General features: G+C 41.2%; 1 protein-coding gene, 1 non-coding gene and 1 pseudogene across 2 annotated transcripts; 1 reads left to right on the forward strand and 2 right to left on the reverse strand.

Moving 5' to 3' along the window:
* Positions 1-25,215: 25,215 nt before the first annotated feature.
* LOC130034183 (adenylate kinase 2, mitochondrial-like) lies at positions 25,216-25,893 on the reverse strand (annotated as a pseudogene).
* A 7,904-nt stretch (positions 25,894-33,797) lies between these two features.
* LOC130034144 (leucine-rich repeat-containing protein 14-like) lies at positions 33,798-52,366 on the forward strand. Its single transcript, XM_056125699.1, has 4 exons — positions 33,798-34,105; positions 49,823-50,122; positions 50,553-51,146; positions 51,853-52,366. Exons 1-4 carry the CDS (start codon positions 33,798-33,800, stop codon positions 52,364-52,366), a joined length of 1,716 nt encoding a protein of 571 aa, XP_055981674.1.
* Positions 52,367-71,313: 18,947 nt separating this feature from the next.
* On the reverse strand, positions 71,314-71,521 carry LOC130034333 (small nucleolar RNA U3). The gene has a single exon (XR_008794099.1). It is a non-coding gene; the product is annotated as a small nucleolar RNA U3 (small nucleolar RNA).
* Positions 71,522-72,089: the final 568 nt, after the last annotated feature.

Raw genomic sequence — 72,089 nt, forward strand, 5'->3', positions numbered from 1 at the left:
ATCATTACTCAGGTATAAAGAGGAGTGATTTTATGATACATATTGCAACATGGATAAGCATTTGAAATGTTATTACAGGTGAGATAAGTCATTTTACAAAAGCCAGGCTCTATGGTTTTATACATATAAAATGCGTATAAAATGTCCTATAGAAATAAAGAAAAAGTTAATTAGTAGTTGCTTTAGACTATCTTAAGTTATAAAAGTATGATGATAGCTGGAGTGTTAAAGTTTTCTTATTGGCATATGTAAATGTAAAATTCACCATGGTGAATATACTGAAACTATTTGAATATTCCTGTTTGTGTGATTAAATTGTATGTGTTAATTATGTCTGAAAATATTTCCATACACAAAGCAACACAGAAATGAAATAAATCTATGTTTCACAACTTATTTATGTTTCAGGTAGACATTTTTATAAATCTCTATATATTAAATACATTAAATTTATGATTAATGACTTTCCAAAACAGAAAGCATCAAGTCCAGTTGGTTTAGTTGGGGAACCGTATTAAGCATTTAATGAAGACATTAATTTCAATTCTCAATTTCTCTCCAAAGTCAGAATCTGATAGTTTACTTTATAACTCAGTCTAATGAAACTCAATTTTGTTTAGGTGTTTTGGATCACACCAGACACTGCTCAGGGCTTGCTCCTGGCTGTGCACAAAGGATCACTTCTGGTGGTGCTCAGCACACTGTATGTGGTGCCAGAAATTTAATACTGACCGGATACATACAAGACAAATACTTTAACCACTGTACCATCTTTCTAGTTCTGAAGCACTATCTTTCTGAGCTATTTTTCCCTTGATGTATGTAGTGTATATTTTTTTATGTTGCAATCTTTTTTATGTAGGAATACTGCTATTTATTCAACCACTGATTAGCTGATTGAATTGGGCATAAACTCCACCTTACTTTTTTTCATAATTTTATTTATTTATTATTGTCTACTTATATTTATTTATTAAATTAATATAGAAAAAGTTACAAAGCATTCAGGTTTAAGTCTCGGTCATACAATGATCAACCACCTTTCCCTTCACCAGTACTCATTTTTCACCACCAAGAATCCCTAATTTACCACCCTCCCACCCTTCCCAGTGACTGTGAGGCAGATGATCTTCCTAACTTCCCTACTGAGTTTGCATTTCTTCATTTATTGTAGAAGTATCAGGGTTCCTCAGATGACTTCACTTCGTTCAGGATCGGCAATTGCTTTTTCCAAGCTCCTAATACCTATACTAGCCCCGAGATTTTTATATAGCCTAGAATTCTTGGTAGTCTTAAATCCCATGGCTACCGGAAAGTGCTCCCAAGTCAAGGAATTCTTACTTATTCGGTTTATATTATGCTCAACCCTAGATTGTCCTTTTAAAAGTCAGTCTTGGGGGGGGGAGCCCAAGCCGGGAGTCGCTCCTCCCCGCCAGCCGTGCTCCTTTTCCCGCTGAACACCACAGCCCTCAGCGGGACACACACACACACACACACACACACACACACACACACACACCTGCTGCAGTTTCAGCTTCTTGGGACAGTCCATCACCTAATTGATCCCTCCTCTCCAGGTGGGTAGGGGGAGCCCAAGCCGGGAGCCGCTCCTCCCCCCCAGCCCCGTGCCTTTTCCCGCCGAACCCCACAGCCCCAGCAGGGGGACACCTGCCGCAGCTCCAGCTCCATGGGACTGTCCACCTCTCCTCCTCCATTCCAGGATCCTGGATGGGAGTGACCCTGGGACGGGCCAGGGGCGTGGCCACTATGAAAGGGGCGTGTCCTCCCAAAGTGGGCGTGGCCTTCTCCTAGGCGGCCGGCCGCTTACGTGACCACAGTTATATTTCCCAATCCGAGCACTCAGGACTTTCATCCCACACCTTGTCACCTAATACCGACCAAAAATTTCCGACCACCTCTACTACAATACAACAACATCCCACTCGCCTACTCCATTTCTAACAAAAGATGCCGACTGATTCAACCCATTTGGAAAACAGTATGGACAACTCTCAAAAAATTGGAAATTGAGCTCCCATTTGACCCAGCAATACCACTCCTGGGAATAACCCCGGAGAGGCTAAAAAGTATAGTCGAAGTGACATCTGCACTTGTTTGTTCATTGCAGCACTGTTCACAATAGCTAGAATATGGAAAAAACCTGAGTGCCTGAGAACAGATGACTGGTTAAAGAAACTTTGGTACATCTACAAAAGGAGTATTATGTAGCAGTTAGAAAAAATGAAGTCATGAAATTTACATACAAGTGGTACTACATGGAAAATATTATGCTAAGCGAAATGAGTCAGAAAGAGAGGGATAGACATAGAAAGATTGCATTCATCTGGGTAACATCAAGTAACAAAATAAAAGACTAGCACCCAAGAACAGCTGTGATAAATACCAGGTTGTTCACTCCATGGCTTACAGGGCAGCCACACACTCTAGGAGTAATGGCAGCTCAGATAGAGAAGGGAGCACCAAATAAAGGGTTCTGGGAAGATCTGCCCAGGATGGGTGATGCCTGCTGAAAGTAGTCTATGGACCGAACATGATTGCCACCCAATGTCTCTTCTTCAGACCAAAGCACCCAAAAGTAGAGATAGAACGAAAGGGAGTACCCTGTCACAGAGGCAGGGTAGGATGGGGGATAGGGTGGTGGGAGGGATACTGGGATTGGTGGGGGTGGAGAATGGGCACTAGTGGTGGGATGGGTACTTGATCACTGTATAACTGAAACCCAAGCAGAACAACTTGTAAGTCTACAACTGTACCTCATGGTGTTTCACTAATAAAAATAAATAACGAAAGAAAGAAAAAAAAGTCAGTCTTGGGAGTATTTTTCTGTTACTAGCTGTTACATGCCATGGAATTCTTAGATGCATTAACATAGATCTGTAATATCTTTTTTCCTTCCCTGTAAGGCTTAGAATGTGGTGGGTTAATTCTCTAACGTGACATAAATTAACAGACTGGCAGCACTTTTGATGAACTAGAGGCATTTCCTGAGGAACAGACTGCCGCATTATTTGCGTGCACTCTCTGTAATACTAGGAAACTGTTCACTCTTATTACAGTAATGGGGATTCTCGGCAACAACAAAGGGTAGAGAGTAATCTGAAGAACCTATACATCCACGTATACACTCTGGGGCATACACATGTGTCCTCTTATATGTTTTCAAATCAAATATTTTTTATTCAGAATGCTTGTTTTAGTATAATACACCTGCATTGATGTGACTAGATAAATGTCTATATTTTTATATTTTTTCATTTAGCCACTGTGAGATTACAAATTTATTCATTATCAGGTTTCAAGCATATATTTTTCCTACACCAATCCCTTCACCAGTGCCTACCTCCCTCTACCAATTCACCAATTCCACTCCCCTTTTTGACACTCACCCAGGAGTCTGCCTCTAAGAGAAGCTCATTTTTAATATATGAGTTTTGCACTGTGGTTTACACTATTGTTGCGGATAGGGTTTCATACCTAATACTTTACCACCTTTCATCACCACTTCCTCCTCCCATTTGAATGTTTCTCTACATCATAGTCCCTGCCCACTTCCTGTTCTATCTCCCAGCCCCTCAGATGGCAGTTTCCTACTGAATACAAGTTCTCATGTTTTCATACCATTAATTTTGGGCATTTGTTATTCCTGTTATGTTTCCTTATATGCCACATATGAGAGAGATCATTCTTTGTTGGTATATCACCCTTTGACTATGTAATTTCTAAAATTGAAATTCTGTGGTTTAGAATGCTACTAACAATGGTTTCTCATGCACATAATTCATCACTCATCATACACTCATCACCAGCACACACCCTCCAAATCCCAGGTACCCGGAGACCCTGAGTACTTGAATGTCTTGAAGCTCTGAAACTTTGTCAGTTACCCAGTCTACTTCTAGATCCTTCTGCTCTTTCACGACAGAAAATAAGAAATTCTTCAATTAATATAAAATTATGAGATTCTCGCATGTTCATAGCTACTTGTAATTGTTTGTTGATGATTTTTATTTTCTCTTCTCTCTGCAAGCCATCGACAAAAATTAGCCAACTAGTGGCTTGTCTTTAACCTTCCCCTATCTTTTAAATATCTAGAAGCAACAGTCTCCTCCTTATTTTGGAGTTTTTGCCCCTCAAGATTGCAGGAATCAGGGCTGGAGAGACATTACAGCGGGTAGGGCATTTGCCTTACACATGGGCAACCCGGCTCAATTCCCACCATCCCATATGGTCCCCTCTTGACAATAAAGGACTGGTAGTTTTTGAAATTAGAATGGATGTGCTTGATTTGTTCTGTTGCCCCAGACATTAAAGGTTTTACTCTCCTCTGGTCTCTGTTCTTCAAGTTTGCCTTTAATTGTTTTCATGTCATCTTTGATGTACTCCTTGTAGGCTTCCTTGGTGAAACTGCTTTCCTGCAAGTGATGGTTCATGACGATGGTTCATGCTTTCCTGCAAGTGATGGTTCATGACGATGTCCACACCGGTGATTACTGTGCTTTTGGTCCCTTCGCCCTCGGAGCCTTCAACGGAGGCATTTCCACCAATGAGTGACTAATCAATGCTATCCTCTGTTCGACTGAACATCTTCCGCTCCACCTCCAGGCACACGCTGTCCGCGATCTACCGGATCTTGTAGATGTCGGAGAACATCTCATCATGGCTGATGAGGTCCCGATTGATGATCATGATGGCGGCGGGTGGCGGCAGCGGCTCTGGCTGGGCAGGAGCTCAGAGCGTGGGGCGAGCAAGGTGCAGCCCAAGCCGCGGGGGAGAGGGGAAAAGGAATCCCACTACTTCTATTTGGACAACTTCTTTCTTTTTTCCCATTAAGCTGTCTGAGTTTATTGATTGCTCCCTGTAGACACCTATGACAAGTTTCCAGGAGAATTTAGTTTCTGGGAGATGAATTTGAGCTCCAGAAACTCCTGAGCTGCATCATTTAGATTCAGGGTACTGGGTTCAGAGCAGGAGAGTGAAGTTCCCGTGTATCTGAGAGTCTTCCCTTCCTCTCTAATACATGGGAAACGTGTCCAGGAGGGTTTTGTCTCTAGGAGCTGTGCTGAGCTTCAAAAACTCCTTCAGGGTTTTGCCACGCAGAGCCATAACCATAGTAAAATTAATTAATGCTACTAAGCCTACCCTACTATTGATATTTTGCTATAAAGCTTAGCAAATTGATATGGTTAGAAAATATGAAAGTATGATGCTTTAAGATGCAATATAGTGCCCAGGGATATCTAAATGATAGTGCACTTGCATTATAAGCCTGAGGCCATAAGTTAGATCACCTGTTCAGCTCCAAATGCCAAGTGCGATGCTAACAAACTGTTTGACCCTTGGCAAAATATGAAGCTGATGTGTTCAAGTTCCACAACCAAATATCTGCGACCCCTATCCCCTGTGGCTGCAATAATAGTGACAAAAAGGAGAAGAAAGGGAAATTTTAAATTAAACAAAAAAATGAATGTTAGGATTGAGGATAATTTCTACTCAGTTTGACTGCAGTGTTTTCTTTTCTTAATTAGACTGAATCATTTTAAAATCAGAAATAAGGCTCGTAGACACAGCGGTTATAAAAATACAAAATATTTCAGAAGCAATATCAGTGTGGAAATAGTACTTATTTCTATGTGCTTGAATTAAGAAAGAAGTACATCCTTACAGAGAGGTAATATTTTTCAGTCCTCTGAGATGGTATTATTTCTCTTGAATTAGAGGTGACCTCTAATAATAATTTGAAATTTTACTCTTAATATATTTCTTTCTCTTTTAATTGTGAATTAATACGGTATTGTTCTATTCCATGATGTATCCATATATATCTGGTTACATGTGGGAGGAGTAGCACTGCAGCACTGTGCTCTCATTGTTTATCGATTTGCTCGAGCGAGCACCAGTAACGTCTCCATTGTGAGACTTGTTACTGTTTTTTTTATTTATTTTTAATTTTTTTATTAATTTATTTTGTACAGTTGTAGATTTACAAATTTTTGTGCTTGGATCTCGGTCATACCACGATCAAATACCCATCCCTCCACCAGTGCCCATTTTCCACCACCAGGGTAATATCCCTCCCCCCCCATCCTCCCATCCCCCCATCCCCCCTGCCACTGTGGCAGGGCATTCCCTTTTGTTTTCTCTCTCCTCCTGGGTGTTGTGATCAGCCAAAGAGGCATTGAGTGGCGAACATGTTCAGTCCAGTCTACTTTCAACCTGCATCTCCCCTCCTGGGAGGATCCTCCAAACACCCTCCACTTGGTGTTCCCCTTTCTATCTGAATTGTCCTTTCCCCTAGAATACCCAGCTGGCCTCTAAGTTATGGAGTAATTCTCCAGGTGTTGCTCTCAGCTATTCTTGGGTATTAATCTCATATTTTATTATTTTATATCCCCCAGATGAATGCTATCTTTCTATGTCTATCCCTCTCTTTCTGATTCATTTCGCTTAGCATGATACTTTCCATATTGTACCACTTGTATGTAAAGTTCATGACTTCATCTTTTCTAACTTGTTACTGTTTTTGACATATCGAATACATCACAGATAGCTTTCCAGGCTTTGCCATGCAGGCAGTATACTCTCGTTAGCTGGTCGGGCTCTCCGAGAGGGGCAGAGGAATAGAACCCGGGTGGGCTGCATGCAAGGCAAATGCCCTACCCACTCTGCTATCGCTCCAGCCCGTGGGAGGAATAAAGGAGAATAAATCCACATCGACATCTCAACGGTGTGATCTGCATTTATGCCCCCTTTCACCACGAGAAAAATCATGTGAAGTAGGAATCAAGGCGATGGTGCTTGTTGCAGGGCCCTGTAGTCTCTAGGACAATGAAGAAGTATGCAACCCGAAGGAGTCTGTCCGTGCAAGCTTTCTGTCCTGGGAGATCCAAATCTGGAAGCTGAAGACAAAACAAATTTCTTCTGCTGCATCTCTTTGGCACCATCTATTGAACAATCTTGCTAACATGCCAACAGTCAAGGAAAAAGACCTAAAAATGCCAAACTAAGGAAGACTTCTGGCTCTGTGCTCAGGAAGTACTCCTGGCCGTGCTCCGAGGACAATATGGGATGCTAAAGATAAAAACCCTGTTGTCTGCCTGCTAAGACAAACGCCCTACCCACTGTACTATGTCTGGCCCAGAACTTGCTCATAATTTTCTCTAGCCACAAGCTACCTGAGCAGTCATCTTAATTCTCATGTCTATGAAGGAGTCTACTGGTTCTCCAGAGACCTGTGTATCTCCAATATCCCGGCACTTTCCCTGCTTGGATTGCAAACCACGGTAGATTTAGCAACCCCTTTCTGTTGGATCAGAAAATAAAGTCTCGAGGTCATAGAGGCAGCGGTAAAAATTGCTCAGAGGATAGTTGACATTCTTGTGATTCTTGCTGGTTACCAGTTTCTGATAAGAGAAATCAGAAGAACTTGATTACAAATTCGTGTTCAGTAGAGAGACCCTTAGTTTTTAATTTATCTTTTAGATTAATTCTGAGCGACAGCACAGTGGTAGAGCATTTGCCTTGCCTGGCAAGCTACATGTGACGTATTCGATATGCCAAACACAGTAACAACAAGTCTCACATTGGAGACATTACTGGGCCCGCTCGAGCAAATCGATGAACAGCCAGAGGACAGTGGACAGTGCTACAAATTAATTAAGCCTAAAACACATATCAACGTATATGTCTTCTAGTTGTATATTGAGAGGTTAATGTAATTTCAATATTAATCACCACCACAGCAAAATTAAAACTAACATGACTCATTACTTAGCTCCTTAAGCTATAAAATTCTTACCCCCAAAACCCAGCAGACCAGACTCCCCATTGAAATGCTTGCAACCCTTTCTGGGTTGTGTATTTTTGTTTTTACAAATCTTTTTACTTTTCATGTCCATTCTTTTGCATCCTTTAATGCTATCTTTAAGGAAAAGGGCTTCAGGTTGAGCTTCGTTGCTTCTTTCTCCTTCTCTGGGCCTAAGAGTTAAATCTCATGCTGACTCTGGCAGTGGCCACAAATGAGTGACTTCTCTTTAATTTCTGCAACCCCGGGAAAATCTGCTCTTCAACAATAGCCTGAAGCTCTGAATTGGAGGTTTAGTAAAGATGCCTTGGGAAAGGGACTCTGCCTGCGACTCTGTTTCTGGGAAATTGCCAGGGATCAGAGTTTCACAGCACCTAGCATCTGAGTTGCCATGCGCAGGGGCTTTCCTTTCAAGTCCCACCAGAGTCTTGGAGCACTGGGTGTCCTCACTGCCCTGCCTCTCCCTTTGCTTATTTTGCAATTCTTCAGAAACTCTAACTTTCTTTGAAAAGGCAGATATGTCTTCAACTCCCTATAGTACCAACACCACATGTTTTTGGCCACCCACTTTAAACTAAACAGGTGCTTTTTATTTTAATTTTCTTGATAAGTGGTGTTGAGTACTTTTTAATATGCCTAATAGACATCCGTATGTATTCTTTGGACTGTCTGTTTTCATCCTCTTCCATTTTATTCTGGGTTTGTTAGATTTTTTTGCCATATTAACATTGAAATATAATGGTATTATGCTTATTTATGTTTAGGATGTCAATTAGTTCAGCCTCAATGGAAAGCAGTTGATATTAAAGAACTTAAGAATAAAATAATAAAGTAAGAGAAGAAAAAGGCAAGGATGGAACTCCCATACGGCCTATTGATTCCACTTGTTGGCAGCTACTCCACAACACAAAAACATCCATCCAAATGATATGGATGTGCTTAAAATCACAGGATTCTAATGGCAAATTATCTTAATGTCACTATTATGTAAACGATGAAATGCACACTGACACAGTAAAACATTATTGAATTCAGAAAGGAAATGCAAGAACAAGGGACATTTTCACTCAAGAGATTAAAAGTATAAAATATTCTGACACTGAAATGGCAGAACAGACACTGACATGTAAATCTCCCCCAATAATGAACAAAAAGAATCTAACTACATAGCACAGAGAAGCCTCATCCATTGATAAGAGATATGCTTCCCTAATAAGTCACATTAATCTATATATCTGAATATGCATGGAACTGTAGTGAATAGAATTAAAGAGGAGAAATTAATATATGAAGAGTCACTGGTGTCAATGTAGGCAATCTGTTCATTAGACCACGTGACGTCCTAAACAACAATAAGCATCCTACCATTAATACTATTTGTTTCCAGTTTTTTGAGATATGTTATCCTTACTGGTATGAGCTATTTCAATGTTATCTGTTATCTCTTTTAGTATCTCCAAAAAAGAACTGAACAAGACACCCAAGATGAAAAGTAATGCAGAGAAAGAGTTTATTTCAATGTGTAAAGGAAGCTCTGTAAATCAGAACAGGCTAAGAGTGATTGGAAGACAGAAAAGTATTTCAGAGACTTTTAAATGTGACTGAAATGTGTTCAGGGGTGTCATGTGGCATAATGGGTACCTATGGACTATTTGTTTGTCTTGAATGAACCGTTCTATCTGTGGTACAGGATTTCCAGGACTATTGGTGGCATCCTTTTCTCTCTTCTGACAATTGATCCATGTATTGTCTGGGACCATGTGTCTGTCCTGGATCACTGTACTACTGTATCACTGTTATCCTTTTGTTCATCGATTTCCTCGAGCAGGCACCAGTAACGTCTCCAATTGTCCTAGCCCTGAGATTTTTAACAAGTGCCATATTAGAGGCTCTTTCGGGGTCAGGGGAACGAGATCCATCATTGTTACTGGGCTTTGGCATATCAAATACGCCACAAGGAGCTTGCTAGTCTCTGCTGTGTGGGCAGGATACTCTCGTAGCCTGCCAGGTTCTCCGAGAGCGAGAACTAGAACTACACTAGAGAATAAGAAGTCAACCGGCCACAAATGCCGCGGTCTCGCACACCTGGGTTCCTCCGCTGGTTTCCTTCATGCGTGAGACTTGTCCAAGCATGTAGAGAGTGGTCTTAAGCATGGCTATGGCTGTTTCCGGAGAGCTTCAGCTGTCGGGATTCTGCTCAGGGCTGCAAGGGAAACTCAACTCGCTGCCCCTCCCCATGGGGAATACACCATGGGGAGCTTGCCAGACTCTGCCATGCAGGCAGGATACTCTCAGTAGCCTGCCGGGTTCTCTGAGAGCGAGAACTAGATAGTAAGAGGTCCGGGAGCTTGGTTTTATAGTCTCTGGGTCTTGGCAGTTGATGAGATTACACGGCGCCGGGAGCAGTTGGTGGGTGTAACGCCTAGCTACTGGAAGATGTGGGATATGGGTGAAGGAGGAATGTCCTAGATATGGTTGGTGAAATGTCTCAGGTTGACATTTGGCATTGTTGCCATTGTCCTTGTTCCTAATATAGCCTGATTATAATTCTAGTGAGGCTCAGAGCATACCAAATTCCATTGCTGTGAGTGGAACAGACCTGGCTAAAGAGGGATCAAGAGTAGAAATAACAGATCACCACTCAAAAAATAAAATTGTGTTTTTTCTAGTATCTAAATGCAGGGATTAAAAACCAACAACACCGGCCCAATTTGGTTTCTGGTTTTTCAAGACACCAGTAACTACAATCATGAATGTTCTCCCTCCTCCATTAGGGATTTATGCAGACCTCAAGCTGTGATCCAGAAGCACAGAATGTGAGGCAGATTTGTCATGAATTTGGCAGAATTTGGCACGAATAGTAGTCGGGATTGGTCACAGAGGCAGAGGAACAGCACTGGGTTCTCCTTCTATGCTGTTTAGTTCCACCTCTACTGTAACCCATGTGATGATCCATTGAGATTTTTTTTGCTTTTTCGGTCACACCTAGCGATTCACAGGGGTTACTCCTGGCTCTGCACTCAGGAGTTACTCCTGGCGGTGCTCAGGGGACCATATGGGTTGCTGGGAATCAAACCCGGCTCGGCCGCGTGCAAGGCAAACACCCTACCCGCTGTGCTATCTCTCTCTAGCACCCTCCATTGAGATTTTTAATCTGTTCATTGCTGTTGCTCTTCCCTTCCCTATCACAACTATAGAAACAAAGGATACTCCCAGTACTAAAGCCACAGTGTACCTGAATAGATCAACCTGGTCATTGGCTCAATGCAAAGCCTGTATTATATGCTGCTGCTAAGTTTTATAGTGCTGGGTATACATAGGCCAGAACAACAGTGCTGCAATTATTCAGGCCATCATATGGTGATGCTTGATACTGAAGAGGACCGTGTGGTGGAGGGAATAAAACCCAGGTGGTTGTACCTTAACTCCATTATTATTTCTTGCCCACAACACTCAATAATTTTTTAATTTTTTAAAGTGAATCTCTATGAGATATGCAGTTAAATAGCTTTCATTATCGTGGTTCATTCATACAATGTTCCAACACCAATCCCTCCACCACCGTACATTTCTTACCGCCAATGTCCCCAGTATTTCTTCTGCCACTCCCACCACCCCATAAGCCCCACCCTCACTGCCTGATTTATGGCATGGACTTTTCTTATTTCTCTCTGCTTTTGTCATTAAGATTTGCAATACAGATACAGGCCATCATGTTTAGGCCTTTATTGACTTTTATCACACATCTCCTATCCAAAGCAATCCCTCCAACCATCATTGTCATAGTAGTCCCTTGTCTATCCCAGTTGCCCTCTCCCCCAGCACTTGAGGCAGGCTTCCAACCATGTACTAATCCTCCTGGCCCATAGAAGACTCAATATTAAGAGAGAATATCAATAACTGAAGGCTGTGCAGGCAGCAGTGGTAGAACACTAGTCAGGTATGTGTGAGGCCGTAAATTCAATCTCTGTCATGGCAAAATTTCTTTCTCTCTGTCGAGCTGGGAGAGAGGTTGAAGATTGAGCTAAATTACCAATGACCTATGAGTTTATCAATATTGCCTCTGTAATGAAGTTTTGGACAAACTTGCAGGCTATCGAATGTAGCCTGCCCACAGGCCAGAGTCTGGCAAACTCCCCGTGGCATACCAAATATGCCAAATACCAGTAACAATGATGGGTCTCATTCTCCTAAAGAGCCTTGAATATAATCTCAGGGTTAGGATGAAAGAGATGTTACTGGGGCCTGCTCGAGGCAATCGACGAATAACAGGATGATGAAATGAAATGAAATGAAAATTAAGTGGCACTACAAAATCTCTCTTCTCTTGCTTGGGGAAAGGGTCTGAAGATGGCATTCAATCACCAATGACCTATGAGTAAATAAACAATACTTATGTAATGAAGTGTCCATAAAAACACAACTGGAGGCTGGGTAGATAGATCAAAGGACTGAATAATGTGACTTATCTTTTGCTGGAGGCACGGCTTGATCCCTGGCATCTCACGGTACACCACACGTTGTCAAGAGCAAGCACAAAGCCAGAGTAAGCCATGCACCAACTCTGAGTGTAATCAAAAAATATCCCCACCCGAATAGAGTCAGCTAAGGAAAGATCTTAAAGGGTTAATGTGACTGCTTTGCATGCAGAAGGCCTCAGTTCACTCTCCTACATGGTACACGGGCAAAGCCAAACACACAGGGTCAATGGTCAGAGTGTAAACAAATGTAGATTAGTGGAGTGGGTTGCCTAGTCAGCATGTGAAAATTCCACACACTTTTTCTACACCTTGACCTATCTATCTTTTCTTTCTCCATTTTTAATTGTATTATCGTATCTTTTTTAAATTGAATCACCATGAAATACAGTTACAAAGCTTTCATGTTTTAGTTTCAATCATACAATGATTGAACACCCCACCAGTGTACATTTTCCAGCATCAGTGTCCCCGGTAGCCTTCCCCCCATCCTAACCCTCCCACTTCCTCTATGGCAGACAATTCCCTCTTACTCTCTCTACTTTGGGGAACTATGGTTTGCAATATAGATACTGAGAGATCATCATGTTTGATCCTTTATCTACTTTCAGCACATATCTTCTATACTGAGCAATCCCTCTAACCATCATTGACTTAGTGATCCCTTCTCTATCCCAGCTGCCTTCTCCCCCAAGTCATGAGGCAGGCTTATAACTGTGGAACAATCTTCCTGGCCCTTGTCTCTACTGTCCTTACACACATGGACAGAAGAGACAAGGGCCAGGAAGATTATTGTATCTTTTTTTTAAAAAAAATGAAGATAAAATCTGTAAGGCCTGCAATATAGAATGGAAAGAAAAGACAGTGGGGAAGGCATAATTGATATGCAAAAGGGGAAAAAGGTTCTGCTTGCAGGAAGCTTATGTTCCAGTTCGTGTAGTGTAACAGATATATAAGTCACATAAAAATGTAAAAAGAAAACAAAAAAAGAAAAGGAACAGGTGATCTAAATTTTTAAAATTACTCTATTGAGCACAAAATAAAAAAGTATACAGAAATAATTTAAATGTAGAAATATTTTATGTTTAACTTCTTGAAATTTAGCACATCATTTCAAAATATAAGCAATATGAACAGATTATTAATTAATTTTGCATTGCTTTTCCTTACAGAAGTCTTTCAAATGTCCAGTTTCACTTCAAGAAACATAAAATAAACACAAGTTACAAACTAGTTCAACATCTTTTCTTTTTATTTTCAGTCTCTGTTTTTTTAAAATTTTTATTAGTGAGACATCATGAGGTACAGTTGCAGACTTACACATTTTTGTGCTTGGGTTTCAATTATACAATGATCAAATACTCATCCCTCCACCAGTGCCCATTTCCCACACCACGGATCCCAGTATCCCTCTCACCCCCATTCTCCCCATCCCAACCTACCTCTGTGGCAGGGCATTCCCTTTTGTTCTCTCTCTCTCTTATTGGGTGTTGTGGTTTGCAAAAGAGGCAATCACTGACAATCATGTTTGGTCTATAGTCTACTTTCAGCATGCTTCTCCCATCCTGGGAGGATCCTCCCAACACCCTTTATTTGGTGTTCCCTTCTCTATGTGAGCTCCCTTTTCCCCTAGTATGTGTGGTTGGCCTTTAAGCCATGGAGTAAAATTCCTGGTACTAATCTTGGCCATTATTGGGTGTTAGTCTCCTATTTTGTTACTTTATGTTCTGCAGATGAATGCAATCTTTCTATGTATATCCCTTTCTTTCTGAGTCACTTCGCTTAACAAGATACTTTCCATGTAGTACCACTTGTATGTAAATTTCATGACTTCATCTTTTCTAACAGCTACATAGTACTCCATTGTCAACATCTTTTCTAAGTCTAACATGTAGTGTGTTGTTACAGAATGAACATATGAAGAATAAAATATAAACCACACTACTATTAAATAATTTTACATGTTCGTCTCATATTTTGAACTATAGCTTTCTACCTTTTAAAACTGCAATCAATACAGTATTTTTTTCTGACTATGGAAATCCTTTAGCTGTTATTTCAACATAAAAACAATAGCAATTTATTCTTACTTTCTAAATTTTAAGCATATTCTACTTTCTGAATCTTCAAAATGCATCCAATTTTCATTTCAACAAGGAAACTATGTGAATGAATATTTACTAAACTTTTGAAACACAGCTCTATACGTGTGATATGTAAACAAATTACATTCATTTTAATGTCTGACATGAAGTATAGCATTTAACATGTCGTCAATGTAAGTAAATTACCAATTACGTATTTTTCATCCTTTGTTTCTTATTAAATCTTGTGTAGACAATGTACATTGAACACATCCCATCACTTTTCAAAGTAGTCAATTTTTTAGTATTGCTTAATCACAATACTGTCTGCCTTACTGAATATTACAATTCTATGGGAACAGCGAAGTCAACAAAGTCAAATAAAGATATGTAACATGAAGAAAACATGCATGGTACATTAAGAGAAAGAAGGAGCACAGCAAACCCATTCAAGTAAGTAAGTAAAATAAAACCTACTTGAGGAATTACACTTTAAGCCTTGGGCTGAGGGTTGAGAAGCTATCCAATAGCATAAGGGGGACAGAATAAATTGATCAGAGTCACTGTCACTGTCCTCCCATTGTTCATCGGTTTGCTCGAGTGGGCCCAGTAACATTGTGAGACTTGTTACTGTGTTTTGCATATCGAATATGTCATGGGTAGCTTGCCATGCTTTGCCATGCGGGCGAGATACTCTTGGTAGCTTGCCAGGCTCTCTGAAAGGGGCAGAGGAATCGAACTCAGGTTGGCCGTGTTGGCCGCATGCAAAGCAAACACCCTACCCGCTGTGCTACATTTCTTAAATAGAAGTTTACATATGTCTCTATAAACTTTGGCTTCAGGAAAACCAATCTATGAGTGCTTTAACACACTGACCGTGAAGCTGCAATGTGTGTTAATTAAACAACAGGCAAGTATGAACTGCCATGGAACACCGAAGTCACAATGTGTTAATGGCTGCACATCAGTGTTGAAGAAAGTCCTTTACTGGGAAGATTAATGAGGAAAAGCAGTCCCCTTCATGTCTTCCCGCTGTGCCATCTGTAGTATCAACATCAATTAGGCCTTCACTACAGGAAGTTTCTCTCGATCCGAACTGCGATTAGTATCCTGTTGTTCATAACAATCAACAAGAACAGGATAAATCACATACTTCAGATTCATCGTGGCTGTTAAGTGCTGCGCAAGGTTCATGAGTACAAGCACAGAAATGCAATTACAAGCAAAGCTAAAGATACAAAGGCAGGAACAATGGATAGTGGGTCAGGGCTGGGAGTATAGCAGAAAGAACAGTATTCGTGATTTGGCAGCTGTTTGTATCCAGATACTGCAGGGTGCCTGAGACATTCTCCAGAACATTTATCAAGGGCTCAGGAAATTCCCAGGTTAACTGATTGTTACTCAGCTTTAGTAGCTTCAAGTGAGTTGCCTGAATATCTGGGATAGGGCAATGATATCTCTGGTAGAAAGGTCACAGAAAGTTAGACTCAGTGTATCCAACTGAGGTTTCAGGACTCTGTTAAAAAAGGAAAGGAAGATTATTCCAGAAGTATGAAATATTGGACCAGAGACGTGAAGCCTGATTTATAGCTATCAGAAGCTGTAGGGCAATTTCTACATAATTTGCAACATCAATGTTATCAAAGATATTTGAATCTACACTTTACAGAGATATGGCCTTGGTAAACAGTTACTTTACACTCTGGGATTCAGACTCTTTAACATTTAAAATGTATATGACATTAGCATTTACAGGTTTATGGGAAAGGCAGTGATTAATAAACAATTGGCTACACGACATAATCAATGGTGGTTCTTATTCATATATTTGGTCTGAGATAGATCTAAAAAATCAGTCAGGTGAGGATCCCCTATCATTAGTCCCAGGTTACAAGCTCTTCATTTGGGTGTAATAATTGGAGAAACTATAGGAGCAGAATAGCCTGTAAGTACAGAGCCCAGTCCATGGAGATATGCATCAGAGCTACAGCATAATGCATTTCTTTATCTGAATGCCTCTGCACTTTATTTCTCGTTAAATGGGCATAAACTTCAATAAGGCAATGAAACTTTTCCTTCACTATATCTTCAAACATCACAGTATTTGCACATAGTTGATTGGTTCACTGAATGAAAGAAGAAGCAGTTTCCTCGTCTAACATTGTTATTCTCCTCACCCACAAGGTGCCTCTCTAAGGTCTGACAAATTTTAATTTCTCAGCAATGCCCAAATTGAGTTAAAAATATAATCTTAGAAAAAATATATAATCTTAGGAGTATTTAAACACGGATTCTTTCCTGCTTCCGTCTTCACCTGAGTAGATTGTGCAGCTGATCGGTGAGGCAGAAGATAGACAAACTCAGCTCCTCAAGGTTTTCCAGCTTCCCAATACAGGTGAGAAAATTTTTGAAGTTTCTTGTTCTTGATCTACACTCAACATCAACCAGACGAAGGCTTTCCAGGTGGATCGACTGTGATAAAATGATGTTGACATCCCTCAGGTGAGCCTTCTCCAACTCCAGGTGGTCAACACACACCAGATCAACAATATTCATGCTACTTTTATGCACAGACAGGTTACTGATTTGCAAATTTCTGCAGCAGAGGTGCAATGAACCAAAGCTCCCTTCAATCTTACTAAGTAAGGAAAGAAATAAATTGCTTTGTTCTCAAGATATAATTAAATGAAAGGTCCGTCAATGATTCTATGGGTTTCCAAGCTGACAGAGGCAAAGACTCTGTTGTAACTATTCCTTGCCTTATAGTATTAAGCTCTTCTTCTTTTACATTCATGATGGAGTGTGCTGAGAATAAAAACAAGATAGAAAACATAAAGGTATGTGTCCCTGTATGAGTATGTTATTGCATATTCTGGGTCTTACCTTAAATCAAAGATCCTTAGTTTGGGGCCTCTGGAAAGAAAAAGGAGACAGAAGATGTAAGACACAGCAAGATCTATTAAAACCCAGCCTCACCAAAGATGTGAAGTTTGAAAAGTTTCTGGTTTTAACTCCATATGTCATTTAAACACAAGCTCCTTCCACAAAAATATAAGCATCTTTCACTCATTCCCTCATACTTTCTTCTCCTATGATTCTCTCCAGTTTAGATGTCCATGCCACCTTCCCATACAGTCACATTCAGGATGTAAAATCGAACCATAGTATCCTCAACCAGTTCTATTATATAATAATCTCTGCTAAGTCTTTTAAGTATTTATGGTGGCTCAATTTGTTGGATCAATAGTCTCAAAGATATCCTAAATATACATAACTGGTTGCTTTGGAGAGACTTGGTATTCCTTGGCCTGTGACCCAATATACCCTCCCGCTGCCTTACAATTTTTTTATTCTACTTATCTTACCCAAGAGAAGTGTTCTGTGCAGGGAGGAGTTGCAGGCCATCTACCGTGGCTTCCATGATGTCATAGTTTGATTCTTGTGGACGCAATGCCCCAATATGCAGACATCGAAATGGGCAATCTCTCACGATTGCCTTTAGCACTTCCTTCTGTTTTCCCAAGAAGGCAGCAGTAAACAATGGAACAAATAGGTCTACTGGGAGTTCTTCCACGGTCTGGATAGCTGCAGACACATTACTCAGCAGACTCTTTATAGAAAGTTCCAGCAGTGTGTCTACGGACTTTTTCTCCATCTTTGTTAACCAACTTCAGGGTGATGTACATTGAAAAATTCTGAGAAGATATCTACAGATTCCTGTTTCACGCCAAGAATACTTAGAAATTAAATTAAGTATCCACTATAATGTGCTATCGGAGCGATAGCACAACAGCGGTAGGGCGTTTGCCTTGCACACAGCCAACATGGCCGACCGGAGTTCGATTCCTCCGCCCCTCTTGGAGAGCCCAGCAAGCTACCGAGAGTATCTCGCCCGCATGGCAGAGCCTGGCAAGCTCCCCGTGACGTATTCGATATGCCAAACACAGTAACAACAAAATTTCCAATGGAGACATTACTGGGCCCCCTCGAGCAAATCGATGATCAATGGGAGGGCCTTTACTTTACTTACTTATATCCACTATAATAATATTTGGTGAATAAAATTGTTACCTCAAGAGATATCTACTATGAACACAGAATGAAAAGAAATGTATGTATCTAAATATATGCAATTTCATTCTTAAGTATAAATACACGCAGGCATAATTGTATATTTTTGTAAGATTTTCAATCAAAATTGGAGGTAAGTGAACAGAAGATAATGTTGATTACCCAGCTACCTACTTACCAATATTTATGCCCCAAAGATAACAAACTAATAAAGAACCTGAAAAATATATAATAAAATTTCACCCTTATTATTATTTTTATTTGCTTTTTTTTCTTTTTGGGTGACACCCAGCTATGATCAGTAGTTACTCCTGGCTCTGCACTGAGGAATCTCTCCTGGCAGTGTTTGGGGGACCATATGGAATACTGAGGATTGAACCTGGGTTGGCCACCTGCATGGCAAAAGCAGGTGAACTATTGCTCTGGTCCCTCACCCTTATTAATACTCTAAAGTGAATAATGCCCAAACCGTCAGAATTATGAGTTAAGAGAATCATCATGAATGCAAACACATAATCTGTCATAACCTCATCGCTATAGCTTCGTTGAGAGCAAAGACAAATCAAAAAAAGACGCAGGAGATAAGAGAGGGAGAAGTTGGCAAGGAGCATCTATCTTCACTCCCATTCCTTCCCATTCTAGTCATCACATGACATTCTCAAGTGTGGCACTGAAGAGTTTCGGTGAAATGGTATCACCCTGCCGAACCCCTCTCTTGACATGGATGATCACTTCTTTGTAGAATGGTGAGATCCTTGTAGTGAATATGTAATACAGCTCAAGGAGGATCCTGCTGTATTGACTTTGAATGCCCTGATGGGCTAGGGCTTCAATAACCGCTTCCGTCTCAACAGAATCTAAGGCCTTCTTTAAATCAATGAATATTAGACAGAGCGGCATCTTGAACTCCGGAGAAACCTCAATGAACTTGGTTATCGGGTGCATATGGTCAATCGTGCTGAAACCAGCTTGCTCGCATAGTTGTCCTACATCTAGTGTTCTGCCAATCTTTTTCAGGATGACTCGAGTGAACAGGTGTAGAGGACAGACAATAGGCAGATTGGGCGACATGTGCCAATGTCATGGATGTCTCCCTTCTTGTACAGTAGTACAGCCCTGCTGGTTTTCCATTCGGACAGAACCTTGCATCCAGACAGTGTGTGAAGAGTCAAGCCAGCATATTCATGAGTACTGATGGTAGGTTCTTCAGGTGTTCAGGTCTGACCTTGTATGTGCCAGGTGTTGTTCGTTTCTTACCGACGAGATGGCATGTCAGATTTCGGAAGTGAGAACGTTGGGAACAACATATCCATCCTGCGGAATTTGGTATGTGGGCAGGTGTACGTGGCTATCAAAGAGATCTGAGTGGAAGTCATGGAAAATCTTTTCCATTGCTCTTCTGAAGATGGGATAGATCCATCAAGATATCGGAGGGCAGTCCTCTTTGTCTTTTAGTTGGCGAAGGACAGACGGGCATTAGGAATGCTTTTCCAGGCTTCTGCCGCATCTACCAGCACTGCTGCTCTTCTCTCTTTGAGGTCTTCCTTTATTGCATCTCTGCACTCTTTGCAAGCTCGGATGTTAGCTTGCGGTTGCCTGAGGCATGCGCCAAACCATGTTGGCGAATAAGCTCATGAGTTTTCGAAGATAGGCTTTTTTTGTGGCTATCTCTCTCTTGGCATTCCTCACACAATCATGGAGGTGCTTAACCAGTCAATCATATTCCTCATCAATGTTGTTAACGATGGCATCTTCCCATGTTGCAGCAATAGTGCCAAAGAGCTACCACTTGGTGGTCTTTCTGGGAGTTCTCTTCTTAAACTTTTCAGTCCTTTCTCCCTGCTCTGTGAAGTAGAATTTTGTATGAAGGAGACAGTGGTCTGATCCCGTTTGGAATTTTGGGACAACAGCAACATAGGTGAGGCAAAAACGTCAACTGATTACGATGTGTTCAATTTTGTTGTGGAACCGTCCACCGGGAGACTCCCATGTCCAACATTTAGATTCGGCCTTCTGGAACTATGAGTTGCCATGGATAGTCTTGGTTGACAATATGAACTCAGACAGTCTGTCACCCTGTTCATTCCATTCTAGGCCATGGGTCCCAATGTGGAGTTCTTCGGCTGATCTTCTTGGCCCTATCTTGGCATTAAAATCATCAACAATGATCTGGTAGAAGGTGTGGTCTACTTTATAGAACTTCTCCAGCTCCATGTAGAACTTCTCAATTTCTCCTTCATCAAAATTGGATGTTGGTGCGTAGACAACGAAGATAGAAACTGCCAGCAGTGAGCCACATCTATTCAAGTGTAATCATCCAATTAGGGTTGTTAGGCATTCGAATGAATCAATGTTCATTGCCAAGTTCGTGTTGACAAGGACACCGACGCCTCCAACACCTCTTTTATCGCATGTTCCGAGGAACAGTTCTTCTCCTGGTTGAAAACGGCGTGATGTGATTGATGACTTCTTGTCTTAGTCAGACCAGTGATGTCATACTTGATCTTTCGCGCTTGTACCATCAGGTCCTCGATGGATAAATCTTAGCCGTTGATGGGACCAACCTGGTGCTGGCAGCAGCTGGTGGGTGTGACGCCTACCTACTGGAAGATGGGGGGTCTGGGTGGAGAAGGCCCAGTCCCAATCCGATTAGGCTTGGAGACCTCAGCCCCGGGATCCACATGCCTGGGTTCTTCTCCCAGTTCTTTCATGCATGCAGTTCTTTCCTGCTCCCGGAGGAGAACAGCGCAGTCTCCTGCCACCGAGCCTGGCTGTCCTCACTAGGGCCCCTTGGATGGGGGAGGGTTGATTTTCTCTCCCCCACCCTGCCCCGACCAGAGCCCCAGCAGATGAGGACCTCCGAACCCAGCCACGGCCATGCTGGGAACACTCTGCACACGTCCGGATGGGCCTCATGCATGAAAGAACTAGCAGAGGAACCCAGGCATGTGGGTCCCGGGGCTGAGGTCTCCAAGCCTACTTGGATTGGGACTGGGCCTTCTCCACCCAGACCCCCCCCCCCATCTTCCAGTAGGTAGGCGTCACACCCACCAGCTGCTGACAGTGCCAGGTTGGTCCCATCAATGGACAAGACGCAGAGACTATAAAACCCAGCTCCTGGAGGAGAACAGCGCAGTCTCCTGCCCCCACGCCTGGCTGTCCTCACTGAGGCCCCTTGGAGGGGGGAGGGTTGAGTATCTCTCCCCCCCTCCCCCGAGCAGAGCCCTAGCAGCTGAGGACCTCCGGAGCCAGCCACAGCCATGCTGGGACCATTCTCCACACGTCCGGACGGGCCTCATGCATGAATTTATATATTATATTAATATATAAATATATTATAATATTATAATGTAATATAATAATATTTACTGTTTCACTGTCATCCTGTTGTTCTTTGGTTTACTCGAGCAGGTGCTAGTAATGTCTCCATTCATCCCAGCCTTGAGATTTTAGCAACTTCTCCTTAACTCATCTTTGCCAATGTATCGGAGGCTCGTTCAGGGTCAGGGTAATGAGACCCGTTATTACTATTTTTAGCATATCGAATACGCTGTGGCTAGCTTGCCAGCCTCTGCTGTGTAGGCAGGATACTTTTGGTAGCTTGCCAGGCTTTCTGAGAGGCATATATATATACATATATATATATTTCTCTATCAAATATGGTGTGATAATTATGGAAAATGGGTAAGAACTGTCTTATTATGTGTCTAGTAATATGTTCACTCATATGTGAGAAACTGCCTTAGCATGTGGAAAACAGCCTGGAGCGTGATGGTAGTTTGGTGGTGGAGGTCGGCTGCCGGGGCCAGGTCCCTTGGGGCGGGGAGGGCTCTCACCTGCTCCCATCTGGGCAGCCCGAGTGAAAACAGCCTGCCAGGGAGCCATAATAATAATATAATATTATTATATCACGGTCACTGTCACTGTCCTCCCGTTGTTCATTGATTTGCTCGAGTGGACCAAGTAACGTCTCCATTGTGAGACTTGTTGTTATGTGTTTGTCATATGAAATACTCCATTGTGAAACTTGTTGTTACTGTGTTTGGCATAACGAATAATCACAGGTAGTTTGCCAGGCTTTGCTGTGCGAGCGAGATATTCTTGTAGCTTGCTGGGCTCTCCCAGAGGGGCGGAGGAATCAAACCTGGCCCGACCGGGTTGCCCATGCACAAGGCAAATGCCCTACCACTGTGCCATAATTATAATATAATAATATATGGGCTGGAGCTATAGCACAACGGTAGGGTATTTGCCTTGCATGCAGCCAGCACAGCCAAGCCAGGCTCGATTGCTCGGAGAGCCCCGCAAGCTACCGAGTGTATCTCACCCACATGGCAAAGCCTGGCAAGCTACCCGTGACGTATTTGATATGCCAAACACAGTAACAAGTCTCACAACAGAGACGTTACTGGGCCTCCTCGAGCAAATCGATGAACAACAGGACGACTGTGACAGTGACAGTGATAATAATATATATAATATAATATTGAAAAAGACACACAATAAGATTAATGGAATAAACTTAAGCAAAGAGAGAAGCTCTTATACAAATAGAGAGTCAATTTGAAAAAAAGAATCCAGTAACATAAAATAGAAAATGAAAAATTCCTTTTGTAATTAGTGGTTGGAATAGTGGGTAGCCACATGTAAAAAAAATGAAATTTGATGACTATTTCACATTGTGCACAAAGGTTAACTCAATATGGATTAATTACAGAGAGTTTAGGCCTGAGTTCATAATATAAATTGGAGAAAACAGGGTAACACTACAGTGGCTTGGACTCAGTGGTAAACAAATAATATAATATTAAACTAAAAGGTTCTCCATTGCAAAAAACTCACATCTCTTTAGAGGAAATGACACCTGGGGGTATGGTGCTGCCAGCAGGTCTATCTGTACCTGTGAGGTAAGTGCATCAGCAGCCTGATGGCGCTTTCAGACTTCCAGATACCCCAAAATTGCTGCTGTGCATTTGGCCAGACCCCAAAAACTTGGGGCAAAGTTTACCAAGAAATAAACGGCCAAAAGTTAGGTATGTAGGAGACACACCCACAAACCACCTCCAGCTCAGCTATATAATTGGAGGCATGGCCGCTCTGGTTCCTGATCGAACTGCTTAACGGCCATGATCCCAGAGACTCAGAAACAAATCGCACAAACCAGCGGCTTTTGCCAGAAATGCGTCCAGTCTCTGCAGTAGGTTACCGGCGCTGGGCCACCCCAGGTGGGAATAGGTTTCATGCCTTGGCCTGTTCCCCCAAGCAGCCTGGTGGCCGCCATCCTCCAGAGGCCACTGGACAGTCAGGTATGGGCCCGCAGTGATGACACACACAGGGCCTCACGGGATGGGGGTGGAGCCGGCCCTTTCCTCTCTGTCCCAACAAGACCCCGAGTCGTCGCCCACGAATGGCCTCTCTGGTTCCTGATCAAACTGCTTAATGGTCATGATCCCAGAGACTCAGAAACAAATCTTGAAACGGAGCATCTTTTGGGAGAAATACATGCAGACTGCACAGAAGGTTACTGTCGCTGGGCCACCCCAGGGGCGAAAGGGTGCTGTCCCTCCACCTGCTCCCCCTTGGTGGCTTGGTGGCCACTATTCGCCAGAGGCCTTTAGACAGTCAGGTTTGAACAAGACGCGGTGCCTCACGGGATGGGGGTGGAGCCAACCTTTGCCTCCCCACCACAATAAGACCCCGGGTCGCCACCCATGAACTGCCTTTCTGGCTCCTGGTCAAGCTGCTTAACGTCCATGATCCAAGAGACTCAGGAACAAATCTCAGAACCCAGCAGGTTTTGGCAGAAATCCCTCCAGATTTAATTGTTAATATTTTGGAATTTCAAAATATCATGGCTGCCACTGCAGCCACGCAACATCATATGTTATTCATAACCAGTAATAGAAAACAAATTATCTACAGTTGTCTTTTCGGCAGATCTGAGTGTTGGGGTAAAATCCCAAATAATAATGTTGAGTGTGCTGCCAAAATATTGAATGTGATGAAAGTAGAGAGAGAGTAATGTGGAAATCATCTGCCCCACAGGTAGGGGGAGGTTGTGGGATGGGGGTCTACTGGGGGTTTTGATGGTGGAGAATGGGCACTGCTGAAGGTATGGGTGTTTCATAGTATGACCGAGACTTAAACCCGAAAGCTTTGTAACTGCTCTCACGGTGATAAGCATTAAGTCGGAGGGCAGTGAGGCCTATCTGCACCACATCGACTCTAGTAAACTTGATCAGGAGACTTGCTGCCCCCAGAACACACTCAAGTATCACTTTCACTTGTGGAAATGATTTTTCAGACTTCACACCGTGGGTAGCTAGGTGGGGCATCAACCCTCCCTGTTCCAAGGTACAGGGGAGACAGGAAAACTTGCTTTCCTGCACTCCTGAGCTGGCAGCCACTGAGGCTCTGAGATCAAAGTTGAGGTCATAGAGTATTGCTTAAAACCATACAGTCACCAGTCTAGAGGACATGAAGGCATGATTCCTTCGAAGTAATACTGTGTCTTCCTCGTTCTACCCTACCCTCCAATCGTCTTTCCAAAATAATTGTTGGTACATGTCAATATTCCTACTGTGGTTTATAAAAGGCTCATCACAACACTGCTGCTCTCTCCCCATTACTCCTGCGGATGCCTTGCCACTCCTCCCACCCTGGCCTCACCCTACACTCATCTGCCCTCCGCCCAATACATAAAAACAGAGACCACGCTGAGGGGAGATGATCAGTGGTGGTCTCTCCGGGTCTTCTGTTACTAGGATGTGGCTTTGGAGAAGGCTGCTAGGATGCTTGTGAAGACAACATCAGGGATCTGGGAGGCGTCGATGGCAGAGTGAATGTCCCATTTGTGGTAGTACTCCACGAGGGGTTGATCTGCATGTGGTTGTCTTCTAGCTGAATTTTTAAGACCTTCCCGTTATCATCTGATTGGACCAGTGGCTTCCCCGTGATATTGTCCTTCATGGATTCCTTCAGGGGGTTGAACTCCTCCTGGTAGGAACGCCACTCTGGGATGAATCAGACTTCTTGTGATCCTCTGGATCAGCAGAGAATAGGGAATGCTTATCTCAATCACAGAATCCTGCTTCTCTTTCCCCTTCTTCATGAGATCATCGAGCATTTCTGCCTGCTTCACATTCCGAGGGAAGCCTAGGAGGAAACCGTTTCTGCATGGTAGGGTCTCCAAAGTCTTCTAGACAATTTCTTCACTCACCACCTTTCTGCCATCCATAGTGCCTTCAGTTTTTTCCCCAGCTCTGATCCACAAGCCACCATCACCCTCAGCATGTCCCTGGTAGCTAAATGGCAGACACAGGAGTTTATGGCCAATTTGGGTGCCTGAGTTCCCTTTGCAGCCCTCAGTGGCCCCAGCACCGCCTAGATGCCCTTTGAGTACTCGTCAGCCTGTGTGTGCCAGCGCATTGGGAGCCATGGTCATAGGTCCCTTGCTTCTCCAGTCTCTAGCACATCTCACCTTTTTCCCCCTAAGCTTTTTTTTCTTTAGGGGACACATCCAGCGGTAGTCCTGGCTTTGCACTCAGGAATCACTCCTGGCAGTGCTCAGGGGACCATATGGGATCCTGAGAATCAAACCCCAGTCAACGGCGTGCGAGACAAATACCCTACTTATTGTGCTATCTCTCCAGCCCCTCCCCCTAAGTTTTGTAAGTGGTTTATATCTCTTTGTCAGATGACTGGTGGCCAAATATTTTCTTAAAGTCCATAAAATTACCTTTTTATTCTAGTCATCATTTCTTCTGCAGTATAGAAGCATCTTAATTTGATGCAGTCCAATTTGTTTATTTTTGCTTCCTTTTCCTTGGCCCGTGGCATTGAGTCATTGAATATGCCTCTAAATTTAATATCATGAAATGTTCTCCTTGTGTTATCCTTGATACAAATTAGGTGTTAATAAATGTTTGTAAGCCATTTTGAAATGACTCTTTCATTGTGAAAGGTGTGAAATAGGTGTCTGAGTTCATTTTTTACACGTGGTTGACCAGTTGTCCCAATATATTTTTTGTGAAGCTGAAACTATTATTCATGGTATTATGCACTGTAATTTACAATACCATGAATAATAGTTTCAATTACAGTGCATAATAGAATACTTTAAAATATCCTTGTTAGTTTTACATGCTAATATTATATATTAGAAACAGGCCGATAATGCGCCCTGGGCAAACTGGAGAGGCCTCCGGATCCGACCACGGCCCAGCCACCGATAGGCACCCTGGCGCCGCCCCCCCTGGAGCGATAGCACAGCAGGTAGGGTGTTTGCTTTGCACACAGTCAACATGGCTGACCCGAGTTTGATTCCTCCGCCTATCTCGGAGAGCCTGGCAAGCTACTGAGAGTATCTCGCCTGCTCGGCAAATCATAGCAAGCTCCCTGTGACGTATTCGATATGCCAAACACAGTAACAACAAGTCTCATGATGGAGATGTTACTGGGATGGCTCGAGCAAATCGATGAACAATGGGAGGAACGTGACCGTCTTTTAATTATATATCATTGAAAGAAAACTCTTATCTTCATAAAAATCAGAAATTAATTCAGACCAAGCCTATAGTCAGACCAAGACTTTAATCATAGAATGATGTAGTTTATTATAAGCCAATAACTTTGCAAAAGGCAGAAACTGCTATTCTTGTTTTAGAAAAAATATATTTTAGGCCGAAATAGATTACAACAGGGGCTATTGTGCCGCGAGCAGGCCAATCTTTACCTGTGAGGCGAGTGCATCAGCATCCTGATGGCACCGTCAGACTTTCAGATACCCCAAAATTGTTGCTGTGCCTTTTGCCAGACCCCAAAAACTTGGGACAAAATTTACCAGGAAAGTAAAAGGCAATAAGTTAGGCATGTGAGAGACACACCCACAAACCACCTCCAGCTCAGCTATATAATTGGAAGCATGGCCTCTCTGGTTCCTGATTGGACTGCTTAACGGCCATGATCCCAGAGACTCAGAAACGAATCTCGGAACCCAAAGGCTTTTGGCAGAAATGCGTCCTGTTCCTGCAGTAGGTTACTGGCGCTGGGCCATTCCAGGTGGGAATAGGTTTCATGCCATGGCCTGTTCCCACTGGCAGCCCGGTGAAAACCATACTCCGGAGGCCACTGGACAGTCAGGTATGGGCCTGCAGTGACGAGACACGTGGGGCCACACCAGATGGGGATGAAGCAGGTGCTTTCCTCCCCATCCCAAGGAGACCCCGAGTTGGCGCCTACAAACAGCCTCTCTAGCTCCTGATCAAACCGATTAACGGCCATGATCCCAGAGACTCAGAAACAAATCTCGAAGCCCAGTGGCTTTTGGCAGAAATGCATCTGGACCACGTACAAGGTGGCCATCGCCTCAGAGCTTATAGGAAATCCAGGTATGAGCCGGCTATGAGGGAGCAAGTGCAGTCTCATGGGAAGGGGGGCGGTACTGGCTCGTCCTTCATGCCGTACCGAGGTCACGAGTTGCCCCCCACGAGTGGCTCTTCAGCACGGCCATGGCTCTAGAGGCAAAAGGACTTAATCCAGAGCCATGTAGCTTGCGGCAGAAAAGTGAATGGACCATGCGTTAAACTACGGCACTATGACTCCCTGGTAGGGAAAGGGTGTTGCTCCCTTCCGCCTTCCACTTCGCTGCCCCACAGCAAGGTGGCTGCCACCTCAGATCTTATTGGTAAGCCAGTTATGAGCCAGCAGTGACGAGGAAACTGCAGTCTCATGGGAAAGGGGACAGTACCAGCTCGTCCTTCATGCCCTACCGAGGTCAGGAGTTGCCCCCTCTGAGTGGCTCTCCAGCACAGCCATAGCTCCAGAGGTAAAAGGACTTAATCCAGACCCTGGCAGCTTGCGGCAGAAAAGTGAATGAACCATACGTTAAACTATGGCACCATGCCTCCCTAGGAGGGAAAGAATGTAGCTCCCTTCCGCCTTCCCCCCAACCTCGGGAACAAGGTGGCCGCTGCCTCAGAGGTTATAGGAAAGTCAGGTATGAGTAGGACAATGGCAGTCTCATGAAAAGAGGGGCGGTACCAGCTCATCCTTCACGCCCTACCGAGGTCAAGAGTTGTCCCCCACAAGTGGCTCTGCGTCACAGCCATAACACCAGAGGTACAGAAACCAATCTGGTAATTATCAGGCTCTTTGCAGAAATCCAAAATCATATGATTCTCATAACCAGCTATAGAAAACAAAGTATTTCACAATGCCTTTTCAGCAATTCTGATGGGTGGGTGGGGATTCTAAACAATAATGGTGAATCTTTTGTCAAAATAATGAATGTGATCAATGTAGAGAAAAGTTAAGTAGAAATAATCTGCCTCACAGGCATTGGGAGGGGTAGGAGGGGGTATATTGGGGATTCTTGGTGGTGAAAAATGAGTAATGGTGAAGGGATAGTTGTTTGATCATTATATGATTGAGACTTAAACCTGAATGCTTTGTAACGTTTTCCACAGTGATTCAATAAATAAATATAAGAAGAAAAAAATAAGTAAAATTATAAAAAAAAAGTAAGGTGGAGTTCATGCCCAATTCAAACAGCTAATCAGTGGCTGAATAAATAGCAGTACTCCTACATAAAAAAGAGATTACAACATACAAAGACATACACTACATCCTTCAAGGGAAAAATCGCTGAAAAAGATGGTGCATCAGAACTAGAAAGATGGTACAGTGGATAAAGTATTTGTCTTGTATGTATCCGGTCAGTATTAAATTTCTGGCACCACATACAGTGTGCTGAGCACCGCCAGGAGTGATCCTTTGTGCACAGCCAGGAGCAAGCCCTGAGCAGTTTCTGGTGTGATCCAAAACACCTAAACAAAATGGAGTTTCATTAGACTGAGTTAAAAAGTAAACTATCAGATTCTGTCTTCTGAGAGAAATTGAGAATTGAAATTAATGTCTTCATTAAATGTTTAATATGGTTCTCCAACTAAACCTATTGGACTTGATGCTTTCTGTTTTGGAACATCATTAATCATAAATTTAATGTATTTAATATATAGAGATATATAAAAATGTCCATCTGAAACATAAATAAGTTGTGCAACATAGATTTATCTCATTTCTGTGTTGCTTTGTGTATGGAAACATTTTCAGACATAATTGACACATACAATTTAATCACACAAACAGGAATATTCAAATAGTTTCAGTATATTCACTACAGTGAATATTACATTTACATATGCCAATAAGAAAACTTAACACTCCACCTGTCATCATACTTGTATCACTTAAGATAGTCAAAAGCAACTATTAATGTATGACTTAAGATAGTCTAAAGCAACTACTAATTAACTTTTTCTTTATTTCTATAGGACATTTTATATGAATTTTATACGTATAAAACCAAACTGCCTGGCTTTTGTAAAATGACTTATCTCACCTGTAATAACATTTCAAATGTTTATCCATGTGGCAATATGTATCAGAAAATCACTCCCCTTTATATCTGAGTAATGATTAATGATAAGAATGTCCCTTATTTTGTTTATATCAGGAAAGGGATTTTGGGGGGACAGAGAGATGGTACAGTGTATAGGGCATGTGCTGTGTTTCCTTGGTTCCATCCCTGAAACTCTATAAGCTCCTGTATTACCTTCCATGAATTTGATACATTTATATATTACATTTATTGATTCGATTTATTTAATCTTAATTTTGCATATGATGAAAGATAAAGCTACAAGTGCATCTATTGCCTCTTTAAGCTGTTTGAGCACCATATGCTGAAAACATTCATTTGCTTCTATTGATGGCTTTGATTCTTGTAAAAAGGTCTGTTTGGAGAGACAATACTGAGATTAAGGAAGGTGTCGACAACTCTGTGGTTGAGCATAGTTCAATCACAAGAACTTCATGCACCCTGAACACTCTAGGCATGTACAAAGGAATAGGAACATATTGGTAAAGTACAAGATAGGGTTATAGCACGTAGCGCTCTTGCCTTACAAGCCTTATATGTAGTCGACCTGGGTTAGATGTTTAGCACCCAATATTCACTCCTGAGCCCTGTTAAAAATGATTGCTGAACCCCCCTCCAAGGAGCCACGGTGAGGACAGTTGATCCTGCGGAGGATCAACACAGGCAAAAGTTTCACCTTCACAAAACATGAGTGATGCTTAAAAAGTCAGAGTAGGTTGTGACTGCAATAAGCATTCCATTTATTCCCATCTCTGATGTCAGAGAAACTCAATGGTAACTTGAACCCCCACATCTATCCAGCACCAAAAAGGTAGGGGTAGTGTGCACTCTACTATCTTCTTCACCTTTCTTTGTAAACTCTATTCATTACTGAGATGCTAGCCTCCATGAACGTAGGACCAAGCACTAGGAAGTAGGATTGTCTGGCCAATTGCTGTTGTTTTCCTTACCCTGATGTTTACAGACTAGTGGGTTACTGAATCACTGATTCAATACTCCCTGGTGCCAGCAAATAGCACAGAAGAATTGATGTACATTCTCACTGTGATGTAACAAAATGTTTATCAGAACTTTTTGTCATTGGAAATTTATCAATTTAACTGCTGTAAGGGAAGGGTTACTGAGTCAAACTTTATCTCAGCCATTTGCATGAACAAGTGTGTCAGTATCCATTCTTGGATTTGAAAATAAGCCGTAAAGCAGTCTGTGTTAAACATGAGACTTGATGTAGTCTCGCCATATGGTTGTGGTAAACAAAATTTCCAAGATAAAATAGAAAAATCATGATATCAAGAGCCAAAACAGCCTGATGATGCCTTCAGACTTCTAGATGCCACAAAATTGCTGCTGTGCCTTTCACCAGACACTAACAACCTGGGGCCAAGTTTGCCAAGAAAGTAAATGGCTAAAAGGTAGGTATGTGGGAGACAGACCCAAAAACCAACTCCGGCTCAGCTATATAACTGAAGGCAAGGCATCTCTGATTCCTGATCAAACTGCTTAACGGCCATGATCCCAGAGACTCAGAAACAAATTTCAGAACCTAGAGGCTTTGGGAAGATATGCATCAGGTTTTGCAGTAGGTTATTGGTGCCGGGACAGCCAGGGGGAATAGGTTTTGTGCCTTTGCCTGTTCCCCCTGGTGACTCTGAGGACCCATCCTCCAGAGGCTATTGGACAGTCAGGTTTGAGCCCGCACTGACGAAACACGGGGCCTCGTGGGATGGGGGTGGAGCAGGACATTTACTGCTCACGCTTACAGACCCCAAGTCACTGACTCTTAACGGCCTCTCTGGTTCCTGTTAAAGCTGCTTAACAGCCATAATCCCAGAGAGTCAGAAACAAATCTCAGAACCCAGCAGTTTTCAGCAAGAAATCCCACCAGATTTAAATGTTAATATTTTTGAATTCCAAAATCGTGCAGCCACTACTGCGGCTACACGACATAACCAGCAATAGAAAACAAATTCTCTATGGTTGCCTTTTCAGCACATTTGAGTGTTGTGATGAAATTCATAATAATAATTGTGGGTCTGGTGTCAAAATATTGAATGTAATCAAAGTAGAGAGAGAGTAATGTGGAAATCACCTGCCCCACAGGTACGGGGAGGGTGTGGCATGGGGGTTATACTATGTTTTTTGTTGGTAGAAAATGGGCACTGGTGAAAGGACAGATGTTTCATCATTGTAAGACCGAGACTTAAACGCAAAATCTTTGTAACTGCTCTCCCGGTGATTCAATAAATAAATTTATAACAAAGAAAAAAGAGTATGGTGGAGTTCATGCCCAATTCAATCAGCCTAACCAATGGCTGAAGAAATAGCAATACTCCTACATTAAAAAAAGTGCCAAAAGAAACTTCAACCTTGAATAATAAAAAAAAAACCTTAGATGCTGACCTGAGTGAATATTCCAATTATCTGTCAAGAATGTTAATGTTACTCTAGTACAACTGCTCCAGCAAACATTTATAGTCTTTTGATGCAAATAAAAACCAATTTAAAAATTAGCAAAGAAACAGAATTTATAAAAGGCAAAAAATTTAAATTATAAAAATCAAAACAAAAACAGGTTTAAAATATTCATGAGAGCATAGGTGTAAATAAAGCAGGTAAAGCAGTTTCCATGCAAACAGGGGACTAAGGTTCTACCTCTGGCATTTGAAATGGTCCGCTGAGCCCTGCCAGGAGTAATCTCTGAGGGAAGAAACTGGAGAATAAGCCCAGAGCACAGCCAGGTATGGCCCCAAAACAAGTAAATTAAACTACTCACAAGATGGGAGATAAACTGTAGTATGGAAGAGGCAAAAGAATCAATAATTTGAGACTGAATTATTTACCCAATGTAAACAACAGCACTGTAGCACTGTAGCACTGTCCTCCCGTTGTCCATCAATTTGGTCAAGCAGGCCTGGTAAAGACTCCATTGTGAGACTTGGTAGTACTGTGTGTGGCATATTGAATACATCACAGGTAGCTTGCCAGTCTTTGCCGTGCAGGCGGTATACTCTTGGTGGCTTGCTAGGCTCTCCGAGAGGGGTAGAGGAATCAAAACCAGCTCGGCAGGGCCGTCTGCAAGTCAAATGACTTACCGCTCTGGTTCCAGCCCGTAAACAACTGAAGCAAATGAAATAATAACCATTACTGCAAACAGATTGGATCTCAGGGAACATTCCAATCACTAAATTCTCAGTGAGAAGTGAAAAAGGATGATAAAGTATAGTTGAAAAATTCCCCAATGAAGACACAGATAGGAAAAAAATGTTCCAATTTCCAGATGATATCCTTGTCTACATAAAATATTGCATGGATATTTAAATATCATTAATAAATCAGAAAAAAGCCTTCCCTTTGTAATTGTATGTCCACCGTAGAGATTAAAAAATAATTTGTTTTCTAAAGGGGGCGTAGCAGAGAGATAGTTCAGGAGTTAACTCACTCTCCTTGCATACTTATGGCTCTGGCCTGAATCTGCACAACCACAGATGGTCAGCTAAGCACCTCCAGCAGTGATTCCTAAGCACAGAACCTGGCTAAGTTGTGAGCATGTCTGTGTATGCCCAAAATCTACATTAAAGAAACAAGTAAAAGATTGATGTTAGACACCCCCCTCCCCCGCAAGGCAGTAATAATATAGAAAAGAAAGGAAGTGGTGTGGTCAGGAGCACTGGATGAGTTTCTTTGATTCCTTTTGTCACCAAGTGGCTGATTCCACCAACCTCTGATTCCTTTTGTCACCAAGTGGCTACTCATTTTTAACTTAAGTCCTCCCTCAGCATGTTCAATAAACACGCACAGCATTGTGTGATTTTGATAAGGGGCCAGTTAGAAACTCTGACGGGGCTTTGTCTGGCCCACAAGGGATAACAGTGTTTATTTATTTCCACCCAAGGAAGTCTAAGATGGCCGGCAGTACTTGTTACCCATCCACTCGAAGGACCTTCCGGGACTTGCTGTTGCTGAGAGCGGGAAAGATTTTGGTCCCGCCTCCTTGTACAAAGATGATTGACAGAGCCTGTCACAAGGTCCACTCTGCTCCAATCACGAGTGTTCTTCTGGTAAACTCAACTTCGGGAAGGCGCCATTATGGCACTGGGACACTCCGAAGCTTGAGGCTTGTTTGTCGCGGTCCGGAGGCAAATTTACCAGATTCCATTCTTGAACTTTTGGATAGATTGCCGTATTTTCCCAAACCCTTCTCCCAAATTAGGTAAGTTATAAGTGCTATAATTCCTCAGGGCCATGTTTAGGGATTAACAAAGGCAATCGGCACTGACTCCTGTAAAAGTCTACATCGTAGTGACTGAAAATAGATGATTTTGTTGCTTTCTTGAATAATAAAAACAAATTAGTCGTCATGCTTAATTAATAATAAAAATAATTGTCTTTATCAAGGATCCCCTGATAATAGGGGGAAAAGGGAAGCGGGGGAGGCACTGGGACAATGGTAGAGGGTGAGGTGTTAGAACGTTTTTATATGTGAAACCCTGACATTATCAATATTGTAATTTGTGGTGCCTAAAATACATTTGAAAAATCAAATTAATTGGGGCTGTAGAGACAGTACAGCGGATAGGGTGCTGCCTTGCCTGTGACGGACCCTGTTCTATCCCCGGCATCCCGTATTCTGATCGCTGCCAGGAGAGATCCCTGAGCGTGGAGTCAGGAGTAAGACCTGGCCACAGCTGGATATGGCCGCCGGGGAAATATACACAAAATAAAACAATAATAAATGAAAGGATGTCGTTCATAATGTATGTAGAAAAAAATTAAGCTGTGATACCTACCAGGTAAATAGAAGAAAAAAAGAAAGGTATCCAGGTTCAGCTGTTCAGGAACCACTTTCACTTAACAGTCCATCCCTCTACCCTCCAGTGAGATTCACTGTAATTATATGATTAATTAGGTTAAGCTTTCTGAATCTCCTAAATTTCTCTTCTTTTCTAGCTGTGGGGCAGAAGAGATAATACAGTAGGTCAGGGCGCCTGCCTTGCACGAGTCTGATGTGGTTCGATCCAAAGCACCCCCTACAGTATCCCACACTCAGCAGAGAGTGACTGTTGAGCACAGAATCAGGAGTGGAACCTGGGCACTGTTTGATGTGGTTCAAAAAACACACTAGGGATTGCCTAGTCATGCTTTGAGTTATAGTTTGCTATCATTTGAATGCCCCTACATTTAAATGGTAAAATTTGAATTTTTATGTGCACAGATAAACATTTTTATTCTGCTCTAAATATTTTCTTATGTGTTTAAAATGTTTTCCTCATGTTAAATGAAAGTAAATGTTCATCTACACTTCAGACAGGACTGCAATTTGATTTCATGTAACGGAGTCTCTAAGGTAATTTGAAATCATTTTTATTTAATAAAGTAGAGCGTTATAGACGTACTGCTGATTTGCAATACTATAGAAATTTCAGGAGTATGACTTCACGTGTCTTCATGTGTATATATCGCTCCTTGATTTTATCATTTTTATCTTCCCCTTCTTCAAAAAATAGCACAGAAAATAACTCTGAAAATATGGTGAATTAATTTTTATGTGATATAACATTTATTCTTCTCTGTATGCATTCTTCTGACAATGTTTCAATTGGCTAAACTAATATTAAATAAGAACACTTTCCCTTATCCAGTGGTTTTGCCTTTTGAATAATTTATAATAATTTAGAGTGCCTTCCTATTTTTCTTTTTTTTTAATTTTATTGAATCACCGTGAAATAGTTACAAGCTTTCATGTTTGGGTTACAATCACTATTTTTCATATTTTGCTTTTGTAGTACATAGAGCTAGTACAAGATAAAAGGAATTGGCCTTGCAGAAGCTCATTTCTGTTCAATCCCAGTACCTTCTATGGTACCTCAGTTCCACCAAAATGATCCTTGGGCACAGAGACATGTAAGCCCTGAGCATAGAGGGTTGTATTCCCCAAAGAAAAATATGGAATTATAACAATGATATTGTTATTAATTGTATAAATGTTATAATTATAAATTATGCTTCTTATAGTTATCCAATTGTTGCAGCAAATAGTCTTCACCAGTTTTAACATCAAATGTTTACATCGCATGTAAACACAGAAAGATGATCAAAACTATGAAGTAGATGCAGTACTAGTAAGTAATACACAGACATTTCAACTATATCAATTTTGAACAGCTGTCTAACTTCATCATTTTGTTTCAGGACCCATTCAGGATACTGCATTGCTTTTGGCCCACATTTCTCCATAGTCTCCTAGAAGCTGATAGTTCCTTAACCTCTTGGTGTTTTCAAAACCCTGGTTTACACTTTTGAAGATACCCCAGGTATTTCTATTGAATGTCAATTTGGTCTTATCTGATGTTGTTCTTATAAGTTAGATATTTCGGGCAAGAATAGCTGTTTATTCTCCTTCCCCCTCCCACTTGACCTCAAATGATGAGGGATAAATTTCCTCCCTAGTGGTCAGGACGTGGCTGCTCAACAGACACTGAACACTCAACAGAAGAGCTCCGTGGTAGTTTATTATTAACATTTGGTCCAGCCTGTGATAGTGATATAGGTAGAGCCTCACAGGAATTGCATTCTGGAAGAGCATGAACAAGCAGGTGCTGGAACTGTGGGCACCAATCTTGAAATAGAAAATGACATTATATTCACATGGAATTAACTTGTTTCAGTAATTCTTTGGGTTGACAGAAAACTGAACCCTACTATTCAGGGCCAGATAGTTCACCAGATGGAGCAATTGCCTTGCACACAGCTGATAAGGATTTGATCCTAGGCACCCAGTATGGTTCTCCACAACCTTCCATGCGTGATCCCTGAGTTAAGAGCCAAAAGTAAGGCCTAAGTAAGGTGTAATCCCCAAACCAGAAGTAAACAAAAAACATACTACTACTCAGACATAAGCAAGCACTGTGACTAGTTTCTATAATAAGAAGTGTTCTTTGGCTGGTGGTTCTTACTCGTGGGAGCACAGCAGGAAGGGGGTTTTGCTCAGGTCATTTGCGGCCTCCTGCTTTTCTTCAGATGTCAAGGCATATATAGCACCAGGCCTTAATTTTAGGCTCCTTTCTCCAAACAACTGTTTAGGGAATAACTACCTGATGTCCATATGTTGTGTTGCTAATTATGCTCCTTTTAATCAATTTACTAAGTTGGTGGCCATTATGATCTTAGTATTGGTACTTTTTTTCATTTGTCAACAATAAATATTATGACGGGAATTCCTTAAGACCATGAAGATGACCTATTTCTTCTCAGACACCCTATTTTTCATAATATATCTGGGGATTTTGTCTCTAATAATTATTTCCTAATGGCTTCTTTTTATTTTCCTCACTATCATATTTATTTGTCGGAATTCTCCTGAAAAGCAGTCTCCTATCTATCTTTCTGTCCATTGTCAAATTATTTATACATTTATATTATAAAATTCACTTTTTAAATCATTAATATCAGTATCAGCTCATAAACAATGATATGTATGAATTCGAATCAAATTACATACAACCATTTGTTTTGTTCTCATTGAATTGTTCTAGCTTTGGTCATTGAAAGAGTCTTTTGTTTATTTCAATGTCTTTCCCTATGACTGTTCCTCTTTAAACTTCCTCTTTTATTACTACCTTGAGAAGTTCACATTCTTTTTTTCCTTCCTGCTTTAGTGTGTTTACAATATTCATTTGAAATTTAGTTTGGATAAATTGTTGGCAATTGTATTTAAGTTTATGTTTCCTCTACATTCTGATTTATTTCAATCACTTATTAAAATTTTGTGTCTTGGCTCCTTTGGTCGGGGTGTAGTATACATATATTTGCATATCATAAACTGTACACCAAGGCTATTAATGTCAACATCATTGTAAATATATTGCCTGAATTATTATATTGGAAAAATTCAAAGTTAAGACAATACAATTTACATATGTAAAATATCTCTATGATTTTAGGAATCTGGGAAATATTCCCAGCATATTCAGCTCGGAGAAGTTTGTCACTTTCTCAGATTTTCCCCATCCTTTTACCTCTCTCTGATTCCCTCACTTTTTTTCTGTGACTTTTCCACTCTGCTTCTTAATATACCCAAATGCTTTCATTTTGTGTTTAAGCTTCTCCTTCTCTGCATTTATTTTTCACGATGAACATTTTTCACCGTATGATTTTTACAATATGATTTCATTAATTTTTGAAATGAAGTTCAGGATTATATGTATATACAGACCTTTGCACTTTTCCTTTTTTGTTTAACACCATTCAAGGAAATCCCTCCTTCTCCTTTTATAGGGAGCTTTACATCCCTTTTTCACAGCTGCATCACACAGCTGTTTTAGTTTGAATAACTCACATTCAAACCACTTATCGATGTATGAGCATTTAGATGGTTTTCATTGTTTTGCAGTTACAAAAATAGGATGTGCGGAATAACCTTAGGCATAAATATTTTGTATTGGTGGAAATATTTAATATTACGGTAGTGGGATAATTGGGTCAAAAGCTAAGTGCATATCTAGTTTTGCTTGGTATTTTTTCCCTTGAGGTTCTAAATTCTATTTCTCTTTTATATTACATAATCCCTGTGTAGAATATAGGAGGTTTAACTTCTGCCATTGCCGAGCAGAACTTTTCATCATTAAAGTTATTTTTTAATTTCAGACTAGAGGTTTGTTAATTCTATTCCCAGCATCAATGTATCAACGTTGATGTTTCTTCACATCCGTCCGTTTCAATAAAACATCTTCATTCTTTTAAAATATTTGTTCATATGGTAGATTTCAGTGTCATTTACAAATACAGATTTGTAAGTTTTGTGTGGTTTTCATTATTCCTTTCTTGTGCCACCACCTGTGGCTCCGTGCTCAGACATCGAACCCTTGTTGGCCAAATGCAAGGCAAGCACCCTAGTCTCTGTAGTATTGCTCTGGTCCCAGAATTTGTAAGTTTTGATACATTATCTGTTTGAAGATTGTTTTGGATATATGTTTTGATCATCCTGTCATACAGTTTCTAAATTCGATACGAAATTTTAGTTCTTTGTTCTTCCGTATTTGAATCCTATGTGTGTTTCATATATACGCTGCAAATAATTTACCTTTGTTTTTCAGTTGCCTTAATTATTTATGATGCTCAATATATATGTTAATATTTTGTGCAGGAAAATTGATTCATCTTCCATTCTTTTGCCTTTGGAATCTGACTCAGAGTTAGAAAGACCTTCCCTGTACTAAAATAAGGAAAGAGTTACGCCACATTATCTTCAAGAACTACCATTTCCTTTTTGTTAGTCTTGATATCCTTAGCTCATTTGCAGTATATTTTGGTACGGTATGTGATATGGAGCTACTTTAATTTTTTACAAATATCTCCATAATTCTAGCAACAATGATTTAAAGTTCATGTTTATGCCCAGTGATTTTACCTGTCACACACAAAAATTTACATATGTGCTTGGGTGTACATCTCAGTTCTCTCTTCTACTCCATAGGTCTAGTATTTCTGTTCATGCAGTAGTACCATGGTGATGTAATTACAGAAACTTTAGGGTGTGCTTTATGTTAAGTACCAATGCTTGCCTCTCCCAGATTTGCTTTTTCCATATTTACTCTAGGTATTGTATTTTTCTAGAAACTTCGTTTTCAACTCTCCTAACTCCATAAAAAACATTTCATTATAACTTGATATTCTATTATATTAATACTTTAGGGGAAATGTATAGTGCTGTTGTTGTTTTCAGGTCAAAACTGGTAGTAAGGGAGATCTAATCTTCACTCAGTATTTGGATCTCCTCCTAGCAGTGCTCAGGGTTCAAACTTGAGGTGCCTGGATTCAAACTTGTGACTCACACATGCAAAGCGTGAGTCCCAGACCTTTGAGCTAGCTGTCTTCCTGACCCGACATTTTCTTCATTTCTAATGGTGGCTTATTCTGTACAAGAAAATTCAATTTTTTCTCTTTATCCAAGTTTTCTTCTCTGTTCTTCAGGGGTATTTAAAAGGTTTTTCCTTACATGTTTTATTAGTCTCATTCTTATGCAATTAATCATTATGTTTTGCTATTGTGTATGGTGTTACCCTCTCTGCCAATGTGTCCTCCAGCTGCTATATGTGCATACAATGACTATTGATTTTACTTGTTCATTTAATTACTTACTTATTTTAAGTTTTGGACCGTGGCCAGCCATTCCCATGGCTTACACCTGGCCTTTGTCAGGAATCACTCCTTGCATGCTGCAGGGACCATAACTGGAGCTCAGGGTCAAACCCAGTTTGGACCACTGCAAGGTGGATGCTCTATTCGCTGTACTATCTTTCTTGATTTGTTTTATTTATTTATTTTTGGGGTGTCACATCCAACGATGCTCGGGGGTTACTCCTGGCTCTGCCCTCAGGAGGGACTCGTGGCCATGCTTGGGACCATATAGGATGCTGGCGATTGAACCTGGGTTGGCCTCATGCAAGACAAATGCCCTACCCGCTGCACTATCGCCCCAGTCCCTATATTATCTTTATTGTCTCTAATTCTTCGTTTTGATAGTCTACCAGCTGACTATAATTGTTGTTAACTTGTTATTGCTTTTATAGGCCTTTCAGGTATACTATATTTTCTCATATATCTGGATTTACTGATTTTTCCATTGTATATGTGTGTGTTTGTGTGTGTGTTGTGCATGTGTGTTTTGGGCCATACCCAGTAGTGTTAAGGGCTTATTTCTGACAGTGCACTCAAGGAACACTCCTTGCATAGCTCAGGGTACCATATGAATTGCCAGGGATTAAATCTAGGTCAAACAGATAGAATGCAACACTTTACCCACTGTGCTATCACTTCGACCCTTGATTGTTCCATTCTTGTGAATATAATGTTTAGTCAACAGCTAATATTTAGAGTGTATCATTGAGGGACCAGAACAATAGTACAGAGGGTAGGGTGTTTGTCTTGTACTCCACTGACTCAGATTTTCCTCCAGCATCCCATATGGTCCCCTGAGCATCGTGAAGGAGTCATTACTAAGTTCAAAGCCACAGGTAACCCCTGAACATTGCCAGGTGTGGCTCCACGAACAGGAAAAGAATAGAGTACATCATTGAAAAGGAATGAAATAGCAAACATACTAAACTTGTTCTGTATGTTGTGGTGAATTCTCAGTTCTTCACTAAAAATAATACTTGTTTTAGTAATCACATATACAGATATGTGTGTAAATATATAGACATATACGTTCTATAAGATTAAGAAATCATCCTAATTTTTAATTTCTCCAGGATTAAACATGGTGATAAACTTTCTAATATGTTGGTCAGCTTCTATGATGGTAATAATATATTTTCTTCTAACTTTAATACTATGGTAAATGATAAAATGCAATTCCTAATGAAGAATTAATTTTTTATTAAATCACCACGAGATACAATTACAAAGCTTTCATGGTTGATTTTCAGTTATACAATGATCAAACACCCATCCCTCCACCAGTACACATTTTCCAACACCAATGTCCCCAGTACGCCCCCAGCCTATGCCTCCCCCGGCCTCTATGACAAGCAATTTCCCTCTTACTATCTCTCTACTTTTGGGAATTATGGTTTGCAATACAGATACTGAGAGGCTATCACGTTTGGTCCTTTATCTACTTTCAGCACACATCTCACATCCTGAATGATCTCTCCGATCATCGTTGATTTAGTGATCCCTTCTCTATTCCAGCTGCCTTCTCCCCAGCTATTGAGGCAGGGTACCAACCATGGAGCAATATTCCTCGTCCGTGTCTCTACTAACAACCAGTGCTGGCATGGATGTGGGGAGAGAGGCACTCTCTTTGATTGTTGGTGGGAATGCCATTGGTCCAGCCTTTTTGGAAAACAGTATGGGCATTCCTTTAAAAACTAGACCTTGAGCTTCCATATGACCCTGCAATTCCACTTCTGGGAATATATCCTGAGGGTGCAAAACAACACAGTAGATTTTGGCTATTGTGAACAGTGCAGCAATGAACATACAAGTGCAGATGACATTTCAACAGTACTTTTCTTTGCCTCTCCGGGATATATTCCCAGGAGTGATATTGCTGGGTGAAATGGGAGCTCAATTTCTAATTTATTGAGAAGCGTCCATAATATTTTCCAAAAGGACTGAAGCAGTCGGCATTGAATACTCATCCCTCCACCAGTCACCATTTCCTACCACCACGGATCCCAGTGTCCCTCCCACCCCCCCATCCCCCCATCCCACACTGCCTCTGTGGCAGGTCATTCCCTTCTGTTCTCTCTCTCCTTTTGGGTGTTGTGGTTTGCAAAAGTGTTAAGCCTGATTTTCAGGGAGAAACGTTGTATGATTTACTTTCCATTTATCACTTTGTACATAAGGAGATGTCGCTTATGAGGCTGCACGGTTAGGAGTAAATGTACTGGTTCCCGCATGCCCGAGCAATGCTTGTAGAGGCTCATGGTCACCGGGGTTCCATCCGGAGAAGGCGGGATGCAGCACCTACCCCATCTGGGACTTCCCGGGGATATTGGCTCTGTTTGGGACCTGGAACATTCTCGGGGAGCTGTGGAGCACCCCAGCGGTTTTCTTCCTTGTTGCTTTGTGCTGGGAAGATGGCGCTGGGAGGGCGGTTTGTGATCGTGACTTCCGGAATCAGAGGTTACCTGGGAGCCGGGGCAGTCCTGGGGCAGTTTGGAGTAAAAGTCCTGGTTCCCGCATGCCCGAGCTATGATTGTAGAGGCTCATGGTCACCGGGGTTCCATCTGGAGAAAGCGGGATGCAATACCTACCCCATCTGGGACTTAACGGGGATATCGGCTCTGTTTGGGACCTGGAGCATTCTCCCATTCGGATTTCTTCTTTGAGAAAGTTTTTGTTCATTTTTTCACCCCATTTTTTGATGGGGTTGGATGTTTTCTTCTTGTGGAGTTCAACCAGTGTTTTGTATATTCGTGATATGTACCCCTTATCGGATGGGTCTTAGGTGAATATCATTTCCCATTCTGTAGATTGTCTTTGTATTCCGGTCACTGCATCTTTTGAGGTGGAGAAGCTTCTTAGTTTAAGATAGTCCCATTTATCTATCTCTTTTTCCACTTGGTTGGCCAGTGGCGAGTCCTCTCTGAAAATGCCATTAGCTTCAAAGTCCTAGAGGATTTTACCAACCTTGCCGTCAATGTACATTGTGGATTCCGGTCTGATGTTGAGGTCCTTTATCCAATTTGATGTTATTGAGTGCCCGAGAACAGATGACTGGTTAAAGAAACTTTGGTACATCTACCCAATGGAATACTATGCAATTGTTAGAAAAGATGGAGTTATGAAATTTACATCCAAGTGGTTCTACATGGAAAGTATCATGCTAAGTGAAATGAACCAGAAATAGAGGGACAGACATAGAAAGACTGCACTCATCTGGGGGATATAAAGTAACAGAATGGGAGACAAACACCCAAGAATAGCTGAGTTAAGTGGTAGGATTTCTTCTGCTGCACCGCTTGTAAGGTGGCAGCACATGCTGGGGGAAAAGGCAGCTCAGATAGAGTAGGGAACACTAAGTAAAGCATGTTTAGAGGATTCGTTCGGGATGCTAGATGCGTGCTGAAAGTAGACTATAGACCGAACATGATGGCCACTGAATACCTCTATTGCAAATCACAACACCCTAAAGAAAAGAGAGAGCAAAAGGGAATGCCCTGACACAGAGGCAGGTTGGGGTGGAGGGGGTTGGGGGTGGGAGGACTATTGGGATTATTGGTTGTGGAGAATGGGGCACTGGTGGAGGGATGGGTACTCGATCATTGTATAACTGAAATCCAAGCACAAAAGTTTTAACTATAGAACTGTACCTCATGGTGTTTCACTATTACAAAGCACACTCGAAATGTCATCTGCACCTGTATGCCCATTGCAGCACTGTTCACAATAGCCAGAATCTGGGAACAACCTGGGTGCCCGACAACAGACAACTGGTTATAGAAACTTTGGTACAACTAATATGCCCGTGTTAGGAAAGACACAGTCATAAAATTTCCTTAAAAGTGGATGGTCATAGAGAGTATCATGCTAAGTGTAATCAGTCAGAAAGAGAGGGAAAGTCAAAGAACGGCTGCACTCATTTGAGGAATATAAAAATGACATAGACTGCAGAACTAAATTGTATCAAAGAAATAAGTCATGTGGGCAGAGGATGTGCTCACACATCCTTTAAATTTCACTTCTTGAAGACACAAAAATAATTCGTTTTTATTTTCTTAACGAATCCCCATGAGACTCACAGGTAGACAGTTGTTCATGACTGGGTTTCGGTCATACAATGTTCCACCACCCATCTTTTCAAGTGTATATTTTCTTCCATCAATGTCTCCAGTTTCTTTGCCACCTCACACCTCAGCCTGCTTTTATCGCAGACTTTTTTTTGTTCTTTTTTTTTTGAGCAGACTACATATACAAAGTGCCTTTTATTCTTTTGTGTTTTTAATTTTTCATTTCATATAGTTGTTCACAATAATTGATGATGAACAGTATTCAATATTTTAATATCAATCCCACCACTTTATTACATCTTCCCACTACCATTATTTCAAATTTTACCACCACCACTGAAGCCTGCCCACAGACAGATGATAAATAATTTTTTGTATTGCTTTTTATGAACAGTATGAGATGGCTGTAAGGGTCTATTTCTCAGTGTTTCAACCAAAAAATTTAAAAAATGTAAGAGATGTCACACCGCTGCAAAAGTGGCCGTGCACTGCTGGAATTTAAAATTTGAAATAATTGGGGTTCGGAGATATCTCTGCCATGAGCTGCACAATTCTGAGATTCACTTGTGAGTCTCTGGATCATGAGCGTTAATGCGCTTACGTGACACCCAGAGGCAGTTTGTGGACATGACAGCCAGGACCCAGGAAGGGCGGGGAGATGGGAAGGGGCAGCCGAGTCCCAACCCCTTGAGGCCTGGCGTTTTCAGTCACTGGTCCTGTATATCTGGATTTTTTAGCGGTTTTATTCCCTTTTGGGGCGGGGCGGGCCGGGGGGACAAGTCGGACAAGTCTGTGAAGATCAGCCATGAGGGTGGCAGTGATTGTGTTCTGGATGTTGGAGGCTGCTGGGGTTCCTTTCGTGTAGCCTGAGTGAGCTGCTCGATTCCGAGCTTCATTTATGAGTTTCCAGACATTTTTATTCTGTTTTCCCCCTTTTACCTTTTACACGCTAGTTTGCAATAGTATTACTGAAAGGGTATCATGCACATTATTTTACCTCCTTTGAGCACTCCAGTTCATGTCCAGATTCCAACTATCATGGTCATAGTGCTCCCTTCTCTGTCCTAACAGCACTTCCCCCACCTTGTGGCAAATTTCCTACCGTGGATGATTCTTCCTGGCCATTCTTTCTTTGTGTATTATTCTCATACTGTTTTTAATATCCTGCAAGTGTGTAGAATCATTCTATGCCTGTCCCTCTCCATCTGACTCATTTCACTCACTATGATAATCTCCATGTCCATCCATGTATAAGCAAATCTCACGACTTCATTTACCTAATGACTGTTGTATTTCACAGAGTAGCTGTTCCTTAGTTCGTTTGTTTTTTTCAATCTACTTATCTGTTCTTGTGCACTTGGGTTGCTTACAGATTCTGGTTATTATCAATAGTGCTACAATTACCTAATGACTGTTGAATTTCACAGAGTAGCTGTTCCTTAGTTCATTTGTTTTTTTCAATCTACTTATCTGTTCTTGTGCACTTGGGTTGCTTACAGATTCTGGTTATTATCAATAGTGCTACAATAGTGCAGATGACTTTTCTGTAGTGTGTTGGGGTTCCTAGGGTATATTCCCAGGAGCAGTATTGCTAGGTTGTATGGGAGTTCAAGTTTAATTTTTTTTAGAAACATCCATATTGTTTTCCAGAAATGGTAAACCGATTGGCATTTCCACTAGCAGTGAGTGAGTTACTCTGCATCTGTTCCAGCACTGGTTGTTCTTGTTCTTTTGATGTGTGCTAGTCTCTGTGGTGTGAGATATCTCATCCCATTATTGCTTCGATTTGCAACTCCATGGTGATTAACGATGTAGAAAAAATTTTTACATGGTTTTCGGCCATTTGTATTTCTTCTTTGAGGAAGTTTCTGTTCATCTCGCCTTCCCATTTTCGATGGGGTTGAATAATTTTCTTCTTGTAAAGTTCTACCAGTGCCTTATATATCTTGGACATTAACGCTTATGATCGTTCTATTTTGTTTCTTCTCCCTTCTCTCATTTTTTGTTTCACAACTTTTTGTTAGTTTTGTGTCACAATGAAATTTTTTTCCTAATGTATTGTCATATATTTGATCTTTCATGCAGTGTTTTTATTTTCACATTTTTTCTGGTCAGTGTCAAATGCTTCATAAAGCATTTTAGATCTTTCCTTTTCAGTGACCTTGGGTAGTGCGTAGAACATTGATACCCTTATCTTTGATAACTTAATAGAAGCCCACATGTAAAACCATCTGTATAAGGTTTATTGTAAAAAAATAATATATGCGTAGAAGGGTGTTGTGTATTGTGGTCGCGGGCTCTTCACGTAGCTCTCTCTCACCACCCGCATTCAGCCCTCTCTCACCGCCCGTGTTCAGTGCTCTTGAGCCACTGTGTATGTACTGGATCGGGATGGCTGTTGGCAATGGGCAGGCAAAGGAAGGAACGAGGGCCAGGCTGGTTGGTATCCATTGCAGTTTATTCCAATCTCCTCTCTATTCTCCTCTGAGTCACCTTCTGCTTCTCTCTGGAGCTCCCTCTGATGTTACAGTCTCAGTTTATATAGCAATCACATAGGGCGGCTGTATAAAGGTGGGTTGACCATTAAAAAATCAGCAACGAAAGGTAAAACCAATCCTCCAGGAGATTAACTCAAGGTCAAAATCTCATCAAAGGGGATTACTCCAGGTTACTAGGAGATCTGCGTAAGGGAGGTGGAGGGGGATTCCTATCCAGGATGTGTCCGCTTTCTTCTTTCCTCAGCTAGTAATCCACTGAAATAGTTGTAGTAAATCTACTTCTAATATTTCTAGCAATGTCATTCTGTATGAGCACAGTAAGAGATATAGAAACTTAAAGTTTGGTTCTTCCTGAGGCCATCTCACTATATATTCCAGACCACAGTCCTCAGGCCAGGTTTGTCTTCCTAAACCCAGCAGAGTCCTAATCTCGTTGTTACTTTTGGATCATGACAGCATTTGTCCATGACTATGGTCTCAACTTATAGTTGAGTATTTTGGTGCTTTGACCTGGCCCATTTTGATGTCAGGGTAGCTCACAGCTTGCCCTGGGTCCATCCAGTTCCTCGTCGGGACCCTGCTTTTGGGGTGGTAGGAACTACGGGCAACTGAGTTGAGAAAATAGATGCCCAGGAGTAAATATTATTCAGAGTCAATCAACTCCCAAGTTACAAAAGCATAATACTAACTGTCTTCCTTTGTCCATACAGAAAAGACATGGCTTTAAGGTAAACTAAGTTCCCTGCGGCAAGGCTGAAAGGACAAACAAAATGTTATCCTACAATTTATCTTGGAGGATTACACCACTGTCCACTGTCCTCCTGTTGTTCATCGATTTGCTCGAGTGGGCCCAGTAACGTCTCCATTGGAGACTTTGTCGTCACTGTGTTTGGCATATCGAATACATCACGGGTAGCTTGCCATGCTCTGCCGTGAGGGCGAGATACTCTCGGTAGCTTGCCGGGATCTCCGAGAGGGGTGGATGATCGAACTCGCGGCGGCCATGTTGGCTGCGTTCAAGGCAAACGCCCTACCACTGTGCTTTGATGAAAATTGGTTAATTATTTTATCCCAATATATTTTTAATAAATGGACTTAATTTTACTAGAAAATTAGTGTCTCTTGTGATTTTCAAATGTATTTGAATAGAGGTTTTGCTAAGTAATCAATTTTTCTATTTCATGGCAGTTCATGCTTTGTCCTTTATTACTTTGTATATGTATGCATTCTTTCTTCGTTTATCAAGCTAGCCAGTAGATGGTTTGTTCTACCAGTAAAGGTGGCCTGTGTAATAAAGGGAGGCACAGTTTGTCTTTCTATATCTGTCTTTTATTCCTTTCGACTTGGTTTGATTTTTATTTCCTGTCACATGCTTTCTTTTGATAGATGTAGCTGTTTTCATTTGGGGGATTCCATGAAATGATTCTGTAATCCATTTAGTTTCATTTCTTAAGTTTACTTTAAAGTATTTATTACTTTGAATTTACCTCTTTAAACATAGCGCGTAGATACTGATATTGTGGGCATTCATTAAATTCCTTAGCAAATTGACTACGACTTTAATTTGCATCTACTCAAACAAGAGATTGTTGAAATATTCTCAGGATTTGTGATGATTTATTGCCATGTGTTTTTACCCTTTCTTAATCTCGTGGAGGACAACCATATGTTCCATTAGTGAGTATAATGCTCAGTGTCACATGTTAGGAAGTTTATAAAGGTAAGGTAAAGGTAAAGGCCCTCCCGTTGATCGTCGATTTGCTCGAGCGGGCCCAGTAACGTCTCCATTGGAGACTTTGTTGTTACTGTGTTTGGCATATCGAATACTCTCGGTAGCTTGCTGGGCTCTCCGAGAGGGGCTCTCCGAGAGGAATCGAACTCGGGTCGGCCATGTTGGCCGCTTGTAAGGCGAACACTCTACCACTGTGCTATCGCTCCAGCCCAGGAAGTTTATACTGTCGTTTAAAAGCACTTCTTGCACAACTTATTTCAAGACTGTGAATTCCCTAAACTGTATCATTCCTTCAAATCTGAATGATAATCCAGCTGGATAGAGTATTCTTGTTAAGAATTTATTTCTGTTGAGTTTTTGTACTATATCTTTCTATATTTTTCTGGCTAATAGAATCTCATTTGATAGATCTGTTCTACATCTTACAGGCGTTTCTTTGTAAGTTCCTTTTTGATCCTGCTACTTTCAACGTTCTGTTTGTATCTTTGGATTTTGTCATTTTGAGTATAATGGTCTCAGAGTTATCCTCGTTAGGTGTATTTTCACTGTGACCCTTGAGATCTCTTAAAACTCAGGACCAGTATTCCCAATATTTGGGGAATTCTTGATGGTGATTTCTTTAACTATATTTCATCATATTAATCTTCCTGTTCATCTAGGGTCGCGAAACTTCTTTTTTTGTTTCTATGGAAGTCATCCTGTAGTTGTCTAGCATGCTTTTCAATTCTTTTCAGCCTGTTTCATCTGTTTACTAGTGGTTTCCCTCATCTCATCTCAGAGTTTCCTGATTGTCTGCTCAGCTGCTGTTATTCTGCTATTCAGAGCTTTAATTGAGTTTTTAAATACCATCTATCATGCTCTTCATTTCAGTCATTTCTTATGGCAGTTTTTTTGTTCCAACATTCATGCTTTTTTTTTTTTGCTGACTACCTGTGCTATCATTACTTTGAGCTCATTGATCATCCTTATGATCGTGTTAGTTAAGTCATTGTCTGGGGCTTTACTGAGCTTGTTGGTGTTGTTTATATCTACAGTTGATATTGTTTTTCTCATTGTAGTTCTACGCATTTTCCCCCACTGAATTTCGAGTGTTCTTGCTGTGTTGAGTTTGAATCTTTGTAGTTGGAACTCCTAGAATTTGCTGAAGGATTAGGCTGGAGGTTGGCTGTCCTTCTCTGCCCGACTTCACAGAATGACAGGAAGCATAACTATGAGCCACATGTAATTTGTGCAGTAGATCTATTTTATGGTCACATGCTTCAGGAGCTGTGATTTGGGCCCTCATATAGGGCATAGATTGGATGTAGAGGCTGCTAGGACCCACCTGGTAGGGAGGCATTCTGCCTTCTGTTCCAGAATTGGCCCAGTGAATTCTGCTGGAGGCAGGTCACACATGGGATGGCAGAGTAGCAGAAAGGTCCTCTTCTCAGAATTTCTAAACATTCCTCACTCTGAAGCAGGATTGTGAAGATGGATCGAAATACTCTACCCACTCTGATGGAACTTGCTGCAAAGAGTCTGATGAGTAATGAGCCTGCAGGTGTCTACGCCTTGGAGGTCCTTCCTAAACATCTCTTCATTCAATTGTTCACCACTGCCTTCTTGGACAGACGGAAGAAGATGCTGAAGGAAATAGTGAGAGTTTGGCCCTTTCAGTGTCTGCACATTGGGACATTGAATATAGGAGAATCACCCTATGAAGTCTTGGAAGCCATGGTGGATGGTCTGCAGTTCCTCCCCGTACAAAACACTTCCTCAGGGTAAGAATATTCCAATATAGAGAAAGTGAGTGAGCAAATAGGTGTGCTGAGTCTGGGAGCAGGGTGATAACAAGAGTCTCTCCAAAGTGACCAGTGATGTATGTTTAGTATGTCTGTATGTCTATTGTCCAAGAGGTGGAGTTACCTTAAGTAGGGCAAAGTCTTACAGAATCGACTGCAGAATAGAGTTGATTTAGAATACTATGGGTGTATGTATTTCTTGAATACGACTGCTTAGAGGATGGCATGGGCATTGAGACTGAAGAGAAGCAGAGGTGAAGAAAGTATAAGATAAACAGAGAAAGTCACAGTAAATTGTAGAAAAAGAACTAGCATGTGAATGGCACGTGGAGTGAAAACCAGAGAATAATTGTTCCTGCTATGACACCTGCTATCTCCCACATGTTCTGTGTACTTTTCTCCCTTACAGGACCTCCAAACTGAAGATTCTTGATTTAAGACAGACAATGGAATGTGGAATCACATGCTATTACAGGGCCAGACACCCATTCTGTTTTCAGTCCTGTGTTTATTCTCAGCACTCCATTCATGGAATAGAAGAATCTCAGCATAGAGCTAGGTGCCTTGGAATGGGTACTTCAGAGTCTGAGCCTGTCAATAACCCCATCGAATTATTAGTGGACATTTCCTTCAATCGTAACTGTAGAGCAAAGCAATTTATTTTTTTTATTAAGAGAAAGGTTGCACAGAGTTTTGGGTCATTGCACGTCTGCTGCAGAAATTTGATAATTGATAACATGCCTTTGCAAAGAAGAAGCCTGCGGATGATAGATCCGGCATGTATTAATCACCTTGAAGTGATTCGGGCTCACCTGAGAAATGTTACCATCCTTTTTCCTCATTTGACCCACCTGGAAAGCCTTAGACTGACTAACCGTCCCTTTCAGTCTTGTCAGGGGAGAAACTTCAACATTTTTCTCACATGGCTTGGGAAGCTAGAAGTACTTCAGGACCTCAGCTTGTCCTTCTTCGGCCTCAAAGATAAGCTGCACAAACTGCTCAGGTGATGGGGTCGAGACACTAAAATTCCCGTACTTAAATCCTCATGCCTCTATTTTCCCTCCACCTTCTCCTTGGGAATTGCTGGAAGTTTGAGACTTGTCATACTAGAGAGAGGCACATTGTGGTGAGAACAACCGGGCTTGAACTGTGCACTTTCATTTGTTCAGTCAGCCAGTCAACCATTTGCAAACACTGTGATAAGTCTTCAGATACATTGGTGGGAAAAGTTTCAGTGATAATCCTCTGAGAACGCACTATCCTTTAGAGTGGGGCAAGAGGCGTTCACATGGAGAAGTTTTTATTGCTATAGCTCTGACCTACATCTCTATGAATTGGCCACAGTTGTTAACACTGCCAGACTTTTGACCCTGTAGTTTACCCAAGTTTTAGGCCCTGAATGGAAACCTTGTCACCTGTGGCTCATGAACGGGAGCCCTCAGTTTTTTCCTATCTCAGACTCATCTTCACCAGATAATGAACAGGATCCACCATTGTTTCTTTGTACAGTTTTTTACTCCATCTTCCATTAACCTTGAATAACTCCCCCACGTTAATAAATCTGTAACTTCCAGCTCCAATGCCCCGTGGTGAAACTTTGGCAAATTTTGCACAAATTACTTTACCTTAGAACCTTCGGTAGCTTTAACGAAAAGCCCCCTGCCATAGTCAACTATTCTAAAATAATCTTTCTTTTTTTTTCTCTACAGAGTCCTGCAACCTCAGTTGGATACATTGACTCTGTCTTTCTGTCAGCTTTCTAGCAGAGATGTCACTGTGCTGTCCCAGAGTTCTCAGGTCACCAACTTAAAACGATTGAATCTGAGTAACAACCACATTTTCCAGGAAGTTAATGAGCCCTTTCTGACTCTGCTGGAGAGAGTCTCAGGCACCCTGCAGCATCTGGAGTTGACCAACTGTCAAATCACAGATTCTATTCTCTCTGCTCTACTCAGACCCCTGAGTCGCTGTTCCAAGCTCTATGCCTTTAGCTTTTCCTTCAACCCCATCTCAATGCCTGCACTCACGAACTTTATGCAACAGCTAACAACCTGGATGAATATTCGCTATGTGATTTATCCTATCCCTCTCCATTGCTATGAACAAGGACTTTTTCATGTTAGTTTGAACCGACAGAAACTTGAGGAAGTGCAGACCCAGATGAAGTTGATGCTACAGGCGGCAAAACGAGAAGACCTGTGCTGGTCCACTAATTCTGAATGATGTTCCATACGAAAAAATTGCTTCAACATTTACGTGTGGCCATTCACAGATTGTTGCTGGCATCTACAGTGGTGGCTTACACTTGATTGTGACTTAATTAACACATTGTGACATCAACTTGTTATGCACTTACTGTTTTCTCTGAAACCAAAGTTTGTAGAAATGCATGTGTAACATCCTACTGTTTTAGAAAATTGACCTCTTACTTTTTTATTAAATGAAGCTCTAAAAATATTAAAGGAATGTGAATGGTTCTGTTGATTTCTTTCTCATTGCTTGGTAGCTGCATCTTCTGGTTACCAAACACATTTTGTACCCATGTAAAACTACGTATGTGTTTGGTAGTTGACCAAAGTACCAAACATATGATTTACCTGCTCACATTGATTATTCCTTTTATACACTCAAGAGTAATAATTGTTATAAGGCAGGTCAATCAAAACTCTTTCTTAATGTGGTAGTTTTTGAAGCCAATAAATTTTCCTCAGTGACCTAGCACAGAGGGCTGGAGCGATAGCACAGCAGGTAGGGCGTTCGCCTTATAAGCGGCCAACATGGCCGACCCGAGTTCGATTCCTCCGCCCCTCTCGGAGAGCTCGGCAAGCTACCGAGAGTATTCGATATGCCAGACACAGTAACAACAAAGTCTCCAATGGAGACGTTACTGGGCCCGCTCGAGCAAATCGACGATCAACGGGAGGGCCTTTACTTACTTTAAGATTGTCTTGGGTTTACTAGTGACAAGCCAGTTGTAAGTAAAAGAGAAACTGTATCACTGTATCACTGTCACTGTCATCACTATCATCCCGTTGTTCTTCAATTTACTCAAGCGAGTGCCAGTAACATCTCTATTTGTCCCAGCCCTGAGATTTTAGCAGCCTCTCCTTACTCATAGTTCCCAATGATTGGAGCACTTTCACGTTCAGGGGAATGAGACCAGTTACAGGTACTGGTTTTGGCATATCAAATATGACACGGGTAGCTTGCCAGGCTCTGCCCGTGTAGGTGGGATACTATCGGTAGCTTGCCGGGCACTCTAAGATATATATATATATATATATATATATATATATATATATATAATCTGTTACCTACGCTCTGAACTCCATCAAACATGGTGTGGTAATTATGGACAATGAGTAGGAAGTGTCCGATGATGTTTTGCGTGGCCACAAAGCGGCCATGCTGTCCGGAAAGTGGCCTGGAGGGTGGCGGTTGTTGGGTATTGGAGATCAGCTGCCAGGGATGGGTCCCTTGAGTTGGAAAGAGCTCTTGCCCTCCCTCCCTTTGGGGCGCCCCCAGTGGAAACAGCCTGGCGCAGAGTCTGGTGGCATGGTTATGGGGGCCTTCCTTTATACTCTATCCTGGAAGGAGCAGCCATGAGTTCTGGAGGGTGGTCTGATGCAGGCAGGGTGTGGCTTATGGGTGTGGCCCCTGGGTCACCAGAGACTGGAGGAAGCAGGCAGAGGATCTCCACCTCTAAGTCCTATTGAGTCCAGAGTCCAAGGTCACAAAGTCCCGCATTACCGGGGTTCCATGGGACTTCACTCCTGCCTGAGGCTCAGCCCTAGCGTCCGCAAAGTGGCCTGGAGCATGGCAGCTGTTAGGTAGTGGAGGTCGGCTGCCGGGGCTGGGTCCCTTCCGGGGAAGAGCTCTCGCCCGCCCTCCTATGGGGCCCCACATGTGGAAACAGCCTGGCTCCAGAAAGAGAAACAGAGAAACTATACCTATACCTACTGGCATCTTTATCAACACATTACTCCCTGTTTTCTCGCTCCTTAGTTTTCTTAAGTACCCATAGCTAATGTTAGTATGCATTATGACATAGGTTCCAAGTGTGAATAATGATAAAGTCCTTGATGTCAAGTGGCTCAAGCATGAAGAGATTCCTGTTTTGTCATTTTCTCCACATTTTCATAGGCCATTTAAGAAAGATTTTTTGCTTCTACCTCACGATGTCACTGTCCTCCCGTTATTCATTGAGTTGCTCGAGCGGGCCCAGTAAAGTCTCCAGTTGATATATATTGTTATATATTGTTATATATATTGTTATATATTGTTGTTATATAGAGAGGTATATATACCTCGCGATATATATTTTTATTATTCGTGTACCCTGTTACACCTCTGCTCAATCCCTAATGGCCTATTAAATAGTTTTATACTCCTACTGCTATTTTAAATATACCATGAAAAGATTCTTCATGTTCCATATCTTTCCAGATGTATGTTTCCTGTATTCATCCACTGCAATTGCACTGTTCAGATTCTTTCAATCTTATATATCTTTTTCAGTTATTTGTCAGTGTCTGCTCTGCCATTTCAATGGATGTCTGTCAGAAATTGTTATTGTTTTAGTCTTTGTCAAAAAGTCCCTTGTTGCACTTTCTTTCGGATTTCAATAATGTTTTACGGTGCCAGTGTACATTTCATTGTTTACATAATAGTGCTATTAAGATAATTTACTGTTAGAATCATATGACACTAAGGTTGATTTATAATGCATTTTTTCTGCACTCAGTCATTGTATTGAACACTTTTGGAATTTTCTTTATTTTCCTTCAAATAGGCACTGTAGCTCTTGTCTGGAAGACCTTTCGTTTTTCCGGAACCTGTGTGTGGAGAGGGGATGAAGGGATGGCGTATGTGGGAATCCAGCTGTGGAGATTTTATTCTGTCAATTACTGTCCTATGTGGGAAGGATCAGACTATGAAATTCTTGACTGTTCCCTCTCCTCTTGCGATCTAATGATCAATCAACCTTTCTTCTAGGTTCAGTCCTGGGTGTCTGCTATTTCCGATATAGACAGAATTACTCTAGAAAAGGAATTTCAGGCAGTTTCTATAAAATTGTGGGAGTGGTCTCTGACTACTAAGCTTTGCCATATCTTCCACAGAAATACCTGAGCTATGGGGTGTGTTTCTGTAGCCTAAGAGTTTGAAGATTGAAGATTTTTAGCAGTAGATACTTAGCCGCAAGCAGTAGCGGCAGTTTCTCCTCCTAGGATATTTCTTCTGAACTTGGGCATACTTTTGTATAGCCACAGCTTAACCTAGGCAGCTATCGTAACCCTCCAGTCTATGAAGGAGTCTCCTTATGCCCCAGAGACCTCTGTATCTCCAATATTCAGTATTTTTCCCAGCTTGCATTCTAATTCAATATGGCTTTAGCAGTTCTTTCTGCTGGGTCAGGAAAAAAGCCTTGAAATAGTAGAGGCAGTGCCAAGAATTATTCAGAGGACGGTTGTGGCTGACATTCTTTTGGTTCTTACTGTTCACCATCTTCTGATGAGTAAGATCATAGAACCAGTTATGATGTGATAGTTAATGCATGTTAAAGAGAGAGACCCGTGACTCTGACTTTACCTTTTAGCTTCATTGAGGCTGAAAGTCATATAAAATTACATGGCCCCTAGCTGTATATTGAGATGCTAATGGAGTATCAATATTCATTTCCACCACAGCACCATTAAGACTAACACAACACCTTATTTTATTCCTTAGTTCAATCTCCCTATAAAATTGATACCTCAAAACCAAGCAGGCAAGTGAAATGAGTCAGAAAGAGAGGGACAGACATGAAGGACTGCACTCATTTGTGGAATATAAAACATTACATGAGGCTGACACCTAAAGATTGTAGATATTCTGGAAAGATACATTGCTCTGTAGCTGGAAGCCTGCCTCATGAGCAAAGGGGAGTAGGCAGCTGGAGTAGAGTAGGGATCACTAAGAAAAGATGGCTGGAGGAATCGGTCAGGATGGGAGGTGTGTGCAGAAAGTAGATAAAGGCCCAAACTTGATAACCTCTCAGGGTCTGTGTTGCAAACCATAATGCCATAAAGGAGAGAGAGATTATGGGGAATCATGTGTTCCATGGAGGCAGGGGGAGGGTGGGAAAGGGGGGTATACCAGAAATATTGGTGAAGGGGAATGTGCACTGGTGGATGGATGGCTGTTTGATCATTGTGTGATTGTAATCCAAACATGAAAGTTTGTAACTATCTCACGGTGATTTAATGAAATTTTAAAAAAAGCCCAGCAGGCATGGACGCCCCATTGAAATGCCAGCATCCATTTCTGGGGTAGGTACTTTTTTTGTGAATCCTTTTACTTTGTAGATCCATTTTCTCTTATCCACAATTACTTTATCTCTAATTTAAAGTATTCCAGGTTGAGTTTCTTTGCTTCTTTCTCCTTCTGTACACCTGAAAGAATAAAATTTCATCCTGATTCTGGCCGTGGCCCCAAATGAGAAGCTTCTCTTTCATTTCTGCAGTCACCAGGAATCCTGCTTTCTGGCAGTAGCCAGAAACTCTGAAATGGGGGCTTAGTATTCACCGCTTGGTAAAGCGGCTCTAGCTGAGACTCTATGTCTGAAAAATTGCCAGGAATCATAGCTTAGTCACAGCACTCAGCCTTCATGGCTGAGTTGTCATCCATATCCATAGAAACTCCCTGAGGATCCCACTAGGTGGAGCACTGGGTGCCACTGCTTATTTTGAAGTTCTTTAGAGAATCTATGATTTCTTTTTACTAGGCTGCAATAGCTTAAAACCTGTTCTCTCTATTCTACCAAAACCTCCTGTTACTATCCCCCGGCTCTTTAACTGAATCACTGTACTCTCCACCAATGTCACCAGGTTCAATTCTACCCCACAACCTGCCTTCTTGGTAGGCATAAACATTTTATTTCACGTTAGTTGTGTCAACAAAAAAAGGAATGAAAAAATGGAATATCAGAAAATAAATCAATTAATGTCACTCTTTGATGTTTTATTTCTGTAGGCATGAGGATGACATGTAATATAGGGATAAAACCCAGGTCAACTGCATACAAGGCAAATACCTTACCCATTGTAGGTCTCTCTCCAGCCATTATCTTCAATTCTTAACTGTCATTGATGGCCACTGAGAGAGGCCCTCTACAGAAGGCCTGTAATGTGAGATTACAAAAAGCCATTATTTTATTGGAAGTTAAAATAAGTGGTCACACTCCATAACCCTCAAGCACATGTATATGAAACACCAGCTGTCAACTTTCTGAGGTATGATCTGGGCAGACTGGATTATTCTGTCTCATTGTCAGTAGCATTGTAGCACTGTCCTCCCATTGTTCATCAATTTGCTCGAGCGGGCCAAGTAACATCTCCATTGTGAGACTCGTTGTTACTGTGTTTCCATATCGAATACATCACGGGTAGCTTGCCAGGCTTTGCCGTGCTGGCGAGATACTATTCCCAGCTTGCTGGGCTCTACGAGAGGGGCGGAGGAACTGGAACCGGCTTGGCCAGGCCGGCCACGTGCAAGGCAAACGCCCTACCACTGTGCTATCGCTCCAGCCCCTTATTCTCAGTAGCTAAGGAAATACACATGGCCACAGGACACCTTCAGAAGGAATGAAACAATAGTACTGTGAATGGATGAGAACAATAGTGGAAGCATATTACAAAGACCTGTTTCCCTTTTTCTTGTATTCAAATCATAAAATTGCTCAAGATATGGCATTTGAAACCAAGGAGTTAGAAGTAAGAATAAAAATATATGAGTCCTTGCTTTCCTTCCATTCACAGCCCTCCCTAAGCAGTAAACATAACTTACAAAACCCCTGTTGTTCCTGGTCTCATGCTTACGTCTTTGTTGATGGTCTCCAGTCAGTAGGGTATCTGACTGTGCCACAGTGTCTGCAAAGACGAGTCTCTGGAAATAGTGTCGTATCCCTCCTCGTCAAAATTTATTGGCATTCTACTGACATGCCAATATGCTTACTGTCAATTCTGATGCATCTTCTGGGTTCTGTCAGGGTGAATAGGAAGCCAGGGAGTCTTTTTAGTGCTGGGCCCATTGGCATATGGATGGGACAGGACAAGAACAATCCAGGACACACAACGTACATCATGCAGCAGGACTTTATTCAAAGAATAAACAGTAAGCAGGATTGGGTAAAATACAGACAATGGCTGACCCTTCACGTGTCATACCTGGCCTACAAATTAACTAATATTTGTTGGTCAGCTAGGCCTCCAAGGCCTCAACCTTATGAATGTAGCCTTAAGGTGGAGAAAATACAAACAAAAGTTATGTGAATGAAATTATAGAGGGAATTCAAAGGGACCCCTTTAGTAATTTATCAGAAATCTCCTCAGTTTGTAGGGAAGAAGATAGGATGTTAGATGAGCCAGCTCCAGGAGTTTCATTCCCCCTTTCAGCATTCGACTTCTTTACCTTCATACAGGCCAAGAGATGTATATCTTTAACCCAGTAAAGTTCTAGTCCTGAAGGCACTGGTGTGGATAAGATTCGGTGTTCTCACTCAGTATTAAAGTACAGATACAATGATTATGCAATGCCACTGTTAAACCTATGGCACGCATGCTAGAATACATGCAGTAGTATACATGCTATGTATAATGTCAATGAAAGACCTAGTTAATACCTGGGGATGGAGAGATAGTACAGCAGATAAAGCATTTGCTCTGCATGTACCTGACCTGGGTTTTATCCCAAGCACCTATATACTCTTCTACCCCAAGCTCTACAAGGAGTGATTCCTGAGCCTAGAGTGAGGAGTAAGCCTTGAGCACAACCAGGTGTGGTCCCTCTATACATCTCCTCACAGACAGAAAGTTCCATCACTCACACTCATGCCTGCTAAATGTAAGGGGAAAAGAGAGAACTGTTTGAGAGAACAAGAGAATGAAAACAAAGTTGTGAAAAGGACAACTGAGTAGAGAGTGAGGTACTGAAATAGTTCCTGTATGAAATCTTAATAGCAGTTTGTAAGCCATAATGTAAGTAAAAGTAAAGGCCCTCCCATTGTTCATCAATTTGCTCAAGCGGGCCCAGTAACGTCTCCATTGAAGGTTTTGTTGTTACTGTGTTTGGCATATTGAATACATCACGGGTGTCTTGCCAGGCTCTGCCTTGCGGGCGAGATTCTTTCGGTAGCTTGCCAGGGTCTCTGAGAGGGGCGGAGGAATTTAACTCGGGTCGGCCACGTTGGCTGCGTGCAAGGCAAACGCCCTACTGCTGTGCTATCGCTCCAGCCCCTGAGCCATAATGATAAAATAATTTTTTATTTTCTTTCTTTAAATAAAATCACTGTGAAATACAGTTACAAAGCTTGCATGTTTGAGTTTCAGTCATACAATGGTCGAACACCCATCCCTCCACCAGTGCACATTCTTCTCCACCAATGTCCCCAGTATACCCCCTTTCCATACCAACCCTTCCCCTGCCTCTAATTTTTTAAAAGAATCATGTGAACTTAGTCCTATACCAAGTTCCTCCCTACGTGGAGAATTCCTTTTCTTTTCCACTTTCCATTAAGCTATTTTACATTTGTTTTACTGTCTGAAAAGTGATGTTCAAGAAAATGAAAAGTGGAACTAGCTATTACAATGTACAGTGTACTTGTGACTAGCCCAAATTCTATCCCTAGAATCACATATAGTTTTGTCATACTCCACCAGGATTGCGCTTTGTGTACCTCCACATGTAGCCCAAAAACCAAAAAGAAAAGAAAGTATGAAAATTTGAAAGTAAAAATTTTCAATCATTTCTTAGTGATAGAATGCACATATCATTGCACTTGCAGTTTTGTTTTGCACTCTCAGTTTAAAGTGAACAATTCAATACTTTGCTTAAAATAATTGCAAAACTGTACAACCATCATAACTATCTAATTTCAGGAAAGTTTTGCCATCTAAAAAGAAAGCTCTTAACTCTTTTTTTAAATTATTTTTTTATTTTATAAAGTAGTTCACAATATTTGATTATATTTAATATTCGAACACCAATCCCACCACTATTACACCTTCTCACCACCATATTTTGGATGTTTCCATCCTGAACCCCAACCCCTGCCGAAAAACAGAACTGAAATAATTTATTTTGTATTGTTTGTTATGAAAAACCGCTCAAAATGTTACAAAAACAGTTTCCTTAGAGGAAAGAGTGTTAAGCTTGTTATATTTCACCCAGGGGCCAGTAAGCTCTTAATATTTATGTTATCTGCTTAATCCATGCTGGCCTCCTGATGCTGCTGAATTTGCTGCTTAGCCCTCAGCTCATATCTTAAGTGTTACTACATCAGATAGGCGTTATCTTCTTTACCTGCTTCTGTAGTTGTACTCTGTTTCTCCTCTCTCTTAACTTTCCATGTACATTTTCTTCATGTTTATATAATTCTGGATGTCTTGCATTTGTGTTTTCTACTAGAGTTTCACTGTTCAATAAGGTACATACTAGTCTAGGAGACACCCAGAATTGGGCTAAATGTTAAAGACACATTGTCTATCCATGATTAAATAAGAACCAAAGGATGAGGAGTTCCTAATTGGTAGCTAACTATATAGATGAGATGCGGAAATGATAACACAACGCACATTATAAAAAGTCTGAAAAAATGTTAATTTGTTTATATGTCATTTAAATATTTAAAAAAGTGCTACATTTCAAAGGCTTAGAAAATAGTGGCTCTGTAATAATGTTTTTGTTGAAATAAAAGCAGGTTGGCACAACACCCAAAAGGAGATAGAGAACATAATGGAATTCCCTGCCACAGAGGCAGGGTGGGATGAGGGGGATGGGGGGTGGGAGGGATACTGGGACCCATGGTAGTGGAAAATGGGCACTGGTAGAGGGATGGGTATTTGATCATTGTATAATTGAAATCCAAGCACAAAAATTTGTAAGTCAACAATTGTACCTCATTGTGTTTCACTAATAAAAATTAAAAATGATAAATAAAAGCAGGTTACATTTTTAAGACTTAGAAAGATGTATCACATTGCCTGTAATATATATTGTAAGTTGTGAAAATAGAGATATATACCATTCATGCTTATTTTGTGTATTTAAATACTTTGAGCTGAAATACACATATTTCGCCCATTCCCATGATGAAATTCAAATATCTTTAGTGTATCTCTCATAGAAAAGTCATATTTTTCAGGTCAAGAAGAAGCCTTTAATACCTTATTTCTCACCACCCATACTTTTATCCCTTAAGTATAGCCTTAAATAACTGCTAGTCTACACTGTCTTTATATGTCTTTATATATATATATATATTTCATTATATGTGCATAAAATCACACACTATCTGGCTTTTGACAATTAGATTGTTCATTCATGATATAAGATGTCTCAATAAATCACTATTTTATATCTGAGTAATAGCCCATCCTGTATGTATCTCTTTTTTTGTTTATATTTGTTAGAAAATGGACATTTGAATTATTTCCATTTTGTTTTCTTATGAGCAATTATGTCATAAACTGTCAATTTTTGTTTGAACATATGTTCTAATTTAAAGGTAAGTATTCTAAAATAGAATTATTGGGAAAAGATGAAGTTTTTGATTTTTCTATATAATTGTTAGTGTTTGATTATATCAGATTTTTCTACCATCTATCTTTGTGATACAAGTGGTATCTCACTGAAAATATGAATTTATCTACTAAACAAATATTATTGATATATTCTCTTATGCCTATTCTCCATTTTAATAATTTTCTTTTATTTATTTATTTATTTATTTATTTTGCTTTTTGCATCACACTTGACGATGCTCAGGGATTACTCCAGGCTTTGCACTCAGGAATTATTCCTGGCAGTGCTCAAGGGACCATATAGGATGCTGGGAATCAAACCCAGGTCAGCCGCATGCAAGGCAAATGCCCTACCCGCTGTACTATCACTCCAGCTCCGATACTTTTCTTTTCACGATCATGATCATCCTGTTGTCCGTCGATTGCCTGGAGCAGGCCCCAATAACGTCTCCTTCATCCTAGTCCTGAGATTTTTTTAAAAAGTGCTATATTCAAGGCTCTTTCAGGATTAGGAAAATGAGACTCATTACTGTTACTGGTATTTGGCATATTGGGTACGCCACGGGGAGTTAGGCAGACTCTGTTTTGTGGGCAGGTTACACTCGGTAGCCTTCCAGTTTGTCCAAAGTAGGAATGAGATAATAAGATGTCGGGCGGCCTCGAATGTGGCCGCGCACTTCCGGGAGCTGGGTTTTATAGTCTCTGAGTCTTGGCGGTTGATGGGATTACACGGCGCCAGGGGGCCAGTTGGTTAAAAAGGCTTATTTAGAAAATTTGATCAACTTGCACATATATTTATATATTTGTTTTCTATTAAGTACGTTCATTTGTAATCATGGACACAACTCCCATATTGGTATTATATGCTCGATAAATATTTCCTTCTGTTCCATGCTTCTTATTATCTCATTCCTACTTTAGACAAACTGGCAGGCTACCGAATGTAGCCTGCTCACATGGCAGAGTCTGGCAAACTCCCCATGGCGTACCCAATATGCCAAATATCAGTAACAATGATGGGTCTCATTCTCCTAAAGAGCCTTGAATATAATCTCAGGGCTAGGATAAAGGAGACGTTACTGGGGCCTGCTTGAGGCAATCGACGAATAACAGGATGGTCGTGATTCGTGATTCTGTTCCATGCCTTCTATTTTCACATTTATTTTTTGAGGTGTGTACATTATTCACATTGCTCAGGAAAGGCAGAGTCCGCTCCAAGTAAAACTCGGTCAATCAGTCCTATAGTTTCAGTGTTTGGACCCTTCTATGCAGTACTGCAGAAGCTGGCAGTGCTAATGACGTTAGCACCAGCCCCACTCTAGCATGCTCTAGTGCTAGAGTTGGGCTGATAATATCATTCCTGGAGGTGTTTGAGGGCCTCCAGAAATATTTTCAGTGGAGCTCTCGGGGGCATGTGGTGCTGAGATTCAAACACAGTCCAGCATATGCCCCCGACACTGGAGTCACATCCTGACACTGATCTTTGCTTTTGGATGCTATTTCTAGAAGCACAAAGGTTTTACTCTTGGAAAGGGACAGACAGAGAATGATTGCACTCTTTTATAGCATATAAAAACATAGTATGAGGCTAATATCCAAGGACAATAGAAACAAGGGCCAGGAGGTTTCACCCATGGTTGGAAGCCTGCCTCAAATGCTGAAGGAGAGGGCAGTTGGGGTAGAGAAGGGACCATTATGACAATGGTGGTTGGAAGTGATGGTTCTGGATGGGAACTGCGTGCTGAAAGTGTGGGTAAAGGTCCAAACATGATGTTATGTCTCGGTAGTTATATCGCAAACCATAATGCCCAAGAATAGAGAAGAAGAAGAAAAGTACCTGCATTAAAGACGGGCTGGGGTGGGGGAGGGATACTGGTGACATTGGAGGTGGGGATATTTACACTGGTGGAGGGATGGCTGTTGGAACATTGTATGACTGAAACCGGATCATGAACAGCTTTGTAACTGTGTATGTCACTGTGATTCAAATAAAAAAAGAATATAAAATTTTTTTTCTCTTGATAAAATGTCTGTTTTCTTGCTCAACATTTTTTTAAAATCTAAAATCTATTTAAAATTAGTCTGAAGACTCACTCCTGATTTTTACTGTAAGAATTTTATAGGTTTCGTACCACCAATATTCCACATATCACTCCTACCACCCTATGGCAGGCACATTTATTTTCTCTCTCTCTCTCTCTCTCTCTCTCTCTCTCTCCTCACTCTCTCTGCATTATGGTTGCAACATAGATAGAAGTTATCAGCTACTCATAGCCTCTCTAGTTGTTCTAATAGCATCTGCTGAAAAGGACACAAATTTTCCTCCATTGATGGCCTTTAATCTGTTATCAAAATTTCAGGGAAACGGGTGTGGAGTGATAGTGCAGGGCTTAAGGTGTGTACCTTGCACTGACTTAAGAGGTTTACCGTGAGCACAACTGTGTGTGGTTCCAACCACCCCCCAAAAGAAATGAATGGCATATATTTTTCTCCTTAAAATGTGATAAGTTGCAGGGGGGCCCACCAGACCACTCTTCTGGCCCGCGGAGGTGGCCCTAGGGACCATAGGTACAAGGACAGACCGACGGAATGCACACAAGACACAAGAGACATAATGCAGTTTAGAAGCAGGACAGAGCAGACAGGACAGCAGACAGGATAGGACAGAACAGGACTTTATTCAGGGCAGCCGAGATATTATATACCTTGCGACTCAGGAAACTATGCTTACATTACAGAAGGCAATTACATCACAGAAGGCAATTACATCATTAGGTCATATCCATATATGGTTAGGAGAGTTACAAAGTCTACACGTTTCATATGCTTGGTTGCTCAGTATCAGTTACTTCTTATTCTTGGGATAGCTGTGACAAATGTTTTCTTTTAGATAACCATACATAGCTCAGGATTTGTGTAAGCTGTGGTCAGAGCAGACGAAGTGCCAGATTTGCGCAAGTTAGGACCTGCTTGTTCAGGGTCACATAGGCCAAGATAATCATACACAGCATGGTCACATAGGCCCTCGGTCAGTTAAAGGGCCAGCTTCCCACAATAAGTGATTCGGAAAGGTAAAAGAAACCAACAGGATACGGTGGGAGGAGGACTATTGGGTGTGTGTTAGAAAGAGGTTTCAATTCAGATTTTGTAACTATCCCCAACCTTTCTTTTGTGGGAATTCTTGTTCATTCTATGAATCCCAGAGACCCTAATGTCTGGCACCTTTTTTTAACCAAGTACCTTCTTAATTTTAAGATCTACTGGTGCATGTTGAATTAATGTGGAAATTAGATTTTTTAAAAATTTTTATTAGTGAAACACCATGAGGTACACTTGTAGACTTACAAATTTTGTGCTTGGGTTTCAATTATACAATGATCAAATACCTATCCCCCCACCAGTGCCCATTTCCCACCACCACGGATCCCAGTATCTCTCTCCCTCATCCCTCATCCCCCCTCCCCCCCGCCCCCCCCCCCGCCCTCGCCCGTCCCCCTCCCCCCCCCCATCCCACCCTGTCTCTGTGGCAGGGCATTCCCCTTTGTTCTTTCTCTCCTTTTGGGTGTTGTGATTTGCAAAAGAGGCATTGAGTGGCAATCATGTTGTTTTGAGAGTGCCTGGTAGAAACTGACAAGGCATTGTCTGAGCCATAGGGAAAAACACTGTAGATTTCTTTTCACGCATAGAAACTGAAGACCTCGGGACTGTACTTGTTACCCTCTGACCCTGTTGAACTTTCCAGACTAGGGTTTCCTCCAAGATGATGGTTGGCCTAGTATCCTAGCTCAAAGCTGATTGATCAAAAGGTGTCACAAGATCTAAGCTGCGCACAACCACAGTGCTGTTCAGCCAGCTCCGCTTCTCACAGAAACCATTAAGACTCAGGTTAGGGACCAAGATGGTGTCTTTGCAAAGATCCTGTGAGAAATTAAGGAACATCTATTGCTGAAATTTTGGATCGATTGCCACATTTTCCCCAAATCTTCTTCCAGTTAGGTAAGCTATAACAGTACTAGTTTTGTATTTCAAACCTGCTTTGGAGTAAATTACTCAGGGCTTTGGTTTAGAGATTAAGAAAGGCAATCGGCATTTAAATTTTTTTAAATTGTAATGGACGGTACTTACAATTTTATCTTACTCAATTGTATTTTTAAAATATATGAGTAGTCACTGTTCTTATTTAAAAATAAAAATTATATTTAGCCATTAAAATAATAATAGCAAAATAGACAGGTGTCATTTATAATGAATATAAAAACACAAAAAAATTGGAATATTTACCCAGCATATAGAAAAATAAAATCAGTCTTCCTCAGTCGCTCACACTCTTCTGTTTAACCCTTAGTGCATTCCCCTGTCTTCAAGTGATTGTTACTTTAATAGTATGCTTAATCCTTATATGCTATTTTTAAACACCTAAAACAACCACTTTTTAAAGGTTATCTAGTCCTGGTTTGCTTTTGAGCTTGAATTCAGTTTGATATTCCATGATGTAAATGTTGAATTTATTATCATATCCATGAACAGATAAATATTTTATTTCTGTTGCACACAACCACCTTTGTGCTTAAAATGCTTTTGTGATGTGAAGAACAAGATATGGATCTACTTTTTTAAATTTTAATGTATCATCATGAGATGCATTTACAGACTTACAAACTTTCATGATTACATTTCAGTCAAACAATGTTCAAGTGCCCATCCCTCCACCGGTTCCCATTCTCCACCCACAATGCTCCCAGTATCCCTCCCCATACCCCCACCTCTTCCCACCTCCTGCCTCTGTGGCAGGCACAATCCCTATTACTCTCTCTGTCCTTTTGAGTGTTAGGGTTTACAATACAGGTAACAAGCAGCCATCATATTTGGTTCATAGTCTACTTTCATCATGCATCTACTATTCCAAGCAATCCCTCCAACCCTCATTTATTTAGTGCTCCTCTCTCCATCCTAGCTACCTTTTCCCCCAGCTCATGAGATCGGCTATCAAGCTGTGGGGCAGCCCTCCTGACCCATATTTTAACTGTCCTTAGGTGTTAGTTTCCTATGATGTTACTTTATATTCCACAAAGAGAGGGATATGCTTTTTATGTAGATGAGAATAAAGATAGGTAGACAATAAAATAAATTTTGGAAAAATTAAAAACATAATTCTTTAAAGAATGTCAGCTTAAGTTTATCTGAAGTTATTCTTTTGATTAAAGTTAGACATTTTTAGCAAGAATTGATATTTTATTCCCCAACCACTCTTACACACACAAACACACATACACACACACACACACACACACCCCTTTCACCTCAGTGTTGTGGGAGGAATTTACTCCCTACTGGTCTGAAGGTGTCTGAACACCTAACACTCAAGACTAGGCAGAATTTCTGCAAAACAGTTTATTAGCAACATTTGCTCATAGTCAGGGATAGTCATCCCAATATAGAGTCTCTCAGCATTTCACTCTGGAGAAAGTTGAGCAAGCAGGGACTGGGGAGGGAAGGTAGTTTTTAAAATGAAAAAGAAGATGAAATGACATTATCCTCACAAGTAATTGACTTGTTTCTATAACTTGGAGGGTTATAGAATAGGAAATTGAAGCCTGCTGTTCAGGTAGAAACAATCACTGTACCTCATACCTATAATCAGAAGGGTTCTTTGACTAGTGGATTATACTTGTGGGAGAACAATAAGAAGGGAATTTGTGCTTAGGCCATTTGAGGCCTCCTGCTTTCTCTAGAGGACAGGCATACCAAAATTATTGCCTAATGGTAACTTTTTCTTTTCCTCACTGCTTTCACATTTAATTATTCATTGAAATTCTCCTAAAGACCTATCCTTCTTACCTACCTTTCTGTACATTTTAAAGTCGTTTATAATATTAGTATGAAATTCACTTCTTAAATCAATTTATAAATTATATCATATCAGCTCATGCTCTTCCACAGCTTTGAATTGGAATCAAATTATAAAACCATTTTATTTGTTGAATTGTTCTAACTTTGGTCATTGAAATCTCCTTTGATTTCTTTTGAATATTTTTCCTATATGACTCTAATCTTTTTTTTCTACACTCCTCCCCTTATTCGCACTCTGAGATAATCACATTCTTTTTTCCCTCACTCCTTCCATGTGATTACATTATGCATTTGTATTTCAGATTAGTTTTATTGTTTGTGATTGCATTTAAGTAGTTATCTTTCCATTCTGGTTGATATTAGTTGGTTATTAAAATTTGTTTTCTTGGGTCCTTTGGTGCTAGTTAGGGAGGAAATGGTGTACACCAAGACAAAAAATGTAAACACATTGTAGACACTACTGTAAACATAGTGCCTTATGTATAATAAATTGAAAATTAATGAAATAAAATAAATTTTGGGTATGTGAAGCATTCTTATGATTTAAAGACTCAGGGACAGCCACTCCCCAATTTATAATATTCAATTCTGAGAAGTGTTCCTCTTACTGTCCTACTTTTACTATGCTGATTCCTCACTTCTTTCCATTCCTCTTTCACCATTTACCTCCAGAAGATAACCAAAGTTTTCAGTCTGATTAAACTCTGCTGCATTTATTTTTTAATGAAAAGCTTTTATATATGATTTATATATGATTCCTTAATTTACTTGTTTTATAAATAAGAATAAAATTTAATTATATACAAAATACCTTATAATTAATTATATACAAAGCACCTATCTTCCTATTTCACCTAACAGAACTTCAAGAAATGTCTTCTTTTATTTTTTAACATTGCTAGTACATACAAATATATTTTTATTCCTATTAAAGTTGTGGCAAAGTACACAAAACATAAAATATACCTGCTTATCCATTTTTTGTTGTTGAACAGTTTGGTAATTAGATGCATTCAAAATGTTGCAAAATTATTTCTACCATCCATCTTCAGAACGCTCACCTCCTTAAGAAATATGAAGACAGATTTTTAGAATAGTTTAAGGTTCAGAGCAACAATCAAAGGAAAGTACTATAACCATTACCTATTTATCTTACACATGTATAACCTCACTGTTATTTTATATTCCCACTTTCTCTACATGTTATACAGGCTTCATCAGTATCAGTTTTTCTCATCACAGTGATGCAAGTGTTTCCATTTATTAACTTACTTTGATATATCAAAATTATCACAGTATATAATTTATATGTTTTATGATTATTGCATATTTTCTATGTATAAATATAATATGATGAGTATCAATCATTGTATCATACAGAGTATTTTCACTTGTCAAAAATTCCTCTATCCTGTACCTATTCATACCTTTCTCCTCATTCCCTAGATATCACTAATATTTTTACTCTTTGCATAGTTTTGCTTTTTCCAAAGATTTGTGTAGTTGGATGTAGTACAGCCTTTTCAGACTGGCTTCTTTCAGTAGATCATGTGACTTTAAGTTTGCTTCCTATTTTTTTCATGACTTGGTAGTTTGTTTTTTTCTTTTTTTTGTAGGAGTACTGCTATTTGTTCAGCCACTGATTAGCTGATTGAATTGAGCATGAACTCCACCTTACTTTTTTTTTCATTTTTTATAATTTTATTTATTGAATCACTGTGAAAGCAGTTACAAAGCTTTTGGGTCTAAGTCTCGGTCATACAAAGAAACACCCATACCTTCACCAGTGCCCATTCTCCACCACCAAAAACCCCAGTATACCTCCATCCCACACCCTCCCACTACCTGTGGGGCAGATGATTTCCACATTACTCTCTCTCTATTTTGATCACATTCAATATTTCGACACCAGACCCACCATTATTATTTGAGATTTTACCCCAACACTCAGATCTGCTGAAAAGGCAACAATAGACAACTTGTGTTCTATTGCTGGTTATGAATAACATATGATGTCGCGTGGCTGCAATAGGGCCATGTGGTTTTGAAATTATGAAATTTCAACACTAAAATCTGCAGGGATTTCTGCCAAAAGCCACTGGGTTTCGAGATCTGCTCCTGATTCTCTAGGATCATGGCCGTTGAGCAGCTTGATGAGGAGCCAGAGAGGCCGTTCGTGGGCGATGACGTGGGGTCTCGTTGGAGTGGGGAGGAAAGGCCCGGCTCCACCCCATCCCGTGAGGCCCAACAAGTTTCATCACTGCGGGCCCAAGCCTGACTGTCCAGTGGCCTCTGGAGGATGACGGCCACAGAGCCGCCAGAAGGAAACAGGCGGAGGGACAGCACCCTTTCCCCCCCTGGGGTGGCCCGGCCACAGTAACCTACTGTGGGGTCCGGACACATTTCTGCCAAAAGCCGCTGGGTTTCGAGATTTGTTTCTGAATCTCTGGGATCAAGGCCGTTAAGCAGCTTCATCAGGAGCCAGAGAGGCTGTTCGTGGGCAATGACTTGGGGTCTCATTGGGGTGGGGAGGACAGGCCCGGCTCCCCCGCCATACCATGAGGCCCAACAAGTTTTGTCACTGCTGGCCCAAACCTGACTTCCAATGGCCTCTGGAGGATGATGGCCACCAAGCCGCCACGGGGGAGCAGGCGGAGGGACAACATCCTTTCCTCCCTGGGGTGGCCCAGCGACAGTAACCTACAGTGGGGTCCGGACGCATTTCTGCCAAAAGTCACTGGGTTTTGAGATTTGTTTCTCAGTCTTGGGTTCATGCCCATTAAGCAGCTTGATCAGGAGCCAGAGAGGCCATTCGTGGGCGATGACTTGGGGTCTCGTTGGGGTGGGGAGGACAAGCCCGGCTCCACCCCCATCCCGTAAGGCCCTGTGTGTCTCGTCACTGGGGGCCCAAATGTGACTATCCAGTGGCCTTTGAAGTATGGCAGCCACTGGGACGCCAGGGGGAACAGGCCAAAGCACAAAATCTATTCCCACCTGGGTTGGCCCAGCACTGATAGCCTACTGCAGGGACCGGACACATTTCTATCTAAAGCCGCTGGGTTCTGAGATTCGTTTCTGAGTCTCCGGGGTCATGGCCATTCAGCAGTTCCATCAGGAACCAAAGAGGCCTTGCCTCCAATTATATAGCTGAGCCGGAGGTGGTTTGTGAGTGTTTCCCACATACCTAACTTTTGGCCATTTACTTTCTTGGTAAACTTTGCCACAAGTTTTTGGGGTCTGGCCAAAGGCACAGCAGCAATTTTGGGATATCTTGAAGTCTGAAGGCGCCATGAGACTGCTGATGCACTGGCCTCACAGGTACAGATTGACCTGCTGGCGGCACCATACCCCCGTAGTTTGTCTTTTTCTGACCTGAGTAATATTCCATTGTCTGGATGTGCTCCAGTTTTTTCATTCATCTACTCTAAAGGACATCAGAGTTATGTCTCTTGTTTCAACAATTATGAAAAAAACTTTTCTAGATATTTGGGTTTAGCATTTTGTATGGGCGTAAATTTTAGCTCTTCTGGGAAAATACCAAAGATGACAATTAGTAGAACACATGGAAAAAGTATGCTCACTATCATTGTCATAGTGGTCCCTTCTGTATCCTAAGTGCCCTACCCACACCCTTCCACTTATGGCAAGTTTCCGTCCATGGAATGGTCCTCTTGGTCCTTGTTTCTACTTTTTATGGGTATTAGTTTCATATTATGTGTTTTCTCCTGAGAACTAATTGGGCTTCATCCTTTCTCTCTTTCTCTCACTCTCTCTCTCTTTCTCTCTCTCCCCTGAGGGAAGAGAAGAACAATCATCATGGTAAAAGGCAGTTTCAAAAGCAACACCTAGAGAGCAGTTTCATGCCTAGAAGAGGATGCTCTGGCTCCTTCTCCTGGTTTGCGGTGCTCTTATGATCAGAGAAACTACTCTAGTGATGAACTATGGAAATGATCCCTGAAAGTATAGTCTTCACACTGTTTTTTTAATATCCCACAAATGAATACAATAATTCTGTCCGTCCCTCTCTCTCTCTGAGTCCTTTCACTCTGCATGATATTCTCCATGCTCATCATGGAGAATATCGAGATAAAATAATTTTATGTCTTCATTTTTCTTGGTGGCTGTATAGTATTACATTATGTAGATGTACCACAGTTTCTTTATCCAGTTGTCTATTCTCAGGCTGTTTCCATATACTGGCTCTTGTGAATTATGCTGCAATAAACAAAGAAGTGTGATGGTGTTTTGCTGTGTGTTTTTGGGTTCCCACGGTATATTCATAGAAGTGGTATTGCTAGGTCGTATGGAAGTTAAATTTCTAGTTTTTTGAAAAATTCTCATATCGTTTTCAAAAAGGCTGGACTCCTTATCTTTCTTTGGAGAGTTTCGTGTTTCTTTTTTTTTCACAGCTGCATTGGACATTATTGTTGAGTTCTATCACTCGCACTCAATCTCTCTATAATGTATGTGAATTTAAGTGTTTTTAAATATTTTTCTGTTACAAATCTTGGATAAAAGTACTTTCATATTGTTGGAAA

This window comes from Sorex fumeus, unplaced genomic scaffold (assembly GCF_029834395.1).
Source record: "Sorex fumeus unplaced genomic scaffold, SorFum_2.1 ptg000058l, whole genome shotgun sequence".
Lineage (NCBI taxonomy): Eukaryota > Metazoa > Chordata > Mammalia > Eulipotyphla > Soricidae > Sorex > Sorex fumeus.

Coding starts and splice junctions, on each gene's coding strand:
- LOC130034144 (XM_056125699.1), top strand. CDS start 33,798: ATGGCCGGCAGTACTTGTTACCCATCCACTCGAAGGACCTTCCGGGAC. Junction 34,106..49,822: donor AAACCCTTCTCCCAAATTAG/GTAAGTTATAAG, acceptor ACTCTGAAGCAG/GATTGTGAAGATGGATCGAA. Junction 50,123..50,552: donor GTACAAAACACTTCCTCAGG/GTAAGAATATTC, acceptor TCTCCCTTACAG/GACCTCCAAACTGAAGATTC.